This window comes from Mandrillus leucophaeus, unplaced genomic scaffold, assembly GCF_000951045.1.
Source record: "Mandrillus leucophaeus isolate KB7577 unplaced genomic scaffold, Mleu.le_1.0 Scaffold920, whole genome shotgun sequence".
In the NCBI taxonomy this organism is placed as follows: domain Eukaryota; kingdom Metazoa; phylum Chordata; class Mammalia; order Primates; family Cercopithecidae; genus Mandrillus; species Mandrillus leucophaeus.
The window spans coordinates 1,031,780-1,103,114 of record NW_012110031.1 but is presented as its reverse complement, the minus strand read 5'-3'; the positions used below and the strand labels follow the sequence as shown (position 1 = coordinate 1,103,114).

The window sequence follows — 71,335 nt, the reverse complement described above, 5'->3', positions numbered from 1 at the left end:
CCTGTGGTTTTAGAGCCCATGCAGTGTGGTCTGCCATTTGTCTGTCTGTCTCCTGGGGCATTTGCCTGCTTTAATCTTCTGTGGGCTGTGCAAACAGCCCTGAGTGGTGCATGGTGACCACAGGTAGGGGTGTCTGGAGGGCTGTGTTCTATCTCATGCAGACATGTGTAAGAGGAAGGCATGAATAATTAGAAACTTCTTAATGGTAGGGCCAGCACCAGTGATTAATCATAGCAAAATTCTCCTGCCACACACATAGCAAAGAGTCTTTATCACTCGCCCCAATTAGCTGCTGATGTCTCCCACTTTTCCTTGTCCTTGGCTCTTAGAAAGAAAAGTTTCAAGATGATTCGGTCCCAGTCCCTGTCTCTGCAAATGCCGACACAGCAAGATTGGAAGGGCCCCCCGGCAACCAGTCCGGTCATGTCTCCCACAACCCCTGTGGTCACTGGAGCCACTTCCCAGCCCACGCCAGCACCCTATGCCATGCCTGAGTTCCAGCGGGTCACCATCAGCGGAGATTACTGTGCCGGGGTAAGGCGTCGGTGGGAGTGTTGAATGTGCCTTGCGTGCAGAGGCCAGGGGCCCCGTGGGCCACAGGGTCGTGCCCACCTCTGGAGCCTGGTCCTGTCCGTGGGTGTCTGGGAGAAGGTAAAGAGGAGGCACAGGAGGCAAGGAGGGTCCTAGCAGAGGTTGTGGGGTGTGGGTGTGGTGTCTCAGTGGCTGCCTGTTCCCTGTGAGGAGGGCCCCGGGGTGCAGGCTGGCACACTGTGTCTGTGGCTTGTAACTTCCACATGTTCTCTAAGTCTAGAAAGCTGGAATTGGTCCCTGTAGCCCGATGAGAAAGGTGCCAGCTTGGGCCTTTCGGTGTTGCCAAATGTTTAGTAGATTCAAAGTCATGGTACTGAATGGTTTGTGTGAAATTAGTTGTTGCTAAATCATCTCTTCTTACATGTAGGTTCAGTACCCTTAAATATAGGCTAGATTCCCTCAGCTGGGAAGAGAGAATCTTGTTTAGAAATTGAGCAAATTGGTTTACACTAAGTGAGTTAATGCAGTCACTGAAAATGTGCTAATTTCACCTGATTGGATGATGCATTTTTTATGCATGCCTACTTCTTGGAGAGAAATATCACTGAGTTAGTGCCAGGGTTAAGTTTGGCTCCAGTGCCCTGGCCCCAACTCACTACTTACGCCTCAGTTGGCTTCATTAGTCTCTCTTTTTAACAGTAGCTGAGAAAATATGGTGAATCTGAGACAGCAATGCAGCTTATTGCTCTTCCTATAAAATTTCCCCTAGCTTTCAAAAGTTTTTTGGTTATATGTAATGGTGAACACTTGCATATGGTACAAAATTTAAAAGATACAAAAATGGTATCAATTCACCCATTCTCCTCCTCAGAGGCAACCATTAGTTTTGGTTTCTTATGTATTCTCACATATATGGTCTATGTACCTACAATTATTTATGCATACATAGTTTATTTACTTATTTTTACAAAAATCGTAGTTTACAATATACATTATACTGCATCTTGCATTTTCCACTTAACAATACATCTTAAAGATAATGCCGTATCAATATGTACATAACTTCTTTGTCCTTTTAAAAAATATGTACATAGTATTCCTTTGTGAGGATGTATCGTAGTTTATTTTAATTAAGTTCCCATGGTTGGGAGTTTAGATTGGATTGAGAAAAATGCAGGCCTTGTCTGGAGATTAGCGTCTTGACCATGAGTCTTTGGTGTTCACCCAGCCTCAGGCAGGTGGGCAGAGCATTGGAAAGCAAGAGTCGAGGTGGGCCGACCACCAGCTGAACGGGAGGACATCAGCCCGTACCATGTACTAACATGTACTAGCTTCTTTCTCCTAGTCTCCTGGCTGGCACAGAGTAGTACATGGAGCACCTGAACTGGGCAATTGGTCGTCAGAAAGCTAAGTGTCCATGAGAGGCAGGCTGATCTTGCAGATTTCCTGGCAGCAGTAGGTCTGCTGCCAGCCATGGGTCTTGTGATGCCTATAAGTTTGGCTGGTGGCCACTAGTCCACAGGGGTCCTGAGCATCCTCTCTGATGTCCTTAGCCATGGCCTGAGCCCCTGTCATGCTGAGTCCGTTGGTTGCCCAGAGAAAGTGTTTGGCTTTGTTGTTGGCTGGGACGTATTTTTGTCTAAGATGTCTGTGTTTGCTCACCTATTCCTGCTGCTCTCAGAAGCCATCCACTGGCAGGTATAAAAGGAATTAACATACCCTATGGGGACATTTAGAGGCAGGAAAGGAGAATCTACCACCGTAACAAAAAGCAAGAAGTAGTATTTAGTAAAAGTATAAAAACATCCATAGGAAAAATATATTCAGACTTCTTCCCTCTGAGGATGGGGTAGGGAGGAGGGTAGAGTTTTAGCTGTATCTGTGATGATTTATTTCTTTAAACTTGTGAGAAATTTGAAAGAATTATGCTAAATATTAATATTGTCAGCTCTAGAAGGTAGATTATATTATCTTTGGTGCCTGTGTGTATGTTTAAAATATTGCAAAATTTAAAATGATGATTTTATTAAAGCAGAGGGGAACACTTTCAGGCCCCAGCCCTCCCCACTCTGGGCTATGCCAGCATGTGGTGCTTCCCTCTGCTGCACCGCTTACCCTGCATTATGTCTGTATGGCCACTTGTCTCCCCAAGCATTTTTCTGTGATTCTCATCCTTCCCAAACAGATTAAGATTAATGAGCCCATTGGAAGGTGGGAATTGATCTCATTCATCTTTGAATATGAGGCTGCTCTGATAAAGCAGAACATCCTTAGACTTTGGGACTCAATCAGGTTAGAGTCTGAAATTTGACTTTGTAGCTTCGCAAGTGATTTATCCTCCCTGGGCCTCAGTTTTCCCATTTGCAAAATGGGTTGCAGTAAGGAGCAAAATGAAATCTATGGAAAGGTCTGGCACATAACACATGACAATGGGTCTTGTGGCCTGGATGAGTTGGGTGATTAACAGATTTAATCAGAAGTGTGGGGTTGGCAAAGAAGCAGGCTGAGCATGCAGAATTTGCTTTTGCTTTTTGTTTTGTTTCGACATATGAAGGACACATGAATTTTATCAACTGAAAATGATGGCGCTCATCGCCTTCAGGGGTAGGACTCAGGCTTTGTCCCTTCATGGGCCTGGTGCAAAAACAGACTTTTGGCTTAATTAGCTGAATGTGAAGCCAGCTTCTGGGTGTGCAGGCTGGAGCACTTGTCTCTCTTCCAACGACCCTCACTCCTCCTGTGTCTCCTGTGTTGGGGGTCTCCAAGACCATTCCCAGGTTGGATGATTCACCAGGAGGACTCACAGGACTCTGCATATAGCTGTACTTCCAGCTTTCATTTATTACAGTAAAGGATACAGAGCAAATCAGCAAAGGGAGAGATACTTGGAAGATACGAGGTGCAAGCTTCCAAGGTCCTCTCCCAGCGGAGTCATCAGAACATACCGAATACCTTCAGCATCACATTGTGACAGCACACGTGGGAAGTGTTGTTTACCAGGGAAGCTCATTAGAGATTCCGTGCCCAGGGTTTTCACTGAGGCTGGTCACACATCTGCATAGCAGATCTCAAATTCCAGGCTCCCAGAAGGAAAGCAGGTGTCCAACGTGAACCATATTGTTTGCACAAACAGTTTAGGTGCAGTGAACCACTCTTACTGGTCAGGGAGTGGTGAGAACCCTCCTGAAATCCAGGTTCCCAGATACCAGGCAAGGGCCAGTCTTACAAGCACGTCTTTCCAAGGATGGCAGTCTCAGGCCTGCTGCGTGAACCCTTTCCTGCCTGCCTCCCTTCTGCAGATCACTTTGGAGGACTACGAGCAGGCAGCCAAGAGCCTGGCCAAGGCCCTAATGATCCGGGAGAAGTATGCAAGGCTCGCCTACCACCGCTTCCCGCAGATCACATCGCAGTACCTGGGTCATCCGCGGGCAGATACTGCACCTCCGGAAGAGGGCCTTCCAGGTACAGGGCTCTGGCTGGAGGTTGGGTCCCAAGTGTGGGTGGACCGAGAGCTACTCAGGGCTTTTTGCTGGCTTGATCTATTTCCCCTGATGGTATTTTAAGAGGACAGTGTTCTTGCATTGACTTCTCCCACACTGATGTTTGATGGTTCCCCCAAGGATTGATTGTATATGTACTGTATGCCTCACCTGTGCAGAGCTGAACTGTTGAAGTTAAGAGAGAGAAGTAAAAGACAGTCCTTGTTCTTGGGAGTCCATCAGGGAGACAGGCAGTCTCATGTGGGATTTTTTTTTTTTTGAGATAGGGTCTTGCTCTGTTGCTCAGGCTGGCATGCAGTGGTACAATCACTGTTCACTGCAGCCTTAATCTCCTGGGATCAAGCAATCCTACCACCTCAGCCTCTCGAGTAGCTGGTATCCAAAGGCACACACTACCACACCCACCTAATTAAAAAAATATTATTATGTTTTGTAGAGATGGGGGTCTTACCATGTTGCCCAGGCTGGTCTCAAACTCCTGGACTCAAGTGATCCTCCTGCCCTGGCCTCCCAAAGTGCTGGGATTATAGATGTGAGCCACTGTGCCTGGCCTCATGTGGCATATTTAAAAGAACACAATCACACAGTAAATGCCAAATTGGTGGTAGGGTGGATTGGGGAGGGAGTAGGAACAGAGGGCATGTTCCCTGGGAAGATGATGTAGGCTCTGGTGTCAAACACAGCTGCATTTGTATCTGGCCTCCATCAATTTCTTGGGATTTGGGGAAAGATATTTCTCCAAGCCTCACTTTGTAAAATGTAATCTATAAAATGGAAATGCAAATAATATCTGTCTCCAAGAGCTGTCGTGAGGATTAAACAAGAGAATGCATGTCAAGTACTTAGTTCAGTTCTGGCATCTAGTGAGTGTTCAGTAAGTGGTAGCTGCATTTATGCTGCCGAGTTCAGGGAAGGGGAGATCGGAGAGGGCTGGGTGGTTTCCTCATGAAGCCTCGCCGTGAAGGACCTAACAGCAGTAGGGGCGGTAATGAGGACAATAGGAAACCCCACTCCTGAAAGTTGGTGGTGGGGGGACACATAAGGGCCCTGGTGGTCTCCATCAGTGCCTGGGATCCTGGCTGCCTCTGGGGGTAGCTGGTGGTGCCAAGTTGCTCCAGTCTCTGGCTTCCTTGAATTTCAAGTCCTGTATTTTGAGCATCTGGGGCCTGAGGTAAATTTCAGCCCTTTGGGTCCATTTCCCTATCTGAGGGAAGTGGATCCTACCATCTCGGTTTTGGCAAAGACAGAAATGACTGTCAAATGTGTACTTTACGTGGACAGAGGACCCCCGTGTTCTGGGCATGAGTATGGGGAAGAGGAGCAACTTCCGAGTGTGCAGGTTGTAGCTTTACCTGGAGCTTGAACTGCCTGCATCTCGCAGACTGCTACACGCATTAGGGCCTCCTGAGCTGGCCTGTGACCATACCTGATGGGGCACGTCCCTCTCCACCTCTGCCTGCATCAGCCCCTTTGTGGCTCCTTACATGTGCTCTAGGGATGGCCTGTTCCTTCCAAGCATGGATGGAGGAGGCCCAGGCAGGTCACTCTGCCTTGGCAACTTCCTTTGATGCAGATCTTGAGGTTTGCTCCTGCCTATGCCGGCAGCTGAGCAGCTGATCCTGGATGGTGCCGACTGAGCTGCATGGAGTTGAAGCCTCCAGCTCTACTGATATTTAGCATCAATACATTCCTTAGGGACAGAGTTTATCAAGGGTCAGGAAAACTAATTATGAGAATAATAAGAATAATATCCTATAATTCATTATTCGTAGTACATTACTCTTTATGAAGAATTTTCTATACACACTATTGCAACCCTCACAGCAGCCTGTTAAGGCAAGGGATGTTATCTTCAGATGAGGAGACAGGCTCAGAGAGGTAAAGGAGTTTGCTGAAAGTCTCACAGCAGGGAAATTGCATAGAGGAGTTTTCTGCCTCCTGTTGGCTAATTCTAACCTTAACCTATAGTGGTGGGGAGCAGATGGCTTTATCATTGACATTCCCCGCTCTGAGGGAGACACGTTCCCTATCCTTTGCTCCTTTGGGGAGGGAGTAGCTTCTTTAGCCCCTCAGCTGGCCTGGGCCCAGGACAATTATTTCCACTGGGTAGTCCAGGTGCAATCTGTTCTCTTCCTGGGAGAAGACACTGCTGCCCTTCTTAATATTCCTGGGATCTCTGAAGTGCTGAGGAAAATGAAGCCCATTTCAGTTAACTTTTAAAAAATTGTTGAAGTGCTAGCCATGTGCCAGGGACTGTTCTAGACACGTAGCAGTAAACAGCACAAATTAGTCTCTGCCTGCATGGAGTTTCTATTGGAGTGGAGAAGACGTCACATCTGAGATAAAGAAGTGACATGGTTTGACATGGTGGTAAGTGCTGGGAAGGAAGCAGGGAAGAGCGTATCAGATGCGGGGCCGGTGTGGGGTTGGATTTTGGGCGGGAAGACCAGGGCAGGCCTCCGTGTCTTTTGAGCCCATGGGGGGCACTTTGCCATTCCTCAATCCTGTTTTGCAGACTTCCACCCTCCTCCACTGCCCCAGGAAGACCCCTACTGCCTGGATGATGCACCGCCCAACCTGGATTACTTGGTCCACATGCAGGGGGGCATTCTCTTTGTGTATGATAACAAGAAGATGCTGGAGCGCCAGGAGCCGCACAGTCTGCCCTACCCCGACCTGGAGACGTACACAGTGGACATGAGCCACATCCTGGCTCTCATCACCGATGGCCCCACGTAAGCCAGCTTCTCTGCGGCTGCCTTTCTTTGCACAGGTGCTGTTCTGTAGGAAGGAGATAAGAAAGGCCTTACCCCTCTGCCCTGGGGTCCTCTGTACTTAAAGCATCCCAGAAAGAGTGCGGTTTCTCCTTTCCTCAGTGCTTTGTGGGTTTCTGCAACAGTTTTCCTTCATAGGCTGGCATAGCCTTAGACGTGGTACTCCCTGTCCCCGCCTCCTTTTCTTTTTGAGACAGCATCTTGCTCTGTTGCCCAGGCTGGGGTGCAGTGGTATGATCTTGGCTCACTGCAGCCTCTGCCTCGCGGGTTGAAGTGATTCTCTTGCCTCAGCCTCCCGAGTAGCTGGGACTACAGGCATGTGCCACCATGGCTAATTTTTATTATTTTTAGTAGAGACAGGAGTTTCGCCATGTTGCCTAGGCTGGTCTCAAACTCCAAAGCTCAGGTAATATACCCAACTCAGCCTCCCAAAGTGCTGGGATTACGGGTGTAAGCCACCATGCCCGGCCTCCTTGTCCCCTCTGCATGCATAATGTGGAGCCTCTGCTTGCTGGTGGCCACCCGGGCGCCTCTGAATGGCTGTCATTCCTCTCCCCAGGCAGGACAGCAGCCTTGTAGAGAGTTACCAGCCCAGAGCATAACTGTATTTGGTGAGGAGTGATGAAAACATTGCTTCAGGCCTTGGATTTTCTGGGTTTCTGGAGAGGAGCATGCAGCGAGCCTGGGGAACTTTGCTCATGGGCATGATGCCCCATGATGCTTGTGGGCTTGGCTCCAGCTAACCTGGTGGGCAGCCATCTTTCTGAATTTGGCCCCCTCACTTCTTGGTGGGCACTTAGGCTGATCAGTAATGCCCGGACCCTGTGAGCCTCAGAGTGGCTGTGCTGGGAGTGGGAGTCTGGGTGAGGGGAGGTGCTGGTCACTCCTGAGGACCTTCTCTCTGGTTTTCTGGGAATCCTGTGATGCCAGTCTCCAAAGTGGCATAGTGAGCCCAAGGTTGATGGGCAGCATGACTCTTAGTCCTCCCTGATCTGAGGGCAGAACTAAGGCATGGGAAGGGCAGGGGCGATTCCTCAGAGGCTGTCCTCAGCCAGGTGTGCAGGCAGTGGCTGTCCCATCTGGGAGGTTGTGAGGATCCTGCCTGGGGAGAGAGACTGAGTGAGGCGGCGTTTAAACTCCCTTCCGACTCTGAGGCTGTCCTGTGCTCCGTCCACTCTGGGGCTTGTCTGGGCAGATGGATGACTGTGCTGTTGCAGCGCTGACAGATGCTCTTATGGAAGTCTAGGTGATTAGATGCCAAGGAAGCTGCTGTTTGTTCTGGTGGCACAAGGAAGCAGGGTAGCATGAATTGTGGTCAAAGGTTCTGTGTGGCTGTGGATGCAGGTGTGTGGCTAGGCACCTGGGCTGGATGTGGGCTGGTGGTTGGCCACAGCAGTGAGCATCCCCTTCCCCAGTGGCCTTTACTGGCTGATAAATCATAAAAACCCCTTCTCTGAGTTGGTGGGAATCTGGGGGCATCAGTCCTTACAGAGATTTCTGTCTTGGTAACAAATATCCCTACAGTCCCAACCTGCCCATGATGCAAAACATCCTCCTCTTGTCGTGAAGCCTCAGAGTTGAGAGGTCCTTGGGCCATGGCCATTAGGTCGGGGGGCTGGTTCCTCTGCAACCCAAGGTGGGCAGGTCATGCCTTGGAGTTTGACTGTCTTATCAGTCCTCCGGGCAACAAATTCCTTCTTCAAGGAATGACAAGTGGCTGAGGATAGAAAAGAGGAAGGAAAGGAGGGGATGAAGGAGGGAGGCCTCCACTGAGTGTCCACTGTGCTTGGAGCCAGGCCCTTTCCCAGGCGTAAACCAGTTTAACCCTTACTTCAGCCTTGGGTGTTACCACCTGATATTTACTTATGGGAAATGGAGGCTTGCGGTTAATTCCCTAAACACATAAACTAGAAGTCAAAACACCTGTATGAGGTCCCAGAGCTGGCCTGCTATTGCCCCATCTCCTGACTCTCCACTGACTTTATAGAGTCTGTGGTGTGACTCAACAGTTCAGCAGGGTCTGCAGAAAGCCGGAACCTCCTCATTCTACCCTGCTCCATCCTGACCCTTCCAGCCAGGGTTGGCCCCTGCAGATGCTGGGGGCCTCCAAACTGGAGAGCTCGATGTGACTTCTGCTCAACTATGGTCTCTCCCCATCTCCAACTTGCAGGAAAACCTATTGTCACCGACGACTGAACTTTCTGGAATCCAAGTTCAGCCTTCATGAGATGTTAAACGAAATGTCTGAGTTCAAAGAGTTGAAGAGTAACCCCCACCGGGACTTCTATAACGTGAGAAAGGTGCGTTAGGGGCCAGTGTTCACAGCTACCCCTCCCGGTCCCCCTCCCAGCCCATGGGATGCCCTGAGCCAGTCTGAGGTTTGTCCCCTGTGAGAACGTCAGGGCTCCTGGCTAAGGGCCGCCTTTGTGGCCAGAGGGGTATGAAGCATACATGCAGAAGGAAGATGGGTGAGCTATGTTTGTGTCAGGCTGGGTCTCAGACAGCACTTGAATCACTCTAGGTGGAAACCTTTGTCCTCATTGTATATCTGTTGGGATGTGCCCTCTTCCTTGGAAAATGGGGCACAGCCTATTAATTGGTCATAAAAGTTGAGCACAGCCTACTTTTAAGGTGGGGGATGTATGAGAGTCATCAAGGAAAGACACAGCTGTAAAGATCTCTTTGGTCCCCTCCTTGTGTCCACGTGTTCTCATTGTTCAGCTCCCTTATGAGTGAGAACATGCGGTGTTTGGTTTCTCTGTTCCTGTGTTAGTTTGCTGAGGATGATGGCTTCCAGCTGGGCTTAATACCTAGGTGATGGGTTGATAGGTGCAACAAACTACCATGGCACACATTTACCTATGTAACAAACTGGCATGTTCTGCACATGTATCCTGGAACTTAAAGTAAAATAAATAAGTTAATAAAATAAAATTTAAATTCCCTGAAATCTCTCTGGAGTTGGGAGTTTGTGGTTTTGCATCCTTCAGGATCATGTGGATTTAAAGAAGAGTCTCCGATATGCTCAGATCTCTGCCTCTCTTCTCCCACCGAGGTTATGGCAGCCTTGCCTGGGGCTCCTGGCAGTCTTCGCCTGCAGGGGCTGCAGCTGCGGTAGGAGTGAAGGTTAAATGATCGTGGCCCCAGCCTTGCTATTCTCTTCTGCTGAAGCGCTGTGCAGTGAGGCATAGGGTCAGTGCTAGGCAAGGGGCGTTTGATGGTGAGCAAGAGTCACTTCCTGTCAACCAGGTGGTTTGAGGGAGAGGCCAGAACTGAGCTGGCTTAGAGTGAGTAGGAGCTTGCCAGGCAGAGGGTGTGGTAGGGGAATGGAAGTGGTGGCATTCCAGGTAGAGGCACGTGATGTGCAAATGTCAGGAGGGAGGGATGATATGAGAGAGTCAAAACAGTGCGTTGACATAACTGCAAGCAGTGCAGTGTGGCTGGAGCACAGTCATCGGGAGCAGGGAGCAGTGGGTTGTGGGGAGAGTAAGGCTGCAGATATGTGGGGAGGTCCTGGATCATGCGGGGGCTACGGGTTTCCCACAGAAGGCAGGGAGGTGGGCTGGGGTGTGTGGTGAGCTGGGAGAGAAGCTCCTTGGGGAAGAGTGGGGATCAGGCTTTGCTTGGAGGAGGGATGGCCAAAGCTGAATGGAGTCACAGTGGGGTTGTCATCTCCACAGGAGCTCTGTCCCAGCTGGGACCTCCTGGGGACTTCTTCTTTTTGGGGTCAGCTTTGATAAGGGAAGGTAGGCCAGGGGAGGATGTGGCTCCTCTGGGAAAGCCCAGCTCTAGGCTCCCTGACCTCCTGACTGGGAGCACTCAGCAATGCAGATGGAAGACCATATCTGGAGGCCCTAAGCCGACTTCTGTTACACGTCAGGGGGTCCAACACAGACTCCCACTTGGATGGGGTCAAGAGCTTTAAGAAGTGTTTGGCTTCAGCTCATGTGCCCTGAGAGGCTTACGGAAGTGTCTTGGCGATTTCCAGGCAGAAGTGAAAGGTGTTTTAGACACCACTTACGTGGGCACCCTGGCATTTTTACCTTCAAGCACCATTTGTTCCTTCTCTGTGAGCCTTAGGTGTTCAGACACGTGGATGTCTCTATCACTATGTGAACGCCTCTCAGCCCTGCCCAAAGAACTTCACATGCCTAGCACATGCCCAGGCCCATGTCCAAAGAAACGCCTCTCCCAGCCCGTTGCAGTCCTGTCCCGCGCATACGTGAATGCCCTGGGCTTACCTGCTTCCTGCTGCCTGGGGCCAAGGTGTCCTTACTGACTGTGCTGGCACTGACACTGTTTGCTTCTAAGGTGGGGCCCCCGTGGGTGTTCCTGGGTCTACCAACTGCTCTCTGGTCACAACATGAGAATGAGTCCTGGTGTGGGGCTAGGGTAACAAATCAGAGCCTATCCCCAGGGTTCTCCTGCAGTCTTGGGGTTAATGTTTTCTCTGGACAGAGACGACCTTGATACCTACGACACAGTGGCCTGTTCTTTGGCATGCTGTCAGTCCATAAACATGGGTGCAGGGCTGCTATGAGCCAGGCCTGTGCCCGCCCCTGGGTGCTGCCTACTTGATAGCACTCTCTTTTTTTGGTTTTTTTGAGATGAAGTTTTGCTCTTGTCGCTGGAGTGCAGTGGTGCAATCTCGGCTCACTGCAACCTCCGCCTCCTGGGTTCAAGCGATTCTCCTGCCTCAGCCTCCCAAGTAGCTGCGATTATAGGTGCCTGGCACCACGCCTGGCTAATTTTTGTATTTTTAGTAGAAATGGGGTTTTGCCATATTGCCCAGGCTGGTCCCGAACTCCTAGCCTCAGGTGATCTGCCTGCCTTGGCCTCCCAAAGTGCTGAGATTACAGACATGAGCCACCACACTTGGCCTTGATAGCACTCTCATAGCCTCTACTATGGGGAGGAGAGCTGCTTTCTAAAATCCAGAATGGGCTGGATGGTGGCCTCCATCTGTCTAAAGTGCTGTTGGTGTCCCGGGGGCAGAACAGGGCTGTGGTCTGAGGCAGGAGCTGTGACGTGGCCATGGATCTGTGTGGGTGGTGTCTGTGGAGGGACCCGTCACATTGCAGCAGGTGAAGGGCTGAGATACCCCGAGGCCCAGCCAGCAGGACTGTGTGACCGAGACACTTGTTTTCTATGCAGAAGCAAGATAGAAGGGCTGAGTGTGTTTGCTGCTTGGGAATTGGGTAGAAATAGGTGAGGTCTACTGTGGTTTAAGTGTCATATTAAGAATAGCAAATAGGTTTTATCTTCTGTACTAAACCTGACCAATTAGGGGTAGTTACCAGAGGCCACTCCTAAAGCTTAGTGAAAAGAGTGCTGTCCTCGATTATCAATGCCTGCCATGGGTATGGAAATGGTCAGTGTTGGCTTAGGTCCCAGATTTGGAAACTCTGCTCTTTGTTTACATCTGAATCTTAGGTGAACATGGGGAATGCACTTAGATCCTCTGGTGAATTGAAAACACTGACCTCCAATGACCTTCAATTATTTTGTTCCTAAAATAATCACCCTTGAGATTCTGAAGTTTGGATGGGGTGCTTCCTGGATTGTCCAGTTGTTTTCCTCATTTATCTTGTGACTCACGGGGGTAAGGATAGGCTGACCCCCCTGTGGTGTGTCATTGGTAAGCTAGAGAACAGGATCAGAAAGCCCAGAATCCGCTGAGTCATGCTGAGTTCGTTGCACCAAGCTGTGTCCAGCTGAGCTGAGCCAGGCTGACCTTCTCTTGTGCATCCCACGTGAGCCCAGCCTCATCTCTGAGGAGCCTGGATTTTGGGGATGTTTTAGTTTTCTGCTTTGTTTTGTTTCCCCAATGTCCAGTGGTTTGTCTTTCTGGTAAGAATGGCAAGATTAATGGCAGGAAGGACCCTGATGAGTGAGGGCTGTGGCTAATGACATGGGCTGGCTGGCATAATGCTCACAGAGGTCCAGTGGATCAAATATCTGGTTTGGCATGACTTGGAGATGCTCAGCCAGCCATGGACAGCATTCCCTGCCCTGAGGTCAGCCGCCTCCTCACCCCAGCCCAGGCTGAGCGCCCAGTCGGCCGCAACAGTAGCTCCAGAGTGTGGTCTAATGGCTGTCAGCAGCCTGGCCTGTGAGGCTGCTGTCATCCTCCCCGGGAGCTCCCGTAGGTCCCCTGGGCTCAGGGAGGGGGAGCCAGTTTGCCCACAGTGACTTCAGGCCATCCCTCAGCTTAGCTGGGGCTTCATTTCTCAGGGCTTATGGCTGTCCTGTGAGTGAAGCACAGTGAAAAGGGCGAGTGGGGATGAGGGATGGGGAGATGGGTAGGATCCAGGTAATATTAGCAGAGCCCTCATCCTAAGATTAATGAAGAGGGTTCAGTAACAGAAACAAATTACATTTAAAAAATCCCTTCTAGCTTCTGTGTATGGCGAATGAATTGAACCAGAGCACAAGAAAAAGGAACAAGACCAGTTAGGAGGTCACTGTGAATTCAGGCCTGAGAACATGCAGGCTTGAACTCCCGTGGTGGCAGTGGGGTTGGAGAATATTGTATGGATTTGACATCCATTTGGAAGGCAGAATTGATGAGACTCACTGAGGGAAGGGAGTAGTAGGAAAGCCAAGGATGACTCCCAGTTTTTCAGCGTGACCAACTGGGTTCGGGACACTCCATTTCCTAGGATTCCAGAATCTGGGAGATAATCATCAGGCTTGGGCTGGGGTCAGAGATGAAGAGTCCACTTTTGGATATATTAAGTTTGAACTGCCTTTGGGTTATCCAGATAGAGATGTCAAGTAGGCAGTAGTATGTACAGTTCTGGAGCTTTTGGCTGGTGACATACATTTGGGAATTGGTATAAGTAAAATAATGAAATACACAGAAATGGAACAGATCACCTTTGGAGAGAGTTTATAGTGAGAGGACAAGAGAGCCCAGGACCAGGCATCAAGAAATTCCATTATTAAGAGGTCTGGTAGTGAGGATGAGCTGACTAAGGAGGCTGAAAAGGAGAGGACAGAGATGCAAGGGTTCAGTCTGGTATCACAGGACTTAGCACGATATAGAGGACATATTTCGAGATCTTGCTGGGCTCCTTCTGCAAAGGTGCCTTCTGCAAAAAACTGCCTTTCCCTGCAATGTGGGGAGAAGTCTAAGCTGACTGTTCATTTCTGCTTTTTAGGATTTGCTCTAAGATCTTTGGCCTTGGGCCCCTTGGCTTGAGTCCATATGTTGGCTTAGGGTCACTAGAGCGGCTTCCAGTAGAGTGGCTTCTTCTTGGGACTTGGATGCCCTGGAGTTTGGGTGAGGTGTGACTAGTCAAGGAAGGGTATGTTTCGGGGGTTGGCCTCTAGTGTCTGTTCTCATTCATTCCCACTTGGAGGTTTGCTTTGGGAATGCTCTGAGGGTTCTGAGAGGGATCAATGGGAAGAGTGGGATTTGATGGGCCCTCAGAGTTATCACTGAAACCTTGAGAACCTGTCACACCTCTTAATTTGTTCATTCATTCATCCATTGGTTCGACTTTGTACTAGGCTCTCGGGTAGGTGCTGAAGACTTAGAGGCATTAAACATGGCCTTTGTCCTTGAGGAGCTCCCAGTCTAGTGAAAGAGTAGACATCCAGACATTAGAGTGATCAGGAGGGTCTGCACAGCAATGGGATGCCTGTGCCAGGTTTTGAGGTTGGGCGAGCGAAAGAACATTCAGTTGTGCTTGGTGGAACAAGGTTGGCTCCCAAATGGAGGAGGTTGTGGGAAATTTCTAGGTGGATGAGATGGTGGAGAGAAAGTAGGGCATTCCAGACTGAAGAAACACATAGGCAAAGTGACACAGTGTGCTGTACCTCGGTGTCTTGTGTGCCCGTAAGTGGTTTGTCACAGCTGTAGCACAGAATGGAGCAGTGGCAAGGCGAGAATTAAGGCTTGAAATAAGCCTTGAATCCCAGGCCAAGGCACTTGGGCTGTATCGTGAGGCTGATGGGCCCACTGGTCGTTTGTTGACTGGGGAATGGCCTGATCCAATCTGCATTTTAAAAAGATTTCCTGGTGCTGTAAGGAGGTGGAATGGGCAGCAAGGCTGAAGGGGAGGGATGCTGGTTTCGAAGTCTGAGGAGAGATGCGGAGTGGGATCCAGGCATTGGTGGGGCCGCCCCGATGGCCCATGAGGTGCTGGGGTTCTGTGCACATTAAGGGTTGGATGTCTTAACTCTTGTTGCTAGGGGAGGTGGCCTGACTCAGGGCCTGGTGGGTGCTGTGTTCCAGGTGGACACGCACATCCATGCGGCTGCCTGCATGAACCAAAAGCATCTGCTGCGCTTCATCAAGCACACGTACCAGACGGAGCCTGACAGGACTGTGGCGGAGAAGCGGGGCCAGAAGATCACCCTGCGGCAGGTGTTTGACAGCCTGCACATGGACCCCTACGACCTCACTGTGGACTCGCTGGATGTCCACGCGGTGAGTGAGCTTCCGCTCCAGTGCCGCCAGCAGACAGCAGCCCTGGCTGGGGACTCAGCCCCCTGAAAAGCCACCGTGATTGTGCTTGCGGGGAGGCTCTATGGAAGCAACTCTTTCTCTTCTATCTGACTAAGAGATCGTGTGGCCTCAGAGAATAACAGGTCTGGGGCAGCCATAGAACAGGGAAAGAGGGTGTGTGGCTTGGGGCCCGACAGGTCTAAGCACTAATCCCACTCCTGCCACTTAGGAGTTTTGTGCCTTTAGGCAACTCACAGAAGCTTTTATTTCCTTGCCTATAAAATGGTGACAGCCATGTGCCTTATTCACTTTTAAAAAAATATTGAAACACTAAATGATAGTGTAACTGCTATGGAAAACAGTATGGTAGTTCCTAAGAAAGTTATGTATAGAATTACCTGTGCCTCAGCAATTCACTTCTAGGTATATACCCAAAAGAACTGAAAGCAGGAACTTGAACAGATACTCACATACCAATGTTCATAGCAGTATTATTCATAGCAGCCAACAGATAGAAACAGCCCGTGTTCATCAACAGATGAATGGGTAAACAAAATGTGGTATATCCATACCATGGAATATCGTTCAGCCATAAGAAGGAGTAAAGTACTGATACATGCAACAACCATCAATGAACTTTTCAAAAGATTACACTAAATCGAAGCCAGACTCAAAAGGACAAATATCATGTGATTCCACTGATATAAGGTACCTAGAATAGGCAAATTCATAGAAATAGAAAGGAGAATAGAAGTTACCAGGGGCAGGCGAGAGGAAGGCATGGGGAGTTAGTTGAGTGGGTATAGACTTTGGGATGATAAAAAAAGTTCTGGAAATGGTTAGTGGTGATGGTTGCACACCAGTGTCAATGTACTTAAAGCCACTGGAACTGTACAGTTAAAAATGGTCGAAATGGTAAATGTTGTGTTGTGCATGCTTTATTAGAACAAAAAAACCCTTTGTTAAACAGAACATTGAATGATATAATATGGAGAAAGTGCTTTACAAAATGTGAGCAGTAATGGGGAATGCTCTATTATTCAGTGGTCCAGCCTCTCTGCTCACTAAGCCAGCCGTGTCCCAAGCTGAGCTGTGGTGACTTGCAGATGGGGCCCCTGCTGTTCCTTCACAGGGGGCCTTGCCAAAGCATCCCAAGCTGACCGAGTAAGGATCCATGGTCCTGGTTCCCAGGAGTTTCTAAGGTTTCATGCAAGAATTGACATAGAAGATGTCTTTCGGTGTGGCCATACAGAAGGTCGTCTCGTAAAGGTCTAGAGAGGGGAATGTGCGTGGTGGCTGCAGAATGATGCGTCGATTGGTGTGGTCTCCTCCCGCAGGGCCGGCAGACATTCCACCGCTTTGACAAGTTCAACTCCAAATACAACCCTGTGGGGGCCAGTGAGCTGCGTGACCTGTATTTGAAAACTGAAAACTATCTGGGAGGAGAGTACTTTGCTCGGATGGTCAAGGTGAGTGAACCCTCAGTCTCTCTAAGGCCTCTCAGGTGCCTGCCAACATCTGCCTTCAGAGAGTGGGGGCCCTGTGTGCCCCTGGCTCCTTTCCCTCCCTTTGTTCACCATCAGCGCAGGGAAGGGTGAGGTGCCCAGGTGCCCAGTGCTGTGGCCTCCAGAGGGTGGGGGCCCTGTGTGCCCCTGGCTCCTTTCCCTCCCTCTGTCCACCATCAACTCAGGCAAGGGTGAGGTGCTCAGGTGCCCAGTGCTGTGGCCTGGCTGCCTGCTCCAGGCAGTGCTGCATGTGCCAACTGCAGGGAAGAGGAGGGAAGGGTATCCACCTTGGACGAGCTCACAGCACCTGGCCTGGCTTTCCTGTCTCTGCAGCATGAACCCGGCTGGGTGCAGATGAGCTCCGTGTGGAGATGCTTCTGCTGTGGCCTGGTTCTGCAGACCCAAGGCCTTCCTCCCCAGAGGGAGCTTCTGCTAAAGTGGAACAAGAGCTTACAGGAGCAGGGAGCCCTGGGGATTTAGATCAGTGCTTCCAGACTGGGAACAAGGTGGCTGGGGGAGCCACAGGACCCTGCTGGTGATGGAGAGTGAGGGTCTCCTATGTAGCTGGGATGCACTGGGGCTGACCCAAGCTCTTCTTATGCCAGGAGGTTGCCCGGGAGCTGGAGGAGAGCAAATACCAGTACTCAGAGCCACGGCTCTCCATCTACGGCCGCAGTCCTGAGGAGTGGCCCAACCTGGCCCGCTGGTTCATCCAGCACAAGGTCTACTCTCCCAACATGCGCTGGATCATCCAGGTGCCCCGGATCTAGTAAGTCAGGTGGCCCCGCTGTCTGCCCTGTGCCCTACGGAGGTGACAGTCTGTCCCTCGTGGGCTGCTGAATCTGCACTCCGGAGAGGTAGGGCCTGTTCTGGTGCCAGCTTAGGCTTGTCCTTTCCACGGATTTTTCCATGGAAGGAGTGATAAGCAAAGATGTCTGCATGATACTAGAACTCTTTTTTTTTTTTTTTTTGAAACAGAGTCTCACTCTGTCACCCAGGCTCTGAGTGTAGTGGTGTGATCTTGGCTCACTGCAACCTCCACCTCCCTGTTTCAAGCAATTCTTTGCCTCAGCCTCCCGGGTAGCAGGGATTACAGACACCCGCCACCGCGTCTGGCTAATTTTTGTATTTTTAGTAGAGATGGGGTTTCACCATCTTGGCCAGGCTGGTCTTGAACTCCTGATCTCGTGATCCACCTGCTTCAGCTTCCCAAAATGCTGGGATTACAGGTGTGAGCCACCGCGTCCGGCCGACACTAGAACTCTTGATCTTTGAAAAATATAGCAGTGCAAAAGCCTTGGGGGAACAACCATCCTCACCTTCTTCTCATTATGGGTTGAGGATGGATTGTCCTTTTGGTGAGACCCGGAGTATGGGGAGAGCTGGTGGTGGTCTACATTGCTGGCCCTCTCCCTGGATGTCACTCAGATGACTGCTGTCCTCTCCAGGTGGCTGGCCAGAGTGGAGCCCATGGCTCCAGGATGGACTGGGGTATGTGGTTTAGGGAAACAGAGCTGAGTAACAGAATGTTTGGGTCACTGGGAGTTTGAGGACTCATATCTCAGCCTGTTGGTCAGCCAGAATGCCAACATCCCACTCCCAGTGGCTTCTGGCTTGAGAAAGTGCTCTGATGGGCGTGGGTAGGTGTGGAGCTTGCAAACCAAGGCAGAGTATTGCAGACATTGCTGGGAGAGGAGGAGAGAGGAGGGATCTGTGTTCAGGCCACATCTGACTTGACTCTGGGTGTTTGATGGGGACACAGGGTGCCTGAGGAAGTGACTGGGGCTGCTCTCTGACAGGGCAGCGGGCTGTTGGATCCACCTGATAAGCGAGTCTTTGCTGTCCCCCAGCGATATATTTAGGTCGAAGAAGCTGCTGCCAAACTTTGGGAAGATGCTGGAGAACATCTTCCTGCCCCTTTTTGAGGCTACGATCAACCCCCAAGATCATCGAGAGCTTCACCTCTTCCTTAAATATGTAAGTGTGGGTGGTGCCCCAGGCAGGGCTCATAGTGGCAGGAATGGATTCGCTGTGAGCTGGGTCAGGTTTGCTCCCGCCCTTCACCGAGGTATCTCAGGTCCTGCCACCTGTGATCCAGGCATGGGGTCACCAGCCCCAAGAAGCTGGATTTCTAAAAAGTCCCCTTCCCCTCAGGGGCAACTCTGGGAGTCGTGGGTGGCGGGGTTGGGGGGTCTTGGGGCAGGCCTTTCCAGAGAGGAAGGCAACAGTGGACAAAGACTGGGAACTCGGTTCCTGCCAGGTGGGGCTGGAAAGGCTGGATCTAGCCCCCGACAGCACCAAGCAGCAGCCTCAGGTTTTTTTTTTTTTTTTTTTAGAAATGCAGACACTTTAATTCACCTGCTTTACCAGCAACAAAGGTCCTCACACCATGTGTGATTAAGTACAAACCGCCAAAACGTATTTCCTTTCCAGATTCAGTTAGTTGTAGGAGAAGGAGAGGAGCAGTCTGGGAGAGACTTAACCAGGGAGGGAGGGAGAGGGGGCGGGAGCCAGTCCCTCCCTCTGATGCCTGGCATCCAGGGGGTATCAGATGGTGATACAGGCCAGTGCCCGGTGATGGATGACTTTCTACAGGGAGAGGTGCAGGGGGGAGCCCGAGGGCTGGGGCATGTGTGTGATCATGTGTGTGATCACAGGGGAAGGATTGAGTCTGTGTGCCCAGAAAGTGATTGGACAAGCTGAGGGACATCATCGAATTTATGCTTTAGACAAACATATTCTGGCTGTTGTGTGGAGATGGCCCAGAAGAGAAGGTAGCTGGAGGTGGGGGCAAGGGTGAGAGTCAGGGGCCTGCCTGGGGACAGGAGGGGAGCTTGACCCAGTGGAAACAGCTCACACTCGTGTGTGCTGCCTGGCCTGGTCAGACGCCACGATGTGATCTCACCTAAGCCTCACAATTACCCCATTACTATCACCATTTTGTTGTTAACAATAAGCAGAATTATTATGTGCTTGGTGTGTGTTGGACATGGTGTTAAGTGCTCTCCCTGGATTATCTCATTTAATCCTCGCCAAAGCCCTGTGAAGCTGCTAGCTCCAATTGACACACAAGGAAATTAAAACAGATCATAAAGCTAAAAGTGGCAGAGCTGGAATGCGTGTCCAGGCAGGCTGACTCCAGCGATGTGCCCCGAACCTCTATTCTATGTTGCCTCCCAAGTGAGAACAGTGAGGTGCACAGCAGCTACCAGCTTGTGTCTCTGAGGTGTGGCAGTGCAGGGACTCTGTACAGAGTGTGGGGTTTGGTGAGAAGGGGTGGGTGTAGACCTGGCAGGACTTGGACAGAGAGTGAAGGAGGCATTGGGGGGAGTCTAGGATGCCTCCCAGGTGCCTGGCTTTGCAGGAGCATGGATGGCGCACTGTTCGAAGGTTGCTGCCAGCAGTGGAAGAAGAGCAGGTGTGGGGAGGAGGAGGAGCAGGAGGAGGAGACAACGTATTTTGCGCCCGAGGCTGTGGGAGATGCAGTGGTGAGGCCCTGCTTCAGCTGGATAGAGCTCAGAAGAGAGGCTAAAGTTATACCCATGTCAGGCCCCAGAAAGTTTGGGTGAAGTTTGGGGCTAGTAAGCATAGAGCAGAGCTCACGGTCCTCCCTGGCCCCCCAAACCCGTCTAGGGCGTGCTTAGGGTCATAGCAGGGACCCTGTCATTTCCTTTGACACACAGGGCTCTGTGACACGGAAGATTCTGGCCAAGACCCTCATGCTGCCTTGCTCCTCTGGGCCCTTGCTGCCCCCAGTAGGAACAGGAGAAGCCGGCAGACCTGGCTGGGGCCTGGGGCCTGGGCTGGGAGCCCCCCAGTTTGGGCCAGTTGTGGATTAAGGGGGACAGTCTCTTTCTCCCTTCTGCTATTCAGAGGCCCCTTTGCAAAGCACTGCCGTGGCCTGGTAGCAAGCCTTCCCTCTGCGCTGAGAGCCCGCACGCTCCATGAATGTGGTCTTGGTTGGGGATGACCTCTGGGATCAGCCAGAAGGCTCCAGTGACTCGGGAGGGGCCCCCAGGGGTCTCAGCTAAGCTAGAACTGCAGTGGAAGGGTGGGGGTTTCCTGAGGCTACTCAGACCCATCTCAGAGGGCAGCTCCCAGTGGGGATCGGAGAGCAGAGCTGCCTCCCAGGAGCCACGGCTTAGCCCAGCAAGGACCCTCTTGTCTGTCTGTGAGGCAGCTGGGTGGTTTCTCCTGGGTTCACCTGGACATGCGCTAGGGTATCCTCCAACTACAGCCCCAAGGAGTGCAGACCCAGAGACCAGAACCAATTTTTTTTTTTCAGATGGGGTCTTGCTCTGTCACCCAGTCTGGAATGCAGTGGTGCAATCTCGGCTCACTGCAACCTCCACCTCCTGGGTTCAAGCAATTCTTCTGCCTCAGCCTCCTAGTAGCTGGGATTACAGATGTGTGCCACCATGCCTGGCTAATTTTTGTGTTTTTTTTTAGTAGAGACTGGGTTTCACCATGTTGGGCGGGCTGGCCTTGAACTCCTGACCTCGTGATCTGCCTGCCTCAGCCTCCCAAAGTGCTGGGATTACAGGTGTGAGCCACCGTGCCTGGCCGAACCTGGTTCCTTGAGCGACTTTCTTCGTTGCCTTGGCCCTGGTTTGCTCAACTGTAAAATGGGGCTGGCAGCCAAGCCCTCCCTCCCCAGTTGCTCTGAGTATGAATTAACTGATGTGAGTGAAGTGCTTCGAGCAGGGCCTGATGCGTGATGTGTACTAGGACCCTTCCCCCTCACAGCTTGTCGCTGCTGCTGATGGCAGTGACTGCTGCTCCCTGCAGGCTGACCTCAGCACAGCAGAGGGGCAGGTGGTGGGCATGGCTGGCTCACCCTTCACCTGGCTTGGCAGTTTCCCCCACTGTCACCACCACCACACAGGGGCTTGGCACTCTCCTGTCTCACCTCCAGAGTACCTATGGATGCTCCGAAGGGGCAGAACTTGGTGTTGCACTCACTTTTCATCCCTGGGAGGAATGTGGCCTCAGCTAGGCTAAGGGGTCCCCAGCTGAGGTGTGAACCTGAGGGGCCCAGACCCCCAGGCCTCTGGCAGTTATGAGCCCCGGGAGGCTGAGCCGAGACGGAGTCCTTGGTGCTCAGGACCTCTCCTCCTGCCCAGGTGACGGGGTTCGACAGCGTGGATGATGAGTCCAAGCACAGCGACCACATGTTTTCTGACAAGAGCCCGAGCCCGGATGTCTGGACCAGCGAGCAGAACCCACCCTACAGCTACTACCTGTACTACATGTATGCCAACATCATGGTGCTCAACAACCTCCGCAGGTGCGTGACGCCTGCCCTCGCACACGCTTGGGTTCATGTGTTAGCATGTGCACACATGCACACACTCATGCATGTGATCCTTGTGTCCATGTGCACCTGAACCAACACGCGTGTCCATGTGCCCACATACCTCAAAACACACAGCACTTTCCAGCCTGCTATGTGAGGCGTGTCTCCACATGATCACACACATGCAAACATGCCCACCATAACACACATACCAGTACAGACATATGTCATGTACAGTATGCAATGCAGCCACAGTCCACACGTGTCTACACGTTTATATGTACACACACCAGTGCACACTCCATGTGTACCTGTACATCCCTGAGATAACAGAAGCATAGGACATGCTATCACACACATGCATGTTCACTTACTGCCACACTAACAATATCCACATGTGCATATTTTCGTTCAGCAAATCACTGGCATGCGATAGGCACTACCCTGGGCACTGGACAAATAACAGGGAAAAAACAGACTAAATCCATGCACGCCCTTACAGGCAGAGGTCTTACAGGCAGAGGCTCCCACCAATATGCACACAGACGAGGCACATGTGGCCAGGAGTTAGCTACCCAGGGCAGCAGGACACCAAGCTATTCCCTTCCCTACAAGTCTTGCATCCCACTTTCCCCTGCTGGGCCCTGGGGCCTCTCTAGCTCAGCCTAAACTGGTGTTAGTTGGTGGGTGTGGAGGTTTTGAATGGGGTCCTGACTGAAAGAAATGGCCTGGCAGGGTGGAGGCAGTCCTGGGCTGAGCTTTTGGAGATCGGGGCTCTGGTTCTGGCTTTGCCACTGACCTGTTCAGTGGCGTGGAACATAGACTTCACTCTCCGAGCCTTGGTTTGCTCATTTCCATAACACAGAGGTCAGACTCCATGGTTTCTCATGGCCTTCCCTGCCCTGCAGTTCTGCGAATGCGGGACACGAGGCCAGGAGAGGAAGACAGGAGAGTGGCTGGAGGGCACAGCAGGGTCCCTTTCTACCGCGAGGCCCACTCTCTGCCGGTAGAGGTGATGCTTCTTGGTTCTAAGGGGTTCTGGGGCCTGGGCCTCTGCATTTTAGGAGAGGTAGTTTCCAGGGTGCACTGGGTCAGCACAGCTGACCGTAGGTGGTCATTCCCCCTGGAGCTGACCCTGAGCTGAGGCTGCAGGCCCCAGGCAGAGCCAACTGGGGGGGGCCTTCCTGATTCGGGGCCCCTTCTCTTACAGGGAGCGCGGCCTGAGCACGTTCCTGTTCCGGCCGCACTGTGGGGAGGCCGGCTCCATCACCCACCTGGTGTCTGCCTTCCTTACTGCTGACAACATTTCCCATGGGCTGCTCCTTAAGAAGGTAAACAGGCCACTCTTGGGAGCCTGCCCTGAGTGACTGCCCTGCCTTGGGCTTCTGGGAGGCTCGGCCAGTGAGGCCAGAAGGCTGGGCCCTCTTCTGGGCTGGGATGTCTGTCCTTATCTTGGTTTTATTTTTAATTATGAAAGTAATGTAATCAAACTCATTGCAATTTCGATTTTCCAAATACTGGAGAAATGAAAAAAAGCCAGTCCTTATTGCTATTACTTTAATAGAACTAGCCATTATTAGCTTTTTAGTATATCTAATTTCCATCTTTTATCCACAGCATATTTTTAATGTGTTTATTATCATAATGAACACAGGATTTAGTTCCTGCCTTGTCCCTTATTGTTGTATGACAAGCATTTTTTGACGCTGCAACATAATGTCTATGCTTTTCCTTCCAAAGGCTGTTGTAGGATGAAGGGTCTGCCACTTTATCTGTAATTGACTCAACCAGTCCACACTAGTTGGACACAGAGTCCATCCACCTTTTCACTGGTGTACCCTTGAGCTCTGTGCATGCAGTCTTCTCCATATTTTGGATCACTTTCCACTGGCACGCTGTTTGATCAAAATGCTCCCTTTCCCTGATGCCGGTGAGGTGTAACCATGGGTCACGTGTTTGGGTAGGGTGGGTGCTACAGTAGAACGCCACTCTGTCCCGGGCAGGTCCGCCCTTCCCATCCCTCCAGGGATCATCTCCCGGGAGCTGGAGTGTTTATAGTCTCAGCCTGGCTGTTTGCAGTCAAAGCAACAAAACAACTAAAGTGGGGCATCTTCTAGACTAGGTCCCTGCCTAGAGGCAAGGAGCTGAAGGTATAGGCTGGAGTGGGCTGCCCTTCCTGCCCTGAGCCTTGCCTCCAGTTTGGAGCAAGAGTGAGCGCTTCCAAAAATAGGTAGAGGCACCAGGGAGGGCTGGCATGCAATGCAGGAACGAGATGAACAGTGGGGAAGAGGGAGAGTGGGTCTGAGTGTCCTTGCTTCCAGGAACTCGGCTTGAGGACTTGGGCAGACACCGTTCAGACCCCTGGTTTCCACTGGTGAATGCTTCTTCCCTCCCTTTCTCCCTTCCCTTTTCCCTTCTCCCCTCTCTGGCACTTGTCACATGAGTTTGATGGTTCTTTTGCAGAGTCCGGTATTGCAGTATCTCTACTACCTTGCTCAGATCCCCATTGCTATGTCTCCTCTTAGCAATAACAGTTTGTTCCTCGAATATTCCAAGAACCCTCTGAGGGAATTCCTGCACAAGGGACTGCACGTTTCTCTTTCCACCGATGACCCTATGCAGTTCCACTACACAAAGGTGAGGACTTTGGGGTGAGGACAGTAGTGCCTCAGTAGGCACCAGTCCTAGCCTGTCTTCCCATTTTAGGGACCCGAGCCCTTGGCTCAGTTCTGCTTTTGGGGTGGGGCTGGTGGCCCAGTGAAGGCAAAAAGGAAGCCACTGTTGGGGGAAAATTTTGCCTTCCAGGAGCCCTTTCTTTGGGGTTCTTGAACCCTCAAAGGCACAATTTAGTATCTTTGCCTTCCTCTATTTTTCCTTTCTTTGACATTTGTGAGCTCTGTGACCTTGGTAAAGTTATTAGACCTCTGGATCAAGTTTCTCTTCATCTGTAAAATGGAGATAAAATTGTCTCTATCCCTACCCTGTGAGGATTCATGAAGATAATGAATCGAAGGATTTAATATAGTGTTTGCATATATTCAAAATAGTTGCTACCTTTTAAGTCAATGCTATTATAATTTCTACACTTTGGGTCTCTGGGAAAAGAAAAGAGGAAGGTAAAAGTGGTGTCATGCATGGGTACCAGCCGCAAGTGCACCCAGCATGTTTTGATAGTGTTGACAAGACCAGCCATTGCTTAACAAAAACAGAAGCACCAGAGTCTTTTAGGACAGAGGTTCTCCAACCTCTTGGTCTCTAGACCCCTTTATACTCTTAAGAATTGAAGCTTTCAAATACCTGTTGTTTATGTGGGTTATATCTACTGATATTTACCATGTTAGAAATGAATAAGAAATTTAAAAATATTTATTATCTCATTTAAAAACCACATCAATAAACCAATGAAATGTTACATAATAACAATTTTTTTTTCCTGAAAAGTAAGTTTCCCCTGCCTTTGTGTTGCATTTTTAAGCCTCTTTAATGTCTTAATGGAAGTCAGCAGGACTCTCCTAGCCACTTTTGCATTCAATTTTTTTTTAATCAAAATATGTAAAAATAGAAATCTTGCCTCATGAAAATACATAATGGGAAAAGAGAAGACCTTTCAAAAAGTCTTAGGACCCTCAAGGATCCTTGACCTGTACTTCGAGAACCATTGCTGTAGGCTACAGCGGCAGTGGGGTGGGGAAGAGGTCACAGAGGGTTTGTGATGAATAGACACTTCACATCCCAGAAGGGAAGCAAAACCACAGCTCAAACCCAGATCCTTCTGGGATTACACCATTTTACTGCTTATCCTATGATCACTTCTCTCTTTTTTTTTTTTTGATGTTCTATCTCTGCTTTTAGTACTTTATCTATCTATCTATCTCTCTATCTATCTATCTATCTATCTATCTATCTATCTATCTATCTATCTATCTATCTATCTATGGCGAACTTAAGAAAATAGTGTGTTAGAAAGAAAAGCTAGAGGGCAAGTGCTAAAAGTGGTATGACTAGAGGCTTGTCACAGGACAGCAGAGACTGCCATCCCTGATGACTGGCACAGGGCTTCAACATGAGCTCTCAGTGCTGGTCAATGAACAAATGTGGAGGCGTGAGTTCAGATTTCTCTTTGACAACCCATGATTTCACAGAAGAAAAGATCTTAGGTGTTGAAGGTGTGATGTTTGATGATCCAGGTGTCATTCAGTGAGGAAAAGTTAAACCTGCAGTGTCTGATGTTGTTAGCTTTGGACGTGTGTGAACGATTGACATGGAAATCCTCCTGTCTAATCCACATGCTTTGTTGGGGGGTCTAGGAAGCACTTATGGAAGAATATGCCATTGCAGCTCAAGTGTGGAAGCTGAGCACCTGCGACCTGTGTGAGATTGCCAGGAACAGCGTGCTGCAGAGCGGCCTCTCGCATCAGGTATGGAGTGTGACGGTGCTGCCTGTGTCCCTCCTGGGAAGGCTGCCTGCCGTGTGCCAGGAGCCTTCCAGGCACTGGGGATCTGTGATGAACACAGCAGGCAGGGCCTCTGAGACACTCAGGCACAGGGAGAGAAAACGTGGCAGCCTCCTGCGTTTTCATAGTTGCTTCCTCACCCTTCTCAGACCTCTACGCCTCCTTGGAGAGGCCTTCCCTGATTGCCCATTCTAAAGTAGTCACACACTTGCTATTATTCTCTATCCCCTTAATCTGTTTTTCTCCATACCATTTATTCCTGCAGATATTTAGTTTTGTGTTTTTCTGTCTTTCCCTCTAGAATGTAAGCTCTGTGAGGGCAGAGGCTTGTTCAGAATTATATCCCTGAGCCCTAGATAGTCCCTGGCACATAGCAGGCATTCAATATTTCTTGAATAGACGAACAGTATCTAGACTGAATAAAAATCTAGACTATGGGACCTAGACATCGTCATTTTTAAAAAGCCCCGTAAGTAATTCTGATGTGGAGCTAGCACTGAGACCCATGTTCTGATGTATCTTAGGTCCCCCGACACCTCCCTGGGTGATGTCACTGGTTAGGGAGAGGTTGCATTAGGGCCTGTGCTTGTCAGATGATGATGCAGCAGAGTTAAAGGCTTAAGATTCTTTTCATGTGCAGTGTGGTGCCTTGGATTGGCCCTCCCCAGAAACATTGTCTGTCCTTGTCAGCTCTCAGGAGGGACTTTTTTTTTTTTGAGATGGAGTCTCGCTCTGTCGCCCGGGCTGGAGTGCAGTGGTGCGATCTCGGCTCAATGCAAGCTCCGCCTCCCGGGTTCACGCCATTCTTCGGCCTCAGCCTCCCGAGTAGCTGGGACTACAGGCACCTGCTACCATGCTCAGCTGATTTTTTGTATTTTTAGTAGAGATGGGGTTTCACCACGTTAGCCAGGATGGTCTTAATCTCCCGACCTCGTGATCTGCCTGCCTCAGCCTCCCAAAGTGTTGGGATTACAGGTGTGAGCCACCACGTCCAGCCAGGAGGGACTTCTTAATTAGACTTACCTCCTTCCCCTTGCCTTTCCCATCCCCAGCAGCTGCTGCAAACCTTATCTTTCCTCTCTGATCAAGGAAAGCACAGCCAGGAATGAAGGGTTGTCTGAGGATGACTGAGGTTGTCAGGGTGACATCCTTGAGGACACAGAGGCCAGGAGGAATTTTATGAGTTCTGTGGGGATAAGATGTCCTGACTAAAGATCTGCTTCAGGGGGACTAGTCTGATTTGCTGTGACTGATGTCAAAGCTGCCTACATGGCTATAGAAAGTGAATCAAAAGTACATCGTTTCATTTGTATTTCTCTTGGTTCACAGGAAAAGCAAAAGTTTCTGGGACAAAATTATTATAAAGAAGGACCTGAAGGAAATGATATTCGAAAGACAAATGTGGCTCAGATCCGGATGGCATTCCGATATGAGACCTTATGCAATGAGCTCAGCTTCCTGTCTGATGCTATGAAATCAGAAGAGATCACTGCCTTGACCAAATAGGTCCAGCATTTGACATGCATTTTAACTTTTTGGTTCAATTTCAAGTCTGCTGTGGCTAATAGTGGTCAAGATTCTAAACTAGGACTTTCCTCTGTTAAGAGGATGCCTCTGAAGAAATTTTAAACTGGTGATTTTGGTTGCACTGCTCACTTTAAGATTTAACATGCTCACTTGTATTTCTGAGTAACAAGATGGTGACTTCTCCTTGGGGATCTGGGAGCTGAGCACTTGTCTATACTTGTTCTCAATTTTCCAATTATTTCTCTTGAAACTGCCAATGCCTGAACTGTTGGGGCCAGGATTTTCCACGGTCAGATGCCAAGTAACATGAGGTCTGTGTGGTTTTCTGCCATACTTTTCTCCATTGGCCCGAGTAGGCTTATTGGTAGTTGTTCATTTCAGCCTCTGGATGGCTGGCTGCCTTAAACACAATCAGTTTCAAAGCTCCATTTCATAAAAGGGCTACTTTGAGGGAGTTAAGATGGAAGACTTCCTTCTTGATAATTTGTGTTTTTAGTGAATTTCTTAAACCGTTTTATCTAGCCCTCTTCCCCCATTTCTAGTTGGAAGCCAAATGTACTCATGAAAACAGCCACTCCTATTCTTTTTTTTTTTTGAGTTGAAGTCTCGCTCTGTTGCCCAGGCTGGAGTGCAGTGGCGTGGTCTTGGCTCACTGCAAGCTCCACCTCCCGGGTTCACGCCATTCTCCTGCCTCAGCCTCCCGAGTAGGTGGGACTACGGGCGCCCGCCACCACGCCTGGCTAATTTTTTGTATTTTTAGTAGAGATGGGGTTTCACCGTGTTAGCCAAGATGGTCTCGATCTCCTGACCTCATGATCTGCCCACCTCGGCCTCCCAAAGCAGCCACTCCTATTCTGAGTCTTGGTTTCTTCACCTAGAAAGTGAGGGTTTGGACTAGACAAGTGGCGTTCAGGGTGTTCTGTGAATCCCCTCATGAATACTTTAGGGTGGGGGACGGAAGGGAGTGAGTGATGCTCAGGGGCTGTCAAACTGACTCTGGTTCATCAGTTTCACACCGGGGCTGCTACATAATACTTTTGTCTGAATGAAGAACTTCAAAAAGCACAGGACTGGATGACCTCTGTTCCTTTCGGCTCTAATATGCTACAACTGTAGGCCAATTATCACTTTACCAGTTAAGAGTTAGGCCAGATAAGTGAAATTTTACTGAAGGTCACACAGCTATTAAGTAATAGGCCTACAACTGGATTTTCTTATTCCAAATCCTGTCTTTTCCCCACTATTCCATTAGACCCCACAAATGTTAGTTGTGTGTGTGTGCGTGTGTTTTTTTTAAATCACTGTAACCGGGTGCATTTTTTTAAGGCAAAATTTCTCCCTTACCTACTATGATGACTTCAGAAGATACAATGGTCCCAGGGGCCAGGTAGAAAGCATTTTAAAGACCAATCTGAATTAAGCTTTATCAATGTGCTCTTCATCTGTGTTACTAGTGCCTGGTATGTAGTAGGTGCTCAATAAATGCATATTGAATGACTAAGTGAATTTCTTTTGGCAACTTTTTAAGGACATGTGCTCTTAGTACTCAAGAGGCTGCTCAAGGACCTTCCTATCTATTTCTGTGGTCAAATTCAGACTACAGGAGGTTTTTTTGAATCATTATATTTAGAAGAACCCGATTTCTGCCTGTGAACTTATCTGACTTTAGACTGTCTCATCTTGTGACTTTACAATGCCTGGTCAATTCAGCATATGGAACTACAAATGCAGTCTTTTTATTAGGCAGATATATATGCTATCTTGCAGCTAATTATGAAATTGAGTGAAAATCCATTGTTATCTTAGGGATTAGTTGTGAAAAGCCCCTATTTGTATACATTTGCCCTAACATAGGAAGTATTGTATAGTTTCTCATTGTCATTTTATCTGTATCAAGTATCTTTTAATTGTTAAATAAAGTCTGCTAGGACTGTGGCTCAATAATTTAAAACTAAGGATAATCATATTTAAAGCAAATGTTAAAGTTTTTTTACTCTTAAGATTGGGCACCATGAAAAGCTATCAATAATAATAGCTAATTTATCTTTTACTAAGACTCAGACATGAATGACATTCACTAGGAAAACTCAAAATTTTCAAACTGAAGCTCACTAGACCCGGAAGATAAATCTTTTGTTATCTTCTCTAACTTCTACCCTGTTATAGTTCATGAGCAAACTACACACGTTCATTTCCGTTTCCCGGGATATTATTTTAGTCTGTCCAGCTAACACCATGTTGGATTTTACCTGTCCTGCAAGCTTTTCCGACATCTTTTCTATAGCACTTTGTGCTTTTATTACATTGTTATACTTAATTGGCCTTTTGGGGGACAAATCCCTGCTTTCCTTTGTGTTTGCAATTGGAATAAAAGGTAATTAATAGCATACTGGCTCAGTTTCGAAAGGAACAGTTTTTGAGGCAGTTTTCCCTTCCTTATCCTTAAGGGCTCAAGTTCCCTTTATGTGTTACTTCAAATTGTACCGTTGAAATGATCGCCATCATTGCTCTTTGCCTCATGGAAACAAATCACAGTCCCTGGGTTGATATTTCTCATGGCCTCTTGGATTAAAAAAGAGCTGAAAGCACATTTCTCCTGCTTTCTCTTTACTTCTGAGTGTTGGTGAAACAATATTCTTCATTTCCTGGGTTTGAGACATGACTGAAGGTGATATACCCAAATACTCTCTGCCTAAACTATGACCGTTATAAAGAACAAGTGTAACTAATTCCAATAAAAGGAATACTAACCAGATAAACCTAGTTCCTTGGAAATTTTTGCAATTAGTAAGGTAGAAGATGACAGAGCTGCAAGAGTGTCAAAACCTATCTCTGCAAAGGCTTTTATATATTTTGACAGTAAAATGTGCATTTCTCCACAGTATGATGATACAGTCAATTTAACTACCAACTGCCACTCATTCTTATGTCTTTGCACTTTTCAGCACTGAGATTCTATGATGTTTCTCTAATTACATTCTTATATTTTGTAAACAATTTTACATGGTAAACAAACTACAATAGGGTTGAGCATTTTATTTTTACTGTCTGTTGGGGTAGGGGTCCACAACCCCTGGGCTGTGGACAGTACTGGTCTGCTGCCTGTTAGGAACCAGGCTGCACAGCAGGAGTTGAGCCGCAGACGAGTGAGCATTACTGCCTGAGCTCCACCTGCTGCCAGATCAGCAGCGCTATCAGATTCTCAAGGAGCGTGAACTCTGTTGTGAACTGCACATACAAGGGATCTAGGTTGCATGCACCTTATGAGACTCTAACTAATGCCTGATGATCTGAGGTGGAACAGTTTCATCCCGAAACTATTCCCACCCCACCCCTGGTCTGTGGAAAAATGGTCTTCCATGAACGCAGTCCCTGGGGCCAAAAAGGTTGAGGACCACTACGGGAGGGTGAGAAGACATAAGATTGAGTCTATTGTCAGCTGCTTATATTATATTGTCATTGCGTGGCCCAGCATAAATGTGAGTGACCTGTTGACTTCCCTAATCTCCAAGTAGTTTTCTTATTCCTGGACTTGACTTCAGACAATAACAGTTAAAATGGAAATTCTTTAGACTATCTTTTAATAAACTCAACTTCCCAATGTTAAAAATCACCAAATCAAAAGCTATTTTCAAGCAGCCTTTTCTCCCAGATATATATTAGATATAAGGAAATCAAGTCCATTTTGAAATGAATTTTAAAACAGCACACAAACATTACAAGCCCCCAGCACACAATATAAAATAGTTCTCTGCGGAATATAAACATGTAGTATATTAGAATGTGAAATTACGTAAGAAAAGAATCTCTTCAATTAGCTAAAATTACTTGCGAAAGATTATTTATTGCACAATTTATCAGTGGGTACTAAGAATAACACAGATACTATTATTCTCAACCTCTAAATTCAGTACATAGTAAAATTCATTTTCTCAAACTAAGGTTCTATACATAATCAGAGTAAACCCTGTTATTGAGTTAGGATAGGGAAAACAAATTCCTTGAGTTCATGAAACCACTTCACAAATCCTAGAAGGCACACATTATATTTCCTATCATGGTAAGTACATTTAAGTACTTCATATTTAAAAAAGACAAAGCTGTACAGAATACAAAAAGTGTACATTTCATCCATTAAACAAATTTACAACTTCTATGATTAGTTATTACAGTAGAACTGACCTAACATTCACATCTAAATAATTATCACCCAGTTTAATAGAGCGAACAAAGAGCTGTGCTCATTTATTTGCTAAGGCTATAATAACATTTTATATTCACAGTAGATCAGTAAGTGTCTTGGAGCTCACATTGTAAAATAAAAAGGTTTGGGCCCTATTGAGTCACTGGGCTCGATGTTAAATAATTCCTTGAAAGGTGAAGGATTCTGGGGGATAAAATCATTGGCTATCCCTGAAAAGATCCAAAACTCTGTAAGGTAACTTTGTTCACTTTCCAGAAACATTTTAAAATTATGCAAACTGAATTAAACTCAGCAAGTCTAATCTAAAAGGACAATTTAAAATCTTAGAGCTGGAAAAGGTTTCAGTGGATCATCTATCCCAAGGTTTTCAAAATACGTTCCATGGAATACTAAGAATCTATGGAGGAGATACAGGGTTCTGCACATTTGACTTGAATTTAATTAAATTTTTTTTTAAAAAAACAACTCCCACTATATGTGTTACTCACCAAATTCAAACATGCTGGATATCACCAATGCATTAATATGTTTTTATTCATTGACTTAATCACATTTATAGTATATAAAGTTTATACAATAAATAAGGACATTAATATTAATTTGACTTTTATATAGTGGGGTGCAGGGTATGTGTGTATGCACGTGTGTTTAAGGGTTCTGTAAGATTTTCCCTGAAAAAGTTTTTGCTGCTGAAATAGTGTGAAAACCACAAATAAAGTCTCAGTTTCTAAAGTAGGAACCTACAAACAAGAGTAAGAGACTTTCTCAAGGTCGCACAACCACCAAGTGCATTGCCAGGTTGATACGATGGAGCCCCTGGTACTCCGCTTGCATAAACCTCCACGGGGAGTAGTTAGCTATTTGGTATTTAGCTGTCCCATTATGAATGTCAATGGATTAGTCTTCAGTATTTTGGGGGGCAAAATCAAGCTACCTCTGGCCAGATGTTTTTCCTTGAAATTAATTTTATTTGCTTGCCTATTAAAATATTATTATCCAGAAATTCTGTCATCAATAAGTGGCAACTTAAATTGTGTACCCTGGTTTAGGAAAATAGTAATATTTGCAACTTATGAATAAGTCAAAAAATTATATGGAATGTTAAATTTTAAAGGAGACAGGCCCTTGCTTTATTACATGCTGAAATGTTAATTTTAGAAATTTTAGTTCATAAGCAAAAAAAAATGGTTGAGGTGCAACTGAAGATCACAATTCCATTATTACTATATTCTTTCAGAATATTTTAATGGAAAGAGTATTTCAATGAAAGTACTGTGAAACAGTAAGAATGCCAAATTATCTTCTAATTTTCATAAGTATTTTATGTATATATGGTAAAAAAGCCTCACTCTATTTTCATGTCTTTTTTTTTTTTTTTTTGAGATGGAGTCTCGTTCTGTCTCCCAGGCTGGAGTGCAGTGGTGTGACCTCAGCTCACTGCAACCTCCACCTCCTGGGTTCAAGCGATTCTCCTGCCTCAGCGTCCCGAGTAGCTGAGATTACAGGCGCCTGCCACCACGATTTTTGTATTTTAGTAGAGCTAAATTTTTGTTATTTTAGTAGAGACAGGGTTTCGCCATGTTGGCCAGGTTGGTCTCAAACTCCTAACCTCAAATGATCCGCCCACCTCGGCCTCCCAAAGTGCTGGGATTACAGGTGTGAACCACTGCACTGGCCTCTTGTCTCTTAATCTAAGAAATTTGAGGACTCTGAAATCTCAGAAAGATGTTTTCAAGTTAAGGAAATAAAAGCACCATAAACCAATATTAAATGACTTATAATAATTTAGAAATATAAAATTTAGTATTTGTGATGCAGAAGAATTTCCTTTTGAAACTCCAAGATTGTGTGAGCATTATCAAAGCCATTTAGAATAGTTACCCAGCTGTGGGAAAGCACTTCCAGAACAGCCAAGAAAATTTCCCAGGAGAAATCCATTTGCAAAGGAAAGTCACACCCAACTTTGTAGACCTCACTCAAATTATACAGTATGGCAAAAACAAACAAACAAATCTTTAAGCACAGTAGTTCCAAAACACACTGTTAAAGTTATGAAATAATTGTGGATCATTTCAAGTAAAAATTATTAAAGGAGCAATAATTAACCACAAGGGGGCATATATACTCCTTAGATTCCAGCAGAAAGACTAGTTTTAAGTAGTAACATGCACTTCGAAGTATTCTACATTTTCAGTCACTTAAAATTTCCTCTCTCCGATGGCTACAACTTTTTAATATTTGAGGTTTATTTTATATCTAAGTAAAAAGATTCCAGAATACTCCTGCCCTGCAAAACAGTAGTGTTTCAGAAGCCTCTGGAAGTGCTGCTGTTACCTTTAGCAAATAATTCAAGAGCTATTAGTTGTAATAATACAAATTTGAACAGACGAATAACAGGAAAATATGGTCTAAAACAGTAGCAAATTTTAGTACCACAAATGGAAGACATGGGAAGTTTATTTTTTAAAGGGGCACAAATGATCAGAATAGCAAAAATAAAAGAGTGGGCAAAATGGATTTTTTCTGTGTCTGTGCCATAACCCTGCATTCTTCCCCCATGACCAAATATTTGTAGCACACAATAGCAACAGAAGACTTTCACTCCAAGGTCATGGCCTGTGGGGCTGGCCTGCCTCATCAGCCATGTTAAGAATATAATTAGCCATATCATCTTCAGTAGGTGCATCTGATACCACCCAAGATTCATTTGCTCCAGTCATCTGTAGGCGACAAATAGGGCAATTCCTGTGTCGATCACTCCTATTAGAGAAGTCAAAACAAGAACAGTTTGCTTTTTCTTCTTTTTTAAAAACAGGATTTTATTTAAACTAATACATGCACATGGCTTTAAAAAAGGAAATAGCATATAAGTATACAGTGAAAAATAAATCTCTCCCTCCTATCTCAATCTTCAATTCTCTTTCCCAGGGGCAACCACAGTTACCAGTTTCTTATATATTCCTCTAGAGATAGACTAAGCTTGATTAAGCTTTATGTGCACACACAAGCATGCACGTGCACAGACATCACTGCTCCACTTGTCAATATATCTTATAGACTATTATGTATCAGCACCTGTTAGAGCTGTTTATTCTTTTTAACATATACTGTATCGCTATGCCATAATTTGTTTAACTAGTCTCTCACAGAAGGACATTTAGGTTTTTTTTTTTCCGTCTTTTGTTGCTACCAACAATGCAGCAATTCACATCCCCATACCTAAACAGGTAAAGTTTTCCTTTATAATAAAAATTCCTTCTGAGTCCTAAGAGGAAATTCCCTCCTACCAATGGAAGAGTTGGTCAAAGTGTGAAGTATAAATGTTTATTTGTGATTATTTAAATGGAAGCCATTACTCTAGGAATAACTTCTTGGCAGTGGCAGGGGAATATGACAAGAGGAAAGAATATTATTAATTATTTTTCTAAATAACATCTACATGACTTTCAACACTATATGTACCTGTTGCTTGCTTAAAGGTCTGAAAAAATTCCTATGGCTCATAAGCAACAGGAAGACTTATATAAAAATGGAGCATACAAAGTTAAAATAAAAGACAAACTTTACAGGCACAATAATTTTTCTGACAGGGAAAGAACTCATATATGATCACTTTAAGATTATGTTTTCAAAAAGGATTTTTTTCTTGTCAAACATTATTTTGGTAATTTAAAAAATGCCATATTTGAGCCAGAGACATATCATGCAGGGAAAAAACGTTTTTCTATTCATCTCTCAGTGAAATCTGGGACCAAAGTAATTATTTATATCAACTGCTCTTTGGCTTTTACACAAAAATTTCGAACTCTGTTCCAAAAACTAAATGTGAAAGCTAGAGCTGGCATATATTATTTAGGTTGATTTCTGGTTCCTCAGAGATATTTTACAAGATAATTATATGTGTGCTCTTCTGTGCACAAAACATCACAATTTAAAAATAGTCAACTTCTGCTTCCAACCAACAGAGGCTAGATTTATCTTCCCACCTAAAATTACTAAAACAATGGTTTCATATAATCTTTCAAATAAAGCACTGGCCATCAGACAACAAAGGACAGTGATCCCTGGGACATGGGGGTCAAAGAAGGTGAGACCTATACTTGCCCCAGCTTACAGCCTCGAGAGTTTCTAGCCCCTGATCAAGAAGGGGGAACCTTGATGGAACATGACAAACTTCCTGAGCAGAACACACAGAGCTGAGAATCTTGGGGGGCCAAACAGCTAGGGTTTACAGGGCAGGGTAATGGAAAGCTGCACAGAGGGAAAATTCCAGAGGTCCACGCAAGTGTCCCCGCCAGAATACTCAGCAGAGTGCTGAATACTCAGCAGAGTACTGATCAGTGTGTGCATGTGAGGACACTACCTGAGGCTAAACAATCAATCAAAGGGCTTTGAGGGGATAGTCCCTTAAAGCTCACTGGGCCTGGGAAACTGCCTGTTTCACCAGCCAGATTGGAAAGCCTCATAACTCTTGGGGCATTAGTACAGTTCTCTAAAGGGTCTTGCTATTAGTGGGACATAATTAGTTCTAAACTAAATACTGCTCTGGTCCTGCCTAACAAATCACAAAAGCAAGATCCAAAAGAATCAAACTGTTTCCAAGTCACTTAACTATATTCCAGAAATAAGCTCAAGAATATTCATAGGAATACAAAAATATCCAATACCCAAAAAGGTAAAATTCACAAAGTCTGGCATCCAGTTGAGAATTACCAGACATACAAAAAAGCAGCAGAAAAATATAACCTTTAATAAAGAGAAAAATCAATCACAACCACCCAGAACTAACACAGATACTAGAATTAGCAGGCAAAATGGAAAGTGATTATAGCTATATTCTATATAGTTAAAAAACTAGAGGAAAGCTCAAAGATACTAAGAAGAGACATGAAAGATAATAAAAACTCAAATCAAACTTCTAGAAATGAAAATTATCTGAGGTTAAAAAAATACACTGGATAGAATTAATGGCAAGTTAGACACTAAAGAAAAAATAGACTAGTGAATATGAAAAGAGATAGCAATAGTAACTATCCAAGATGAAACCCAGAGAAAGGCTCAAAAAAGAAAGAAAAAAAGTAGCATCAGTGAGCTGTGGGACTACTTCAAGTGGGCTAATATATGGTAATTGCAATCACAGGAGATGGGAGAGAAGATAGAAAAATATTTGAAAAAAAATGGCTGAAAATTTTCCAAATTTGATGACACTATAAATCTACAAATCCAAGAAGCTCAATAAACCCCAAGCACAAGAAACATGAAAAAACTACTCTAAGGCACATCATAATCAAAGTGCTCAAAACCAACGAAAAGAAAATAATCTTAAAAACAGAGGGAAAAAATGGCACATTACCTACAGAGGAAAAAAGGATGACAGAGTTCTCATTAAAAACAATGCAAGCAAGATGAGTGTGAAGCAACGTTATTAACATACTGAAAGAAAAAATACTCTCAAGTCTAGAATTCTGAATCAGAAAAAAAGTCTTTGAAAAATGATATTCAGACATTCAAGAAGAGCCTATGGAATCTACAAAAATACTACCAGAACTGATACATGATTTTAATAAAGGTGCAGGATACAAGGTTGATATACAAACATCTATTGTATTTCCATACACTAGTATCAATCATAAATTGAAATTTTAAATACTGTTTAAAATAGCATAAAAATATGAAATATTTGGGGATAGATGTCAAAGATATGCAACATTGAAAACTACAGAAATTGGTGAGAGAAATTAAGGCCTAAATAAATGGAGAAATATACGGTGTATGTGGATGGGAAGACTATTAGTAAGAAATTCACTCTCCCTAAATTGATATATTTATTCAATGTAATCTCATATGCTGCTAGTGAGGGTGTAAAATGGCACAAGACTACTTGGGAAAATAGCTCGCAGCTTTTTAAAAAGTTAAACACACACCTACCATATGATCTAGCCATTCCACATCTAGGTATTCACCCAAGAAAAAAACCAAAATACATCCATAAAATGACTTGTCCATGAATGTATCTAGTACCTTGATTTTGTAATAGCTAAAAATGGAAAACAATTTAATTTCCCTCAATAGGTGAATGGATAAACAAGCTATGGTATCCACATAACAGACATTACTCAGCAATAAAAAGGCATGAACTATTGATACATGCTACAACATGGATAAATACCAAGACAATTAGACTGAATGAAAGAAGCCAGACAAAAAAGCACATATGATTCCATTTATAAAAATTCATAATTTTTATGGGTGTGTATATATGTTGAAACATATTAAATTGTATATTAAACACATGTAGTTTATTGCATGTATTTTATAAATTCTCCTAAACGCTCAAGTCTTATTTTGTAAAATAATGAACTTGACTAGTTGATCTCTAAAGTTCCCTCAGGTCCAGTATTCAAGAATTTATTCCTTCTAAACACATATACAGAATAAATGTAGAAATGAGGAGAAAAAAGGAGGAAAAAGGGAAATGTTTTAGACTTAAGTCAGGCATAAATTTTCATACAGCAAAAGAAAAGTGTCAAAACTAAGGTACACCCCCACATTTAATAAATGTTAGGTGTAAAAATAAAAATAGTTTTAACCAGCAGAAGACATGCCATAAAATTCAAAGTACTAAAGAATAAAATCTCTCTCATACTTAACCACAGTATTTTTGCACTTTTCAAAGTTTATTCATGTACACTATCCCACTGACCTTGGCCTAGCCCATGAATGCAGTAGGTAGCTTACCATTTATCAATACACTTCTGACAAAAGCTGTGAGCACAAGGCAGGATGAGGTCAGCCCGCCCGTCCATGCAGATACAACACTCCTCCTCATCGGTCAGCTGCTTCACCCTGCAATGTGAAAACTGAGCTGAAACAATTATATTCTCTGTCATTATGCTTTATACTTTGTTTTTGTTGCTTTAAAAAGCATTATTAAACATCTATATGTCCACAGTATAAAGCACAGTATGACTCATGTGCAAAATCAGACTAAAGTTAACATTATCTTTTAGGGATAGCAAATATATTAGGGAAAAAGAATTAAGAGGGGTACATTTCATAAAGAAGGACTAGATAAAAGATACATTTTGTGATAAAACAGGCAAAAGTGTAAATAGTCAAATCTTTCTGGAAATAACTTAGCCCATTTTAATCATATTGGACTTATATAAACAAATTTAACCGATATAGTTATTGCATTACTGAAAGACAGGGATATGGTCTGAGAAACTCTTTGTTACATGATTTCACTGCTGTGTAAATATCATAGTGTACTTATACAAACCTAGATGCTTTAGCCTACTACATACCTAGGCTATATGGCATAGCCTGTTGCTCCTAGGCTACAGCAACATACAGCATGTTACTGTATGGAACACTGTAGGCAACTGTAACACAATGGTAGGTACCTGTGTGTCTAAATATATCTGAACACAGAGAAGGTACTGTGTAAATATGGTATACAAGATTAAAAATGGTACACCTGTATAGGGCTCTTACCAAATGGAGCATGCAGGCCTGGAAGTTGCTCTAGGTGAGTCAGTGAGTGAGTAGTGGTGAGTGGATGTGAAGGCCTAGGACAGGAGTGTCCAATCTTTTGGCTTCCCTAGGCCACATTGGAAGAATTGTCTTTCTTGGGCCACATATAACATACACTAACACTAACAATATCTGATGAGCTAAAAAAAAAAAATGCAAAAAAAAAATCTCATGTTTTAAGAAGGTTTATGATTTTGTGTTGGGCCACATTAAAGCAATCCTGGACTGCATGCAGCCCGTGGGCCATGAGTTGAACAAGCTTGGCCTAGGACATTACTATATAGCACTTGCACAGTAGTGTACAGAGTTTATGAACACTGTACATTTAGGCTACACTAAATTTATAAAAATATGTTTCTTTCTTCAATGATAAATTAATCTTAACTTACTATAGATTTTTTAACTTTACAAACTTTTTACTTTTTTAACTTTTGACTCTTTTTGTAGTAACACTTACCTTAAAACACACATTGTACAGTTGTATTGAAAGATTTTATAAGCTTTTTTCTATTTTTAAGTTTTATTTACTTTTTTACTTTCTAAACTTTTTTCTTAAAAACTAAAACATAAACACACACATTAGCCTAGGCCTAAACAAGGTCAGGATCATCACCATCACTGTCTTCCACCTCTACCTCTTGTCCCACTGGAAGGTCTTCAGGGGCAGTAACATGCACGGAGCTGTCATCTCCTTTGATAACAATGCCTTCTTCTGGAATACCTGCTGAAGGGCCTGCCTGAGGCTGTTTTACAGCTACCGTTTTTTTAATAAGTAGAAGGAGTATACTCTAAAATAATGATTTAAAAGTATAGTATAATAAATGCATAAACCAGTAACATAATTATTGAATATTACTGTACATAATTGTAAGTGCTATACTTTTATACTATGAGCAGCACAGTAGGTTTGTTTACACCAGCATCACCACGAACATTTGAGTAATGCATTGCATTACAACATTAGGATGGCTATGACGTCCGTAGGCAACAGGAATTTTTTTAGCTCCATTATAATCTTATGGGACCACCATCACATATGCAGTCTGTCATTAACCAAAACATTGTTAGGTGATGCATGACTATATAATTTATTCACTATGTGTAACACAAAGCTCCCTAAAATACAGATCCTGCCATCAAGGCCTTACAATGCTGACACTGATAATGTGCATATAAGTGAAAGAATAGTTTGGTCTTAAGTACCAGGTGCTATGAGAGACATAAAGGGCATAAAAAGCAGTTTCTGTCCTCCAGGAGCTCTTTTATTTTCTTGGGAAGAAAAAAGATTTCAAACCTTTTGCTCCAGTCACAATTCAGAGAGCCCCTGAATGAGCCATATGCCTTTGCATATGGTATTTTCCTTTCCTGAAACTGCCCTTGTGAGTTTAGTAAGCTCCAACCTTGGTAACTCAGCTCGAAACATCATCTCTAAAAATCAACATTTGCCTCAATGAAAGGATTTAAATACTGCATATCGATTGGCTGGCCTTTCCATAAACTGTAAACTCTTTGAATACAGGATGTTTGTCTTAGATTCTCAATAAATACTTCTTGAAGTGATTTTAATTTCTTTTAACCTTTGTGCTTTTTTGTAATTTTTAAGGTTTTCTTCATCAGACATGTATTACTTTTGTAATCATATAAAAACAGAATGTTCCAAAGTACAGCCACTAGACTATAAACTTCTTAAGGATAGGAGCTATCACTACTATGTTTTCCATTCCCTGCTGTGTTTTTAGCACTGTATATAAGATACTGAGATAGTACTTAAAATTTTGATTTGAACATAAAAAAAATGTCAAATTTATATTTAATATAGTAAGTGCTAAGTAAAGAAGGAAGAGATGAATATATCTTAAACTTGTTGAAAAGATTAGAAAGAAAAATAATAGGATTTTAATAGAGGACATTCTAGATGCATAAACAAAGTTGTAGAGGTAAAAAACAAAATCATGTGTGTTTATGTCTGTGTATATGCAACCAGGAAGCTGGCATGATGCTTCGGTATGGAAAACTGAGGGAAAAAATTGATGAAAGTGGAGATAATCTCATGCTTAAATGTCAAAATATTAAGTTTGAATGTGTTCTGACAAGCAACCTACAATCAGGTATAATCAAGGGGAAGTGAACTCCCACTGATATAGTACTTTAGGAAGATTAATTGGGAGTGCAGTATGAGGGACAGTCTAGAGAGAGGAAAACTGGTTAGGACCTTATTTCAGTAATTCATCTGAGAGATAATTATGTCTAAGAAGCATTATAAAAGACAAATCTTTTATGTGGTAATAGATTAAGTGCTATGCTTTAGTAACAGGGAAAAGAGGGAAGCCACTGAATTGGAATGGGAAAACTGAATAGAAACCTAGATGGATATGGGTCTAATGTACCTGAGTTTCTCAGTAGCAGAGAATATAACTGAATCCGTACAGAGTGACAGAATATTCTGAAGGCTGGAGTTTAAAAGTGAGAAGCAGCGGACTACCAAGAAGAGCATTGTGAAGAGAGATAAAAGAATGGGAGACACAGAAATAGCCAGTGGAACCAGTACAAAGTTCTCTTAATTTTTTGCTACCTTCTTAGCAGCACAGTGACCAGAAGGAAGGAGAGTCTTGTGCTGTTTGTTCCTGTTAGATCACTTGTAGATTGGAGTATTTGGTTCTATGCCTCATACTCTGAAAGGCACACATACTGACAGAGAAAAGATCATCTGGGAAAGTCTCCAGTATGTAGACGAGACCCACATAAACAAAGGCCAAAGGAACTGGGGGTGTTTATCCTTGAGAACAGAAGGCTCAGTGAGAATCTGATGACTGTTTTCAAATATTTGAAAGGCTGGAAGAGAGAACAGATTTGTTTGGAAGAATTCCAGAGGGCACAGCCATTGAAAACAATAAATATAATATAGTAACAATAATAATGACAGTTAACTCTTATAGACAAATTACTATGTGCCAAGCACTGTTCTAAGCAACTCATGTCTTTTAATTCTCTCAAAAATCCTATAAAGCATATGCTATAGTTATCAACCTCTGTTAGAAGATGAGGAAACTGAAGACACAGTTTGATTTGTCAAAATAATCACACAGTAGAGCCAGGATTTAAACACAGGCAATTTGCTGCGAGAGTCTGTGCTGTGCTGCCTTAAGAAAGATTTTGGATACTCTGAGGAAAATGAAGCAATAGGAAAAACTTCATAGTGATTATAGCCATCTGAGTATGAAAAGGCTTGGTTTTTTGAGGCAGTGAGTCTCACATAACTGCAAGTGTTACTTGTACTTGCAAGTCGGACTTGGCAAAATGTGGGTAAGCAGAGTCTTGCTATTCGAAGTGTTATCTGAGGATCAGCAGCATTGGCCCCACCTGGGAGCTTAACAGACTCTCAGGCTCCTCCTCAAAACCACTGAGTATTAAAGTTTGAGAAGCTCTGTGAGCAAGATCTTTATGCACCATAAAGTAATAATAATGCAGAGGTTAGCACAGCTGTATTGCCAGACAGGTCTGAATGTGAGTCTTGGCTAGGACAATTTCTAATCATGACACTTACTTAGCTAAATCTCAAATTCTTCGGCTGAAATGGGCCGATAATTGTACTCCCATATGGGGTTGCGAGAATTTAATGAGTTTACACTTGTACAACACTCATCACAATTCTACACCCTGTAAGTAATCAATAAATGAAAACCATCAATGGAATTATGCATCAGATGTAAAGTTCAACTACATAAATATCCCTTAAGACCTCCTTCAATTTAGAAAGTCTCCTTCTATGAACTAGTGTATAAGGGTATTATTATAAACTGGAAAACACACAAAAACAAGAAGCACTCCTAACAAACTAACCAGGAACTGAATTTCCAGTTTTGAGGGCACATGAAAATGGATAACACCTTTACCTTCTTCATTAAGAAGATTGCAACAAGAAAAAACAATACTTCCTTTTCATGTGCTACCATATAGCTTGAATACACTGGCAAACACCATCCTCAGCTTTTAAAACAATTAAACAAAACCACCACCACCATTCTGAAGAGGGAGAGGAAAAGCAGAAAAATCAGATCCATCTTTGAAAGATTACAGAATACAGGAAAGACAAGCCTAAACACTGCCTACCATGTTCTAAAAGTCACTTGGCGTATCAGTAACACTTGTATAGACCAAACCTAGAAAATCAAGTAATTCTATTAAAGATAATCAGGAAATAAAAAATGGAAAATACAGTTTAACTATAACATAGTACTTGAAACCCAGTTGGTTAAGAATGAACCAGAAATTGCAACTGTAAATAGAGCAGTAAAAAAAAAAAAGAAATCACTGGCTGGGCGTGGTGGCTCATGCCTGTAATCTCAGCACTTTGGGAGGCCCAGGAGGGCAGGATCATGAGGTTGGGAAACTGAAATCATCCTGGTTAACACGGTGAAACCCCGTCTCTACTAAAAATACAAAAAATCAGCTGGGCATGGTGGCAGGCGCCTGTAGTCCCAGCTACTGGGGAGGCTGAGGCAGGAGAATGGCATGAACCCGGGAGGTGGAGTTGGCAGTGAGCCAAGATCGCACCACTGCACTCCTCCAGGGGCAACAAGAGCAAGACTCTGTCTCAACCAAAAAAAAAAAAAAAAAAAAAAAAAAGAAAAGAAATCACTGTTACATACATTCTTAACTTTAAGGTAAAGGACATGGTGAACATAGATTTCTGCTATCTACCCAGTATGACAGTAAGACAGGAGGTCAACATGTTTGGACCCACGTAAATCTTTTTCCAATGAGACATTTACAAATTTAAATTATGATCATGATTGTCAAATGTCAAGAGGTAGGAGCTTTCATGTGCCAAAAGCATAACAGAGAAGGAAAAGAAAGTTTAGATAGAACAATAATGTATTAGGCCTGGGTAAACAAGCATCATCAGAGAAAACTCTGGCTGACTTCATTTCCTTCTGGTAACTCAGTATATGCATTCAGTTTGTTCCTGAATGGACTGCCAAGTCCTGAAGCCAATATTTAAAATTTTAATGCTTCAATTAGACATTTTTAAGAAAAACTCGGATAATTTTGCCAAATTCTTGGACCTAATTCCCTAAAAAGCTTTGACTGTTTAAGAACCTAAATACCTATTATAAGGAAGGTGTTAACTATCTCCTTTGTCAACAAATGCATGCATATAGAGTGGATTCCTGGAGACCAGTGTGACAGAAACAGTAACATTAAAGTGGCCCCACCGAGCCACTTTAATTTAGCACTGTAACAACATCCGAAGCACAAAATAACCCCAAAACTGATCTCAGATACAATACCAACTGAGAAAAAAAAAAAGATTTAAGATGCTACAATGAACACCAGCAAAAATATTAATAAGATTTTAGTTGTTTTCATATTAGAAAATAGGTGAAATACAGTACTTATGCATTATATACCTTCCCATCCAAAGACTAGCCTGACAAGATGTTACAGAGGATGAGTTTTCATCGGGTTCTTCAGAAGTGGAGCTCTGTGCCAACACTCCTGCTGCTTGACTTGTGATATCTTTATAAAGTTGAATAAACTGGTATAAATTCATGATCCGTGATGCCTCCACAATGCCACTGCTTTTGTTAATCTAAAAATACAAAGCACATGAAAAAGAGAAAAGTTGATAATTTCTCTGACCAATTTTTCCCAAAAAGCAGGAACAAATATTTAGTCAAACATCCTAGGAAACAGGAGTTTTCAGGATTTGCAAATTACATAAGAAAGCAAGAGTCTGAATAAATAATACCATGTCCCCTACATTTGTGGGGTTCAAAGTTCTTATACAAATTTATCTAATACTCAAAATAACCCTTTAAGATTAATTAGGCATTATCCTATTGATGGGTAAAGTGACTTTCTCAGAGTTAAGAAACAAATTTTAGAGATCAGTATTAACAATTCTTTCACTTTAATTTCTTAAAGAATTTCTTAACCAAAGGATTCATTTGAATCCAACAACCGCATGAGATTCTACAACTCAAACAAGTACTTTCTTAAATATCTTTAAGTTCTATTTTGTAGCAAAACTTCTAAACTAAAGCAAGAAAATTACTTTAAAATAAATCCTAACAAAAGGTGGTTGGACTTTTCCCAGGCCATTTTGAGCTTTATCAAAAAACTCATTTAATACGAAGTGAAACCAGTGGCCCAAAGGTTGTACCTTTACAGGTTGCACCTCTCCCCCATCCAGTTTACAATCGAATGTAGAAGATATTTGGGGCAAGTAGAGGGGGCTGCTTTCATAAGCTTTGGGGAGCCATGGAGTGAGGCATAATGAAATGACCGAGGCCAGTAAGGTGAAGGTATAATGTTCTTGGATGAAGAACTTGTAATCAGAGAAAGATCAGAGATGTGAAAGACTTCCTTTCAGCACAAGACATAGGATGGAAGACTGGGGAAGAAGAAGTAAGCCATGAAATCTATTAAGTGCATATAAGAGTAAGTGGAACAAGCAAAATCATAAAATATTTAGAAAGAAATGAAGAATATAGGAGACAGACAAAGATACAGGGCCATAAAATTGTGACTTAAGTTAGATTCTGGAATGTATTGATGGAACTAGGGATATCAGAAAGTGAGGTATATTACATATTGAAAAATATTATTATACATACGAATATTTTGAATGAAAATAATAGTTGTAACACATTTATTAATTGCTTACTATTTGAAAAGGCAGTGAAAAAAATACTGAGACACAAGAATGAGTCATGGGGCCGGGCGTGGTGGCTCACGCTTGTAATCCCAGCACTTTGGGAGGCCGAGGTGGGCAGATCACGGGGTCAGGTGATCGAGACCATCCTGGCTAACACGGTGAAACCCCATCTCTACTAAAAGTACAAAAAATTAGCTGGGCATGATGGCACATGCCTGCAGTCCCAGCTACTTGGGAGGCTGAGGCAGGAGAATCACTTGAACCAGGAGGTGGAGGTTGCAGTGAGTCAAGATTGCACCACTGCACTACAGCCTGGGTGACAGAGCAAGACTGGGTCTCAAAAAAAAAAAGAATGAGTCATCATATACCATATTAAGAAATTTTAGAACCATCTCTAATAATCAGAAAGTTGATTAAATTTTGGGAAGGTAAAATCTATCTGGAGATGCAAATATAAAAGGTTCTTTGAAATACGAGACTGTACATGAGTTACAGAAAAAACAGAATTAAAAAGTAACAGGAATTTAAGAGGCTTACAAAATAGATCTTCAGAGCTGAGGAAATTGGGGTAGTCCTTTGGAACTGCAGAGTACAGAAGAAATTATGGAATAATCCATATAAGGTTAGTACAGAAATAGCAAAGTGTATCACACTGTAACTATTCTCATCATAGGATTCCTGAAACAAGTATTTATTGAGTACCATTATGTGGATGTTATTGGTATTATGTGCACTACTCTAGGCACTAGCCACAGTGTGTATAAAACAAAATCCCTGCCCTCAAGCAAGTTACATGATAGGTAGGAGAGACCGGCAAATAAAATACAGATACAGATTAGGTTAGATGAAAATAAGTGTAATGGAGAAGATGAAACAGGGGAGAAGGAATGCTGAGGGGTTATAGGGAAGGCCTTACAGAGAAGCTGACATTTAAAAACTGAAAGGTGCAGAAATGAGTCATATAGATGTCTAGGGGGAAGATCATTCCAGGCTGAGACAACAGGAAATGCAAAGGCTGTTTAATAGACGTGTACCTGGCAAGGAGCACAAAGAGTCTCACAAGAAGCCCAGAATGTTTGGAACAGAATGACAGAGGGACAGAGGAAGGAGTGGTAGATAGAGGGTGAGGTGGGAGCAGAATATATAGGACTCTGCTGATCTCAGTAATAACTGTAGCTTTGATTCTAAGTGCATGAGAAGTCACTAGGGGGTTTTGAGCCAAGGAGTAATATGATCTAATTTACATTTCAAATTGTGATGTGGAATAGGCTGGTTGTTGTGCTTGGAATAGACCGCTTGTTGTGCTGAGAACAGACAGAAGCAGGGCAAGAGAAGCAGGGAGATCAGTTAGGAGGCTACTGGAATAATCCTGATGAGAGAGGATGGTCACTAGGAATAGGGTGGTAGTAGCATAGATGGTGAGAACTAGCCAGATTCTGAATACATTTTGATGTGACAGGATTCACTTACGGATTGATTGTGAGGTATGAGAGACAAAGAAAAGCCCAAAATGACTCTAAGAAGTTGGTCTAAGAAAAAAGAAGGATGAAATAATATAATTCATGCAGTTCTTAACAGTCACCTTAGTACCTAATTTTTAATTAATCTCTTATTTTTCTAATATTATTTCCATAAAATATTCCACTTAAACATATTAGATCATTTTTTATAGTGGATTAAATATTATTTAAGGATCATCATAGCAGATGGCAGAGAGTCAAGATAAAGACTGAATATAAATACACAGGGTTAAAGTACAATTTTTTTTAAAGTTGTTTAACATTAAGAAATGTGAAACTCTCAGTCTCCTATCAGTTTTTCATGGTAGACTTGACCTCTTTCTAACATAAACACTGACCTCTCAGATTCTTTCAGAAAGAACCTAAGGAATGCAAATAAAAAAATTTCTTTAGAGTAGCTCTAAAATCAAGAAAAATCACACACAAAAAATTATCTAATTGCCTCTGCCTTTAGTACTTTTGTTTCTCTACTTAGAATCTTATTTTAAGGAAGATGTTTAAACTAATCACATACAGATGTTAAAGATATTGAGGTGAAAAGGAATTTGACTACTAATAAAATTAAACCTTAAGTCTGTGTTTGTCAAAGAAGAGCAACAAAAAACTAAGGGATGAAAAGCTTGACATATTCGTATTCCCTTAGCTTTCTACAATTTATATTGGCCTCTTCAATGTGAGCTGAGTACTCTATGAAATACAAACACACAGTAAGTGTAATTTAGATAATATACTGCATCAATAAACAAGCTTCAACCTATCCCAGTCATTTAAAAAGAGAGTATAATTTCAACAGATTTTTTTTGTTCACTTAATATATACTGAGTTCCTACTATGTGCAAAGCACTGCATTACAGGATATAAGAGATACAATAATGAATCTAGACATAGTTCCTGCCCTCAGGAGCTTACTCTCTAAAGGGGAGCTAAGAACCTAAAAAACTTTTTTCGTATTGTAGAATTATAAAGTATAAATAATGTGCTGTTGGAATCTGGAAGAGACAAGAGAACTCCTATTCAGGAAGACAATGGATGAGACAGTATTTGAGGTGGGCCTTTAAAGAGACATCAGGTTTAGATATGCAGAAATAAAAGGTGTGGCAGAAACTGTTGGCTGATTATCCAAATACTGTTCCTTCTTTTCCTTGCCAGCAGAACCTGATTTTGTTTTCGTGTCCATCATTCCCTGAAATGACTCAGGAGTCAATCCTGGTTAGTCTAATCTAAACCAATCAGGCTAATTATATTCCCTCTGTCAGTGTAGGTGTATGAAAGGGATATGACCCAATACTGACCAGTGAGTTCAGAAGCAACATCTGCTGGGTCTTTAATTTAACCAATCCTGCAGTTAGTCTATGGAGCTAGGATTTCTCGATAAGTGAGAAAATAAGTATTGTTTTTGTTTAAACTGGTTTAACAGGAATTTTCCGTGACTTCCTAACGGAAGGAATGGACATCCTAGTTGAGAAAACACAATAAGCAGAAGCAATGAACTGGAAAAGAAAAGTAACAATGATACAGTCTTAAGTTAGTTAAGCCTGATAAGAATGCAGAGCAAAAGAAGGTAATTGTGACTAATGCAGAAAAGATAGTTTAGAGTCATATCGTAGGAGTTGGGACTATTTGGTGGGCAAGAAGGAATTACTGAGGAATTTTAAGCAAGGTGAAATCCGATGAAAGTTGTGCTTTAGAAAGGTTAATCTCACAGGAGCATAAATTAGAATTTGGAGAAGAGTCTGGAAGTATAGAGATTCATACAAAATCTGTGGTAATCTGGATCAGAAGAGAGAGATCAGTCTGCTTGAGAGCATGAAATCTGTCTTATTTATCATATATTCCTAGTGCCTCTCACACCTGTGCTCAAATGTTTATTTGAATAAACTGGAAGCGAAACATAGTATGGGTAAAACTGACAATCTACTGAGGAAATAACGCATATTATTTGGGTAACCTCCAGGGTCCGTGACTCAAAGGAAAAATCTCCTAACCCAAGGAGTCTTTATGGGTTGGTCAGGAATGAACTTCAGAGCACTCATGAATGCCCAATTTATGGTTTATATGCATATGGATGATTTTGTTCTTTTAGAGCCAGGATGGGGACAGGAGGTGGCCTAATAAAATTCATGCCTTCATTTAATCAAAAATTTGTGGCCCCAAAAAGGTTAAGAACTTTCTATCTGAATCCACTCAGTGGTGGTTGAGGCTTTCTAATACTCAATGACAGCTGGCAAAAAATCTATCCCATAATTAAAAATTACTAAAAAACAAAAAAGCCCTTTATCTTTTTTCTTTTTAATGAATGAATGTATTCTCAAAAGAAAAGATCTTGAGATAACATTAATTTTTAAGGTATCATCCTAGAGCTAAATAGGATGTCACCTTAGCACTCCACAGCCAGCTAAAAATCCAAAAACAGAAATAGATTAGTATGAGTAATGGTTACAGATATTGAGGCAAAAAAGAATTTGATTATAAAAACCCCTGCTGTATAGCAATTAGACAACTCTAAGATTCAAACAGCTAGCTAGAAGGCAATAACAGTATCAAAACTATGTTTTACAAAACCACCGAGTTATTAAAATTTATATGCATTATATTATCTTACACTATTAAATATGGTTCTAGCCACCAAAATAGCTTAAGCTCAGAGGCAGAAGTCTCCATCAGTCTCACCTTGGTACAGACCACCCGTACAACCACTTTCCAAAAAGCAGAGGAATCAGACCCAGGTTGTACCTCAAAGAGAAGATGTTTTTCCTGGCCAGAAGCCACTTTAGCAGTTCTGAAAAGACACAAGAACATGTTAATTTTATGAAAAATCATATATTAATAAAATAATACAGCCATGAAACTAGATTCAAGAAACACTTTCAGAGAAGGAAATACAAAGAAACACAAAAAGACATAATAATAATTATAATAACTGGATTCTTAAAATAGGGATAGAGAATATTTTGAATATAAACATGCAACTTAATTTCTAAGGTTTTTAAAGTCAACAGCTTGGTGAGATGATATTTATAAATCTCTCTTTGTCACATCTATATCTCAATGGTCTTTAAATTTCTAACAAAGACATTTAGGAAAAACAAGTCTGAGAAATCAGGGAATTAAATAAAAGGTTGGTGAGGGCAGTGGCTCAAGTCTATAATCCCAGCACTTTGGGAGGCCAAGGCAGACGGATTACGAGGTCAGGAGTTCGAGTCCAGCCTGACCAACATGGTGAAACCCCATCTCTACTAAAAATACAAAAAGTAGCTTGGTGCACACCTGTAACCCCAGCTACTCAGGAGGCTGAGGCAGGAGAATTGCTTGAACCCAGGAGGTGGAGGTTGTAGTGAGCCAAGAACACACCATTGCACTCCAGCCTGGGTGACAGAGACTCCGTCTCAAAAGAAAAAAAAAGGTTAGCTAGTGTCATTTATCAAAATTTTTTGACTGTTGCCTTGGATGTATATAAAGCATGAAAAGTATCTTGCTCTTGGATCAGTCCTTGTTTAAACAATGATATTAACAAACCTCTTGAAAATTTTTGTTCAGATAATTTGGGGCTGGATCAAGTAAAACAAATGACTTGAGACACTTTTTATATAGCTCTACCATCCTCCCCTAATTTAGAGAGCTACAGGATTTTAACATAAAAATATATCACTTTGAGAAGATAATTCAATATCATGCTATCAACATTAATTTAAATTAGTTCAAAGACATGCTTAAGTACTGCAGTTTCCTTTTATCATTACTAACAACTCTCTCTGAGCACCACTGGGGATATCACACTCAACTAACAGCTAAATAAAATGAGGCCACTGAAAGTTAAGCAACTAGGCTTAGGAAACAAAGTCTTCAGTGAAAATAATTCAGCTGCGCCAGTTTCCAGCTCTGTTTTCTAGCTGCCAAGCTTCGTCCTGTATAGGTTTAATTCTACAGTTCTCGGAGATCATTGCATGTCTGAAATGCCAACTCTGACTCATGGGAATTGGTTTTAAGAATCAAATCCAGTCAGAAATGTCCTGTGCTAAATAATTAAAAGGAAGACATCTGTATCACACGGTAAGCTTAGTTTGTGGATGGTTTTATAGGGTACATTTTATCTAATACCTGTATCTTTAGGCGAAAGGGCAAAATTTTATATAATAGACTGGGTTTATGAATATAAATTTCAAGACTCTAAAGGAATGGTAAATGTCATTGATTACTGCTCATAAGAGTTGAAAACATAAACATAAAAAAGCATTCCACTCATATATTACTAAATTCAGAATCCTATTTTTAAAATTCTTTAAGAATATGGTCCCAGAAGTAATGCTTCGCACACTATCCTTTGGATAATTTTAAAAAATAAGTAAAATGCTAGAGTTTTTAAGACCAACTATATTTTTATCATAAAAAATAATACATAAATACACACAGTAAAATGTAAAATCTCCCTCTCTGCCCTCTTTTCCCACCATCTCCCAACCAAGAGACAAGCATTGGGAATAGTTTAGTTCATTTTCCACACACACACACACACACACACACACACACACACACACACCCTACATCTATATACAGGTTTTTGTTTTGTTTAGTTTTGTTTTAATGAATGAAATCCAGTCTTCTTAAAAGAAACCATCTTCTAAGATAACTTTTAAGACAGTCTTTATTCTTCCCAATAAAGACAGTAGGTCTTCACATAAAGACAGTATATCAAGCTTATCTAATGTGTTCCAGACTGCCAGGTATGTCTCTTATCACCTAACACCATGGTTATAATGCCTAGGGAGTGGGTTCATATATCTTACCTTAAACTATTATTAGTGACTACAGTATTGTAAGTTTATATATTAAGGGGTCCTGAACTGCTAGTCAATTTCATTCAGCCTTTTTAGGGTTTAAGAAGAGGTAATGTGGGATAACAGGAAAACTGAGATTCAGAGAGGTGGACATGCCATTAATACCTGGGTAATCGACTTAGCCCTCAAAGGTCCAATCGTTAGTAGAGTGCCTGCATATACTATGTGCTCAGCGAATGTTAGCTAAGTTGAAGAGACTAAACAGAGAACCTTTAAGATCTCATTTAAGAGGTGACTCCATAGGTTCTAATTATACTCCCAGGGGTTAGAAGAGATATATAAATAAAGGTAGATGTGGATGTTGCCAGAGGCAGATTTAAAAGAAAGACATGACATCTGACCAATTGTCACCAAGGGAGAAAACAAACAGCAAAAAAGTCATATTTTAAAAGCACAGTGGTCTGGGGGCATTCAGAGACAAAGAGCCCTATATATTTTTATAGCTCCTACATAATCAATACCAAAATTGATAAATAAATTAACAAATAAAAGACTAAGTTGTATTAGGTGTGCTCTTTAAGAAGGCAGAGAATTTTATATTTCATTTTAGAAATTTAGTCAGTGTTAAGTAGAAATTTAAAGATGTTAGCTAATTAGAAAATATTAATAAATGAAATATATTATTTCTCAGTGATGAAAATAAGGTATTACTACGTATGTATTCCTCTGACAAAATAATGACTCATTAAAAAACAGTATATATGTATGTATGTGTGTACATACACACACACACACGAATGAATTGCTTCATGTACAGAAACCTTCTGTGTTACCTTTGACTATCCTAGGAGTCTTTCTCCCAAGTGGCTAATTCTCATATTCCATTGTTATGCACCCCTTTAGTGCTTTCAAACAAGTGTCTATTGGTATAAAATTGAGATGCTGGGTTGTACTACTGTATCCTAGAATTGCTTCAATATGCCTGTGCTGTGTTCCTGGTTCCATTTTAAGTTCTTTCCATCTCTTCTGTCCCCATTATTTACTTTTAAAAAGCTACATAGAAAGTCAACTTATAATAAATACTCAATAATATTTGTTAATGCTAACTGAAAACATTAAGTCTTACCAATCAATACCTCTGGTTATATCTTACACAGCCATGACATATGGGGCATACATACAACAAAGGGAAAAACAAAAAGAGCAAGCCTTACACATCATTAAGCTCAGCTACTCTCCCAAGAAATTCTTCATAAGTTAAGGAGCCACTTTCTCGAACCAATGTAACATGTTTTGCTACTTTTTCTGGTAACTTGTTAATAACCAACTGTGTCTGATCCGAAATTTGCTGTCCCATGATGAAATGATGTCTTTCAAAATCCAGAAAGAGTGTTGCTTCACATAGTTTCTGTCAAATATACAGAAAAGTTACTTTTACATATAATACAAAAATGGCAACATACTCATTTTTCAAAAAAATAAAGAAAAACTAGGAATACCTTTAAGTGACAGTTGAGTAGACCTACATGAGTCTAAGGTAGAATTTAAATGACTCTGTTTTCAGATTCACATAGCCAAATGAGAAAACAGGATTCACTTATATATTATTGGGAGGGTGACGAACCTCTAATTCTTATAATTTTATCACGTCAAAAACCACTAAAGCACGTGTGCACGTGCACACACACACCACACACATATTCAAGTAATTGTATTTAAGAGGAAGTTTGTCTATCTTCTATAATTTTCCTAAGAACATTTCCTGACTGCTTATCACATGTCAGGCTCCAAACTGTTTTCCATATATTGTGTCAATTACTTCTTACGACAATCCTAAGAGACAGACAATATTATACCCCTACCTATTTCCCATAGACAGGGAAACTGAGCTAGGTGACTATCTAAAGTTACACAGTTGTAAGTGGTGAAAGTGAACTTTGAATTTGTTTTTCAGATTCTAGTACTTACATTCTTATCCACTATGACATACTGACTTACAATATACTTACATCAGCTAAATAATTCTGCTGTTGAATTACTTTATTTATAGACATGTACCTTAGTTTTAATTTTTAAAAATATATAAACAGACTTGTGGCTTGAAAAACCTAAGACAATTAAAATGTTAGATATTTTAACCACCTCACATTTTCTGCTTGGAAAAAGATAGCTCTTTTGTTCATTAAGTCTTTTAGGTACCCCCAAAATATATATCTAATTATCAATTTTTAAAATGCCCCCAAAATCAGATGCCCCCCCAAGAAATTCTATTTTATTTATCCATCAAAGACTATCATTTTATTTCATCCAAATTAATACTCACATCACATAAAGCAGGTGAAACAGTAATACTCTTATGGAAAAAGTTTTTGTAGGAAGATTGCTTTATCATTAATCAAAAAATAAAGTTATAAATGTAAAATAAAAGTTATAAATGTAAAATAAAAGTTATAAATGTAAAATATAAAATATATAACTTTATGAAGTTATTAACCCCAAAATAAGTAAAATTTTCTTTAGGTATTAAAATTTAATGTACTATATTTGAAGTTTATTCCTTTAGTTACCTAAAATAGGAAAAGGACAATTGTAATTAAAAAAAAAAAACAACAATTACAATTTTGAATCTGAGCCTACCTGGTAATAGTAAATATCACATTATAGAGATAAATGAAAGGAAGCTGTTGAGGAAGATCCAGGCCAAAAAAAACCCAAAAAAAATCCCCGAAGTCAAATTATATGTAAATATTGCCAAGTGGATTTACAGCAACTGTATCCAAGAAGAAACAATTAAATATCTTAGCTTAGAAGAGGTCTCTAGGGCACTCAACATCAGTGATTGCTGAATTTCAAAGACTAGTAAAATCTCAAAGCACCATGGTGTTGGATACTTCTTTTAATTCTAAGTAAGCACAGTTTCCAAAAATAAACAAAAATTCCCCAAAACTTAACAGAATCTTAAAAAGAACTTACAACCTGAAAAGTAGGATATAATATTAGAAAAAAAATCTTTCCCAAGAAGGGCAGTAACTTCACAATGAGGTATACCATGTATTTACCAGGTATACTATACATTGTCCTTATTTTTCTTGACTGAATTCAAGCTTGTGAAAAATCATCAGGAGTCAAGGGTTGCAGACGGGTATTAGGGAGCCACTGTGCTACAGGACTTTTTAAAAATTAAACTCAACAAGTAGCACATGCCTAGTGCTTATGTTCTGGAGCTACAACAGCGAACAAAAGAAACACTTTGGAACATCCAATACAGTGGAGAAGAGACAGTAACCATACAAATAAATGTGTAATTACAAAATGAGAAGTGCTAGGTGAACAAGTACAGGTGCTATGAAAGCCCATAAAAGAGGGACTTGACCTAGTTTTGTATCAGGGAAGAAGTGCCTGGGCGAACAACATTTTACTTGAGGTCAGAACGGTCAGAGTCAGGGATTAAAAAAGAGGTTAGGGACATGGCAAAAGGAGGACACTCCAGGCAGAGGTTATGAAAAGTGCCTGAGATAGGAAGCAGCATGGTGACTTTGAGGTAATTTTTAAAAAGGCCACAATGACTAAAGCAGAGAGGCAAAGGGAGAGGGAAACTGGCACCAAGAGTTGGGCTGTTTAACATTTTTGTTGATGACCTGAAGACTGTATGCCTGCCCAATCTGCAGATGACGAAAACTGGAATAAATGAATAATATCCAGTGAATAGGATCAAGACTAAAACAGATACTTACATGCTTAAATGAATTATATTTAATATGACTAAAATTTAAATCCTGAAGAGTCAACTGCACAAAAACATGTATGTAAGATGTGCTCAAAAACAGTTAAAATATAAAAGGTCTGGGTTTTTGTTTTTGTGTTTTTTAAAGAAATGGAGTCTCTCTATGTTGCCCAGTCTGGTAACAAACTCCTGGGCTCAAGCAATCCTCCCGCCTTGGCCTCCCAGAGCACTGGGATTACAGGCATGAGCTGCCGCACCTGGCCAAGTCTGGGGTTTTTAATCAAAATAAGTCAACAGTATAACAGGTATGCTAAAATAATCCTAAACTCTTGCTAGAAATAGATGTGTTGAGCAAGCAGCCTACTAGTCCATTATGCTCTGCAATGGTCAGGCCACACTGAAAAGTCTGTATTCAGCTCTAAACAGTTGGCTTTAAAGGATACTAATAAATTAGAACATATTCATGGGCCTAGAAAAAAAAAAAAAGAGGTTTATTCTAGACAGTCATAGTTTGGTAACAATGAAGAAACGTAAGTTTGTTTAAATATTTGAGGAGCTGTCATGTGGAAAAACAAGATTCATTTACAGAGAACAGGATGGCCAATAAGTATAAATTAGAAAGGCAGATTTCAGTTGATTATAAGCATGTCCCAGCATCCAGAAGTGGAAATGGCTGCTACATGTGAGCCCCTCTCATTGGAAGTATGGAAGTGTTTAGGTAAAGATTAGAAGTACATCTAATAAGTGTTATAGGGATTTTTACCTGGGTGGGAAGTGGAGTAGGTGACCTCTAACCTAACATTTTATTCCCAAAATGAAACTTAACCTTCCTCTAACATTCCTGTACCAATTCAATGAAAATGTAATCAAGATTCTAATCAAAAAATTAGCCGGGCGTGGTGGCGGGTGCCTGTAGTCCCAGCTACTTAGGAGGCTGAGGCAGGAGAATGGCATGAACCCAGGAGGAGGAGCTTGCAGTGATCCGAGATTGCGCCACTGCACTCCAGCCTGGGCAACAGAGCAAGACTCCGTCTCACAAAAAAAAAGATTCTAATCAACCAGGTTGAAACTTTAAATAATATCTACATTACTTAACAAAGAAAAAACTGAACTTTTGAAATATATAGTCTCAATATTTAATATAAATACCTATGATAATTTAACCAACGTGGTATAGGGGAGATAGAATTTCTCTCCCTCTGCTCTCTTAAGGTCTCAGCTGGGCCCAAGAATTAAACTAACCTAAGATAGATTAGCAGGAGAAAAACATACAAATTTTATTTAGTAATTTTTATACATACATAGGAGCCCTCAAGAAAAATAAGGACTAAAAAAACTAATTAAGGCCAAAAGCTTACATAGTAGATTGGACGAAGGAGAAGTAAACTGTGAAAACATGACAAGACATAAGGGTTTGGGTTGGGACAGTTAATCGTAGAAAAGTGACTAGGAAGATAAGGGTTACTTTAAGAAGGCTTGTTTGAACAGATTTCTCTCAGCTTTGATTGCCCACCTCTAGTAATGATAATGTCTTCCTCCTGGCATAGGGAGGACATCTTTCACATGGCTGTTTTATCTCCAGCCTTCCAGAAGAATAAGGAGGGTCAGAGGGCCCTTCTTACATCTGTTGCTTTTCAATGTGCCTTTAACTCAAAATAATCCTTATGCCAAAGTGGCGTATTTTGCTACCCTACATTACCCACCAAAACCATATTTGAAAAGAAGAGTTAGTTGCTTATTTATTGAGTTATTAATAGAAAATGATCCTCTTTGTTTCAGCATTGTTTTCATCTGCTGCCCTAACTTTGAGTAAGGTTTATAATTTGAGGCAGCATATTAACTTGTTATCTTGTAACCATACTTGGTATCTGGGAAACTTCATCACTAACTCCTTGGATTAAAATGCAACACTATCTAGAGACTGAGAGAGGCTGCAAAAGTGGTTCTCAACCTGGTTCAAGAAAGAGGGCCTGAAATTTAGTTTATTTTGAAAACCATAAAATATTGATAAATATTAACATCTATCACTATATGGGTGTGAAAATAAGATATGACTCTGTGATCTACATACAATATAAAACCACAACACAGAGTGCATGTTCACAAAGACAATCTGTTGAAGCCATCCTCTAGTCAGTCACCCACCACAGCTTTTCACTGTCCCTCTTTGGTGACTGCACATATTTCTATCATACTACGACATTCATTAAGTCACTTGGCCATTTCCCTCTAGTGAGCTTCTTGAGGAGAGCAGCCATGGTCTCTCTTCTGGCAGATACACAAGCACTCAATAGATGTTTACTGAATAAATGCAGTAAATACCATTGGCAGTTTTTGTTTTTTTTATTATACACTTAGCATTCTTTTGACTTTTGTTAATTTGGTCGGCCATCTATTAGTACTAGGTTGGCAGGAGCGGAAGTTAAAAATACATATGAAAGAAAATGTAAAACTGTAAAAATTTATCATTAAATTAATGCTTACGTAAACTGAGAAACATTCACTATTTGATATTAACAAAATACCTCCCCCTAGATCATGCAACAGTGGTATTGCATAGGAACATAATTTGCAGACCACTGGCATAGAATTCAACAAAAGACAAATTTCTGGTTAAGGTTTCTCAAACAACTAGCAGCTCTCATATTATTGTGCCACCTATAACACAGGCATTTTTTGCAAGATAAAAACATGCTTTCAAAAAGCATTTGAAGGATTTTCTAAATAAAGAACTGTTATTTTGAAATGCACAAGATCAAGGATTCCAAAAATGCCACATTCTCTAGTGGGTGGTACATACAGAGAATCACTTATTTTTCTAACAAATGAATTGTGGTAGTTCAAATATTCTTTATAAAAATATAAAAATTACATCATGGGTAATTGGCCAAGCAAAAACGAAAAAACTGCTCAAAAACTCCTAAAAATTTAAACCATAATTCATTCATAAATTAACTAAAGCAAAATGGAAAAGGCTGAAAATGCACCAAAATGACTAAATGACAAGTACTGTACTGTAGTATTTTAAAAACCTCTCTGAAACCAGTTCTCCATCAAATTTTGTATCAACCTCATTTAAAAAGATTTAATTGAAATAAACATCAATGATTTTCATTGTCAAGTCAACTTTAATATCAGTAATAAATACCAAGTACTGGGTCCCTAAGGATACTATTTACTTTATTACTCATTGTTTACTGGAACTGCAGATCTGTAAACAGATATCAACTTTTTTTTCAAGACAAGTTAACATAGACACATAACGAAATAATTAGACCAGAGTCACTATAGAGTCTGGTATGCCTGTTCCAGGATCAAAGATCTTGATCAGAAAAAGATATATATATATAAGAGAGAGAGGGAGAAACTACAAAAGGATAGAGTGCTGTACTAGGAGATTAAGAATATGGATTTCTAACAGCACCAGTGTGTTTACTAAATGCATTTCATATTGGAAAAAGCACGCTAGAGTTGTAAGAATTCTCTCTGGACCTTCCTTGCCAGTTTGGGAAGGGAAGGGGAAGCAAAGTGTGTTTGTATTTAGACGGGAACCAAGAAGGATCAGGCGACACACATCGAATATGAAGTTCATTTACACCAAATGACAAATATTAATTTTTGAAACATACAGTCGTATTCTTGAGAAAAAGTTTTAGAAACTGAAGTCAGGCAATGTGAAAGAAAAGGAGAAAAATCCATACTACTTTTGAGCTCTGAATTCAGAAAGCATCACTTCTCAGATGGGTGACTTCGACATAGAGGTGACTAATTTAGGATCGTCGGCCGGTGGCAGCTCATGTCTCCAGACAAAATTCTGGATGGAGAGAGGTTATTTTATATCAAGAAGAACGGGGTGGAAGGGAGTGAAAACGAATAAATTCGTGCTGAAGATGTAAGAATTATAAACAACTGGAAGTGTTCCAGCAGCTTTACATATATGCCAGAGGCAAGAACTGAATTATCTGGCACCGCTAAATAGAGCAGTGTCAGAATACAGAAGGGTACACTACCTTTAACAAGGGGCATAGGGATCGATTTCAATAACAATCGTAAATCCACATTTTGTAACCCGAGACAAATAACTGAAGGAATAATTTCAAAAGCGAACACAGAAGCCTTATGCTCCTGCTGTGTAATCACTACCTTATTATTAGCAAGAAAACGTTCTTTTCTTAGCCGGGTCTCAAGGTAGCAGCAAGTTTGACGAGGAAAGATCTCTGGGAGGGGTAGCAGCCTAAGTCAGTTCAGAAGTGTGGGGCTGGCTAAGTAGATCGACGTGGCTATTTCTGAGCTATCGTCCCAGGCAAAAGGTTTCTTACTTGGAGTATCCAGCCCGGCGGGGACCGAGCCTGCGGGCCACCCTAGCGCTGACTCTTGCTACGCCGCCTCAGCCCCTCCTCAAGCGCACCTGGACATTTAACCAACAGCTAAGTCCGGTGGCCGAATGACTGAGCCGGCGGCAATATTCAAACAACGTTTCTGGGATAGAGGAGAAAAAACTCTCTTCGGGTCCCTCAGAACCACCCGCAGCGGGACAACCACCGCCACCCCGGGCAACCGGAACCCGCCGGGCAGAAGACGGGCGCCACAGAAGGGCCTCCCCAGCCTGCCCCACGCCCCAATCCGAGGCCCGGGGAGGGCGGCGAGGCCGGGCCTATCTCCCCGGGGAAGTCTGGTTCGGCAGCGGAGGGCCAGCTGGAGTTTCTCTTCCCAGCCCCAGGGTCCTGGAGCAGCTAGCAAGGGAAACACGAAAGGACAGCGCCGCGGAGCTCACCCCAGGTTCAAGGCATCGCGCACCCTGCGGCAGCGGCGGCGCCGCCTCGGCCCGCAGCTCAGACCTGCCGGTGGCGGCGACTCAGCCCGGGACTCGGTCGCACCTCTGTGACGCAAAGCCCCGCCCCCAGCGCGTTGCCTGGAGACGGCGCCCAACCTTCCTCTCCAGCGCCCTTAGCGACCCGCGCTCTGCAGCTCCTGAGGGCTTCCGAGCCCAGATGGCCATCTGAGAGGAGAGGGGGCGGCGAAAGAGAGTCTCGCCTGTCAGGCTCCTGGAGCAGGGGCTTCACGAGGTGGCCTTGGAAACGGCCTGGCCGGCTCCCGTCACTCCTGGTGCCATCTCCGGGGCGGAAAGTCGAGCGCCCCACTGGCGACCAAGGCCGCACTGGGAGCCCTGGTTTGGGCTCCAAGATACCACTTCCCAGACCTCCAGCCTCTCCACTGATCATAGATACACAAAGATCATCTTGTTTCTTTATCAGGAAATGGATTGTGTTCACCTAGCCGAGTTGTTAAGCATAAGAGAATGTATGAAAAGTAATTACAAAGTTCAAAATCCTGAGCTTTGATAAATGATAGATATGATGATGAACACATATTAGTGATATTGCTGCTCTTCGGGACGTCTGAATCAATAATTGCTGTCTGTTAAGCATCTGTTGTGTGCCAAATACTGCACTAGGCACTTTACAATCATTGCTCTTGTTTAAGTCGTTTGCTCAAAGTTGCCTAGACAATAAACAGCAGAGCAAGGATTTTAATCCAGGTACAGCTGACACTGCTGCCTCTATGCTTAGTAGTTAAACGGCTTCTTATGCTTCTTAATATTTGGACACCCCTCCTTCACCAGTCACTTGTAGATTTACCCTGTGAAGAGCTAATTCTTCCCTCTAATAATAATATTCGTTGACCATTTACTATATGTCAAACTCTATTTTAAGGACTTTAAAGGTGTTAATTCGTTTAATCCTCACAGCAATCCTGTGAGTAGGTGTTATTAATACCTTCACTAAGACACAGGCTTAGAAAAGTCGATTAACTTTTCCAAGGTCAAACAACCATTAAGGAGCAGAGCCAGATTCAAACCCAAGCAGACAGAACCCTGAACCTGTGTTTTTAATTCCTCTTTCAAACTGCCTCCATAGTATGGTAAGACTTCGTTAGGGCTAGGTTCATGCCTGTTTGTGCACCATTATTTCCCTGACAGCCAGCATAGTGGTGGTTCAATATTTCAACACTTGATGAATATTTGAACAGTGGAGAAGGGAAAAGCTTAAAAATGAAGTATAAATAATGATTTACTAAATTCCAAAAGATATCAAATACAACAAGATTCCATAGTGCAGCCTAATCCGGGCCTGGGAGTTAGAAATATCACTCTATAAAAATTGCCTTCAATTAAACATTGTATTGGAGGTTCTGGTCAATGAAATAAAACAAGACAAATACATAAAAGGCATCCAAGCTGGAAATGAAGTTATAGCACTGCATTTAATTGCATAAGAAAATTGTGGAATACTACAAAAAAAGCTATTAGAACTAAAAAGTGAGTTTACAAAAGTTGTAAGATACAAAATCAAATACACAAAAATCAGTTGTATTTCTATATACTAGCCATGAACAACTAGAAATGGAAAATTTTAAAATATCTCATCAGCAAAAAAAAAAAAAAGTAGCAAATTTAGGGACAAATTTGACCAAAGATGTGAAAGACATATATACTGAAAACTATAAAATATTATAGAATAGCACAGAAATGGAATCAACCCAGGTGCTTATCAATAGTGGATTGGATAAAGAAAATGTGGTACATATACACCATGGAATACTATACAACCACAAAAAGGACTAGGTCATATCTTTTGCAGCAACATGAATACAGCTGGAGGCCATTGTCCTAAGCAAAATAATGCAGAAACGGGAAACCAAATACCGTATGTTCTCACTTATAAGTAGGAGCAAAACATTGAGTACACAGACACAAATATGGGAACAATAAACACTGGGGATTCCAAAATGGTTGAAAAAACTACTATTGGGTACTACGTTCACCACTTGGGTGACCTGTATCATTAGAAGCCTAAACCGCAGCATCATTCAATATACCCAAGTGACAAACCTACACATGTACCCCCTGAATCTAAAATAAAATAAAATAAAATAAAAAACATTGTTAAAAGAAATTAAAGAAGACCTAAATAGAGATACATTATGTTAATGAATCAGAAGACTGAGAATTTCTAAGATATCATTTCTGCCTAAATTGATCTACAGATTTAATGAAATTTCAATAAAAATTCTAGCAGATTTCTTTTTGATGGAAATGACCAAACTAATTCTAAAATTTTTGTGGAAATGCAAAGGACCTAGGATAGTCAAGACTTTCATCTCATCAAGAAAAACAAAGTTTTGGAACTTACACTACCTGATCTCAAGACATTATAATAAGAGCTAATCAACACAGTATAGTATAGGTATGAAAATAGCTAGAGTAATGGAACAGTATAGAGAACCCAGAGATGTATCTATATACATGTTGTCAGTTGATTTTCGACAAATACGCTGAGGCAATTCAATGGGGGAAAAGATAATCTTTTCAACAAATAAACCTGAAAAAATTGAACAGCATATGCCAAAAAACTCTTAATCTCTTGCTCCTTTCCTCATATAGTCACATATAGTTCCCTATATCCTTGGAGTGTTGCTTTTCCAGCCAGAAACCTCTGTGGCCAGTGACTCCTTTGCCTGAGTTTTGCTCAGGCCCACTGGGTTTGTTCTGCCCATTTGGCCTTGCAGGCTGCACTCGGCTCACGCTACTGGCCCAGATCCCATGCCTGCCAAGGACGAGCCAGGCAGAGTGGTGAGGGGTGTGTGAGCAAGTGAGCATGAGGTCTGGCCGCTGTGCACACCCAGGCACACCAGCTGTGGCGGGGTGGGCGGCTACAGGTGCCATGCAAAGCTGTGGCTGGACCTGGAGTACCACAAGCGACTTCCACTGCTGGTACCAGGGAACGTGGTGGCACCTGGATGCTTTGAGATGCCAGGAAATGCAGAGCTCCAAAGAGGGTGTTACGGTCCTGGCTCAGGGAGCTCTTAGGTCTGGGATCCCGGAAGTGTCACAGCTCTTCTGTCCTTCTCTCTTTTCTGCTTCTCATCGCTTGCAACACGGGGAGTGAGGGGGTATTTCAGCCCTGTTTGTGTTACGGCTCTTTCGGTCCTGCCATTTGGCAGGTCCCAAGTTCTTGTCCCACATCCAGGAATAATGAGGTATGCAGACAACTGGAGGGTGAGTAGGGGTGAAGAGGTGCTTTATTGAGTGACAGTGCAGCTCTCAGGAAACTCTAAGTGGGTAGCTCCTTTCTGCAGGCAGGTTGTCCGGATGTCTGACCAGCTCTCAGCTGAGAGGAGACCCACAGTGGGTGGCTGCTTTCTGCAGGCAGGTGGTCAGGATGTCTGCTCAGCCCTCAGCGGAGAGGAGACCTAGAGTGGGCAGCTCCTACATGCAGGCAGATTGTCCCCATGTTTCTTGAGTCTGGCTGGCTGAGCCTAGGGTATTTATGGGCTCAAAAGGGAGGAAGTGCATGCTGATTGGTCCATGGGCAGCAGAAAAAGCACCATAAGTTCTCACTCCAGTCTGAGGACCTGGCAGCCCAGTCCCCAGGCTTCAGACTGTCAGTTACGTAAAGGTAGGGTTTCACTGAGGACCCACCCCTTTTTGCCCAGGAGTCTGTCTACCTCATGTCACTGTCCGTGGCACCCAGGCTGTTTGGGCCAAGGGGAGCCTGCAGGCCCACACTGAGCTGCCCTCAGTACCCCCTCAGTTTCCCCTCCCATGCTCATCAGCATCCAAAGTCCAGAGGGGGCTGAAGTGGCAGGGGGCTAGCATGTCAATGTTGCCCCAAGCATGCATGCACCTGCCAGATTGTGACAGTATCTGAGCTTGGCCACAATTTTGCTCTGCCCCAGGAGCAGGGAGCGGCCAGACAGCAGGAGCAGGCACTTTCAAGCCTGTGGGGGCAAGGGGCTTCCTGGGCCCCTGAGAGCACAAGGATGCCCAGGTCCACAGCTGTGGTTGGGCAGCTGCAGCTGTGCCAGGAGGGCAGGGCTCCCACCCCACCAACTCGGAAGTGGGTGGGGCTCCTGCCTGTTCCTGTTTTCGTGGTTCTGTGGAGTGTGCAGCCCTGGCCAGGCCTCCCTCACTGCAGCTTGCGTCTTTGCAGCAGCTGCTTCAGAGGAGCTACCACTGCCATCAATACTATATATAAAAATTAACTAAAAATGGATCATACATCTAAATGTAAAAGAGCTAAAATCACAAAACTTCTAGAAGATATCTTAGTGACCTTGGATTTCTCAAAGACTTCTTAAATATGGCACAAAAAGCACAAACTGTAAATGAAAAAAAAGGATAAATTGTACTTCATCAAAATTAAACGCTTCTGCTTTTTAAAAGTCTGTTAAGAAAATGAAAAGGTAAGCCACAGACTTGGAGAAAGTATTTGCAAAACAGATATTTGGCAAAGGACTTCTAACTAGGATACATAAATATCTCTTACAACCCAATAAGAAGACAACCCAACTTTTTTAAATGGGCAAAATATTTAAACAGACATTTCACCAAAGATTTATAGATGACAAAATAAACACATGAATTAATACCATTAATCATTAGGGAAATGCAAATTAGAAAAATAAGATTTCACTGTGCACTGTAGCTACTAGAATGGTTAAAATTTGAAAGACAGATCATATCGCATGTTGACAAGCATGTGGAACAACTGAAATTCTTGTATACTACATGTTGAAAATATAAAATAATACAACAATTTTTGCAAAGAGTTTGGCTATTTCTTAAAAGCTAAATATACACCTACCACATGATCTAACCATTCTACTCCTAGGTATTTACCCAAGAGAAATGAAAGTGTATGTCTACACAGAGGCTTATACATGAATATACATAGCATTAATTGTAATAGGCCCAAACTGGAAACAACCCAAATGTCCATCAATAGGTGAATGGAAAATAAATTGTGGTATATCCACAAGATGGAATATTACTAAGCAATAAGAAGGAATGGTTAGTGTACCTCAACAACGTGGATGAGTCTCAAAATAACTATTTTGAGTGAAAGAAGCCAGATCCTCCCCTGCAATAAAAGAGTACCTGTGGTGTGATGCCATTCATATACAATTCTAGACAATCCAAACTAATCTGTAGTGACAAAATGCAGATCAGTGGTTGCCTGGGAATGCGGGGGCGGTGTTGTGGAGATGGGTGGAGCAGTAGTACCACAAAGGGGTGAAAGGAAACTTTTTGAGGTGATGGATATGTTCATTTTCTTGATTATAAATGATGGTTTCACAGATGCATATGTTGAAACTTGTCAACTCATACACTTTAATCATGCACAGTTTATTGTATGACAATTATACTTCAATAAACTTGTTAAAAAAAGACATAGCTAGTTGAATTTTAAAGGGCTTTGTATTGTGACCTAAACAGTCATGAAAAGTGCTCTGCAGTAATAAAGACAGTAATAAAGATTATCTTAAAACCAAAATAGAAGATATTAGAAATTCTCTGTGGAATAGGAATTTTGAAGCTACTTTGCAGCAGAATAAGGAAACCTTTATTTTTCTTACATATAAAAAAGTATGAGAAAACTATTTGTAGGAAACCACATGTATAAATAGTAAGAGTTATGGAAGAAGAAGCCATTAAGTTTTTTATAAGTTTCATAAGTTTTTTATAAGAAGAAGGATCATTTTGCCATGAGTCTTGTAATTTGTATGTTCAGATTTTCATAGTTTTTTAAATAAGTATTTTTCAGTTAAAGAAAACACAGAGGCTTTGATAAATTCTAATAAACATGGTCCTGTAGTGAAGATCAGGAAAATTGGCGACTTTTGGAAGGGCGTATTTTTTCATTTATTTATTTATTTATTTATTTATTTTTGAGGTGGAGTCTTGCTCTATTGGCAGGCTAGAGTGCAGTGCCGCAATCTCGGCTCACTGCAACTTCTGCCTCCCAGGTTCAAGTGATTCTCGTGCCTCAGCCTCCTGAGTATCCGGGACTACAGGTGCGTGCCACCACGCTCAGCTAATTTTTGTATTTTTAGTAGAGATGAGGTTTCACTATGTTGGCCAGGATGGTCTCAATCTCCTGACCTCATGATCTGTCTGCCTCGGCCTCCCAAAGTGCTGGGATTACAGGCGTGAGTCACCGAGCCCAGCCTGGTATTTTTTTTTCTAGGAAAGTACGTCCAGTGTCTCATGCTTTTTTGTAAGGTTACTAAGCATCTGTGTTAGGACTGTGGGAATATATGAGGAAGATCCTGAGTTGCTATGGATTATAAACATTTTTGACTTTCTGTATGTAATTCATAAAATCATAAAGTTGAAAAAAACTGCCTAACAATCACCTGGTCCAATATTCTTCTTTTAGAGGTGAGGAAGCTGAGACCCAAAGATGGAAAGTGATTCATCTAAGGACTACAGAGCAAGTTAATTAAACTGGGCTACAGAGCAAGTTAATTAAACTGGGCTAGAATCCAGATTTCTTGGCCACTAGTCTAGTGCTTTTCCTAACAATTCATTACTACTTTTAATTCTATCAGTGTAGAATAAGAGGAACACCCAGTCACCTACAATTAAGATGAAAGCTTCATCATTTTCTAGGACTTTGAAGCTTTTCTATCTCATTAATTTCTTCTTTCTGGCTGCATCTACTCAAACTTTGTTCTCAGCCCTCTGCTCTAATTTTTTAAATGTTTGTGGGGGTGGGGCAGGGCTCATGCACTCACAGCTTTAATTTTCACCAGAATTCAGATGGTTTCCAAATCTACATTGCCAATTATTATCTTTCATTGGTGTTCTAATCCTGTATTTCCATATTTACACATAATACCTCCCATAGGAATGAATGTACCACAGCAAGGGTGCCTTGATTTCCATACTAAAGTGGCTTCAGAATTCCAGCATATCCATGCTGGTTTCAGTCAATAGCAACCACAATAGTACTTGGCAGAGATGGCAGAGCCTGGAGAATTCTGTGGTTGCTGTAGGAAAAGGCAGCAGTCTCCAGTGGACAAGACATCATGTAGAGAAGTAGCACTGTTACTTGGTAGATGCCACCTAGGATATTACCAGGAAATCAGCAGTAGAGTCTGGGAGAGTCAGCAGTGCCTTGTGGGTGTGGCAGTGCCCAGAAGATATAGAAGCAGCTAGATGTGGTGATACCTAGAGGAAATAGTTATGGAGGAAAATGGACAAAACAAGTGGAAGTGGTCAGTATGCCTAGTGGGAGATATGATAGTACTCATTGGAGTAGAATTAGATCAAGAGCAGTGGGAAAACACAATGCCATATGGAAGCTGATCACACTTGTTCGTGAGCATATTTGAGTCACCTGCTTCCAGATATTTTAGAAGTTTGTTGTTTTGTAGGGAGCAGGATTCTGCTTTAATCGATTCAGAGAAAAGATTACATTGGCACATCCCAAGCCATCATTCTGGGAAAGGAGAATAAAAGAAGTTCGGATATTACAACAAAAATAATTATCTTTGCCCCAATCCATACTTCATTAATATCAACTAATAGCCCTCAGTACAGAGTTCTCTGAGAAAACTCTTTTAAGCATATGGCTTAGGCCTGGAGGCCTAAGTAGGATCCACAAAGAGAAAGATGCAACAGGGGCTATGAGTCTAGCTATCTAACTCCATATGTAGAATAGAAGTAATGGTAGAAAGTGGCTAACCTGCCTCTAGGGCTCAAGTCCTGCCAGAGGCGGAGACAGGAAGCAGACAAATGAGTACCATGAATGGATGCTGAGCTTTAAGGTAGCTCAGCTACTTAGAAGTTTAAGGATAATCTCACGCATCAGTAAAATGTGTGTGCTTACCAGTAAAAGTCTTGGTCTTTATCAGTAGGCTTAGCAACTCCTCTTCCTATAAGGCAGGAATTGGAAAGTGGACATGAAGAAGTGGGAGCAAGGATGGGAATATTCTACTGCTTATGTTACAGTCTGAAGTGTTCCCCAGCTCCGATTGTCACCACAAGAGTTTTTTCCTTCAAGCAGATGCAGACTCCCCAGCTTTCCCACTGACTACTGAATGATTATTATATCGTTTTGATTGAGTATATTGGTGCTTTGATCTACCTGCCTTGGGGTTTCAGGCTTGGGGCGAGATCTCTTGCAGGCAAAGTCTTGTTTCTGTCCAAATCAGGATCAAGTTTGCCTCTTGCCTCTGCCCAGATGCCAGTCAATACCAAGTGTGAGTTGACATCATCTCTGATGCCTACTAATGGTGTATGCCTCATCCCACCCTCCTTTCCAGATTGACCACCCAGACATATTTTCCATGCTGGATCTTCAGATTTAAATATTCTTTCCAGATATTTTTACTACATAGAAATTTCTATTATGTTCTTTAACTTGCTAGTATATCTTTGATACATTCTTTTACTAATATTTACTAATGGAGAAAATGTAACATGATTTTAAGATATTTGGTTATACTATAACATTGTATCGATGTTGTATAACATCAATGTTTTACAACATTGAAGTCTTTATTATTACTGTTATCATTTATGATGTTGACTTTGCTTAAGTGGTGATGATCTTCATAGGTTAAAAATATGCAGAGTGGAGTACTGAATTAGGTCTTTTGGTATTTTTTTTTTTTTCCCAAGACAGAGTCTTGTTCTGTCGCCCAGGCTGGAGTGCAGTGGCGCGATCTCTGCTCACTGCAAGCTCCGCCTCCCAGGTTCATGCCATTATCCTGCCTCAGCCTACTGAGTAGCTGGGACTACAGGCGCCCACCACCACGTTTGGCAAGTTTTTTGTATTTTTAGTAGAGACGGGGTTTCACCGTGTTAGCCAGGATGGTCTCCATCTCCTGACCTCGTGATCCCCCCACCTTGGCCTCCCAAAGCGCTGGGATTACAGGCGTGAGCCACCACGCTTGGCTGGTCTTTTGGTATTCTTAATTGGTTTTGTCTTTTTTCTATCACAAAAATATTTTCAACTTCACTGAAGGCAAAATTCAAACGAAATAACAGTGGAGTTGTAAAATGAGTCTGGAAGTTATCAGAAAGGATTCTAATTTTCAGAAAATGATAGCATGCAGTGCAGAATTTCAGATTGCCAAGAAAGCATCCTAGGCTTCAAACACTAAAATAGAAATATGGAGACCAAGGAATCAAATCTTTGCCAATACTTACTAGCTTTGTTGTTACTGAGGGAACTCAATTTGTTCTTAATTACCCACATTAAGTAATTAAGAATTACTTAATTGCAGTTTAGTTTCTCTATTAAGATAAATATCAGTTTGACTCACAGAAGTGAGTCAATGGCCAACTCAGAGAGTAAAGTTCAAGTATAGTAGCCTTTATGCATTCTTCTGGCTTGTTTGCAGTTGCATTCTACACCAAAATAAAGTCTTCAAGAAGAACAAAATTTAAGTGGACAGAAACAGCCCTGTACTGAGTGATCTTAGCACTTAATGCAGATAACTGGATAAAGGTATAACTTGCAGCTCATGAAATCTTAATGAATGAATGTCTACATGATGAATGTATATACATGTATTCATTCAACAACATTTACTCACAGCCTACTCAGTAAATGTGCTAGATTTACATATACTACCCAAGTGCTAAGAATGCAAGGAAAAATAAAATATGTACACAATTAACATAATAGAATGTGGCATATAACACAGATATATAAACAAATTTTAAAAAGAAGGAATGAGAAAAATTCATTAATGTGGTAGGAGGCAGCCTTCTAAAATGGCTCCCAATGATCTCCACATCTTGGTATTCATGCCCTTCTATAATCCCCTCCCCTTAAGCATGGGCTGGACATAGTGACTTGCTTCCAATGAATAAAATATGGCAAAAATAATTGGATGTCACTTTGAAGATTAGATCTAAAAGATGATGACTTTCATCTTGCTTGCGCATGCTTCCTCTCTGGCTCTTCTTGCTTGTTGTGCTGATGAAGCAAACTGCTATTTTGTGATCTGTGTCAAAGGAGAGGTCTGCTAGGAAAGAACTGAGGGAGGCCTTTGGCCAACTGCAAACAGGGAAC

General features: G+C 42.6%; 2 protein-coding genes across 9 annotated transcripts in view; one reads left to right on the top strand and one right to left on the bottom strand.

Annotated features, from left to right (window-relative positions):
• The window catches only part of AMPD3 (adenosine monophosphate deaminase 3), a 56,477-nt gene extending 27,955 nt beyond the window's left edge, over positions 1 to 28,522 (top strand). For 4 of the 5 annotated variants that reach the window (XM_011969928.1, XM_011969927.1, XM_011969929.1 and 1 more), the window contains 13 exons: positions 330 to 534; positions 3,831 to 3,993; positions 6,547 to 6,766; positions 8,976 to 9,105; positions 15,048 to 15,242; positions 16,598 to 16,729; positions 17,371 to 17,534; positions 18,616 to 18,742; positions 21,889 to 22,052; positions 23,272 to 23,392; positions 24,525 to 24,698; positions 26,369 to 26,479; positions 27,845 to 28,522. In XM_011969928.1, the coding sequence (XP_011825318.1) occupies positions 330 to 534; positions 3,831 to 3,993; positions 6,547 to 6,766; positions 8,976 to 9,105; positions 15,048 to 15,242; positions 16,598 to 16,729; positions 17,371 to 17,534; positions 18,616 to 18,742; positions 21,889 to 22,052; positions 23,272 to 23,392; positions 24,525 to 24,698; positions 26,369 to 26,479; positions 27,845 to 28,021 (2,083 nt within the window). In that variant the 3' untranslated portion in view covers positions 28,022 to 28,522. The remainder of the gene's footprint in view (positions 1 to 329; positions 535 to 3,830; positions 3,994 to 6,546; positions 6,767 to 8,975; positions 9,106 to 15,047; positions 15,243 to 16,597; positions 16,730 to 17,370; positions 17,535 to 18,615; positions 18,743 to 21,888; positions 22,053 to 23,271; positions 23,393 to 24,524; positions 24,699 to 26,368; positions 26,480 to 27,844) is intronic. The other variant, XM_011969930.1, reaches the window with a different exon arrangement.
• A 3,275-nt stretch (positions 28,523 to 31,797) lies between these two features.
• On the bottom strand, positions 31,798 to 61,362 carry RNF141 (ring finger protein 141). Of its 4 annotated transcripts, none has more exons than XM_011969924.1 (7): positions 61,237 to 61,362; positions 53,953 to 54,146; positions 50,634 to 50,742; positions 45,194 to 45,375; positions 38,985 to 39,092; positions 38,053 to 38,057; positions 31,798 to 35,003 (listed from the first exon to the last, which is right to left on the bottom strand). In XM_011969924.1, exons 2-7 carry the CDS (start codon positions 54,093 to 54,095, stop codon positions 34,963 to 34,965), a joined length of 588 nt encoding a protein of 195 aa, XP_011825314.1. In that variant the 5' UTR covers positions 54,096 to 54,146; positions 61,237 to 61,362; the 3' UTR covers positions 31,798 to 34,962. The 4 variants fall into 4 exon arrangements, with proteins under 4 accessions (XP_011825314.1, XP_011825315.1, XP_011825313.1 ...); XM_011969925.1 differs by lacking the exon at positions 61,237 to 61,362 and adding an exon at positions 60,871 to 61,012; XM_011969923.1 differs by lacking the exon at positions 38,053 to 38,057 and adding an exon at positions 59,381 to 59,382 and having other exon boundaries at positions 31,862 to 35,006; positions 61,237 to 61,302.
• Between the last annotated feature and the right edge of the window lie 9,973 nt (positions 61,363 to 71,335).

Excerpts from the sequence above, each read along its gene's own strand:
- RNF141 (XM_011969922.1), bottom strand. The coding sequence starts at position 54,095 with ATGGGACAGCAAATTTCGGATCAGACACAGTTGGTTATTAACAAGTTA. Across the intron at positions 50,743-53,952 it reads GTAGCTGAGCTTAATGATGT|AACTGCTAAAGTGGCTTCTG; the intron begins GTAAGGCTTGCT and ends GTGTCTTTTCAG. Across the intron at positions 45,376-50,633 it reads TACGGGTGGTCTGTACCAAG|ATTAACAAAAGCAGTGGCAT; the intron begins GTGAGACTGATG and ends TTGTATTTTTAG.